General features: G+C 39.4%; 3 protein-coding genes and 1 long non-coding RNA gene across 8 annotated transcripts in view; 2 read left to right on the forward strand and 2 right to left on the reverse strand.

The window, feature by feature from the left end:
- Nucleotides 1-5,340: 5,340 nt before the first annotated feature.
- Nucleotides 5,341-6,459, reverse strand: LOC144193064 (uncharacterized). Of its 2 annotated transcripts, none has more exons than XR_013325581.1 (3): nt 6,177-6,459; nt 5,581-5,649; nt 5,341-5,500 (listed from the first exon to the last, which is right to left on the reverse strand). It is a non-coding gene; the product is annotated as an uncharacterized LOC144193064 (long non-coding RNA). The 2 variants fall into 2 exon arrangements; XR_013325582.1 differs by having other exon boundaries at nt 5,581-5,638; nt 6,177-6,458.
- Nucleotides 6,460-7,659: 1,200 nt separating this feature from the next.
- LOC144193063 (aldehyde dehydrogenase, mitochondrial-like) lies at nt 7,660-35,021 on the forward strand. 2 transcript variants are annotated; one of them, XM_077711900.1, is made up of 14 exons: nt 7,702-7,861; nt 9,067-9,197; nt 9,362-9,466; nt 14,414-14,554; nt 14,862-14,941; nt 16,543-16,654; nt 20,016-20,144; nt 21,637-21,750; nt 23,682-23,784; nt 24,820-25,004; nt 27,669-27,833; nt 28,309-28,466; nt 29,858-29,972; nt 34,558-35,021. In XM_077711900.1, exons 4-14 carry the CDS (start codon nt 14,480-14,482, stop codon nt 34,588-34,590), a joined length of 1,269 nt encoding a protein of 422 aa, XP_077568026.1. In that variant the 5' UTR covers nt 7,702-7,861; nt 9,067-9,197; nt 9,362-9,466; nt 14,414-14,479; the 3' UTR covers nt 34,591-35,021. The 2 variants fall into 2 exon arrangements, with proteins under 2 accessions (XP_077568025.1, XP_077568026.1); XM_077711899.1 differs by lacking the exon at nt 9,067-9,197 and having other exon boundaries at nt 7,660-7,861.
- Nucleotides 35,022-38,851: 3,830 nt separating this feature from the next.
- On the reverse strand, nt 38,852-51,568 carry LOC144193066 (uncharacterized). Its single transcript, XM_077711902.1, has 8 exons — nt 50,978-51,568; nt 48,529-48,644; nt 48,271-48,374; nt 46,567-46,741; nt 46,362-46,470; nt 44,657-44,742; nt 40,110-40,180; nt 38,852-39,976 (listed from the first exon to the last, which is right to left on the reverse strand). Exons 1-8 carry the CDS (start codon nt 51,443-51,445, stop codon nt 38,901-38,903), a joined length of 2,205 nt encoding a protein of 734 aa, XP_077568028.1. The 5' UTR covers nt 51,446-51,568; the 3' UTR covers nt 38,852-38,900.
- Nucleotides 51,569-55,847: 4,279 nt separating this feature from the next.
- The window catches only part of preb (prolactin regulatory element binding), an 18,458-nt gene continuing 16,805 nt past the window's right edge, over nt 55,848-57,500 (forward strand). For all 3 annotated transcript variants that reach the window (XM_077711895.1, XM_077711896.1, XM_077711898.1), the window contains exon 1: nt 55,848-56,013. The gene's annotated coding sequence lies outside the window, so the exon portion shown is untranslated. The remainder of the gene's footprint in view (nt 56,014-57,500) is intronic.

Genomic DNA, 57,500 nt, shown 5'->3' on the forward strand with positions numbered 1-57,500 from the left:
AAAGAGATGTAGAGAGAGAGAGACAAAGAGATGTAGAGAGAGAGAGAGAGACAAAGATGTAGAGAGAGAGAGAGAGACAAAGAGATGTAGAGAGAGAGAGAGACAAAGAGATGTAGAGAGAGAGAGAGACAAAGAGATGTAGAGAGAGAGAGAGAGTGATGTAGAGAGAGAGAGACAAAGAGATGTAGAGAGAGAGAGAGACAAAGAGATGTAGAGAGAGAGAGAGACAAAGAGATGTAGAGAGAGAGAGAGACAAAGAGATGTAGAGAGAGAGAGAGACAAAGAGATGTAGAGAGAGAGAGAGACAAAGAGATGTAGAGAGAGAGAGAGAGAGTGATGTAGAGAAAACAAAAACTCCCCTTCTTGGAGCGGATAGGAATTCAATAGGAATTCAACTAGTGCAATTTAGCGAGTGGTTTCAGCAGTATGAGTGATTTGCGATTTAGATTTAAGTATTAGGAATCATCCTAATTATTAATATCAAACACGAAGACAATGCAGAAATGGCCTGCATCTAAATAAATAATTATGTCAAACATGAAGAAAACAATACAGAAATGGCATTGATCCAAATTATTAGGTAAATTCTATCTGACAAGTTTAGATAAAATAATTTATTTAGGATAGGCATGATTTCCCTAGAATGCAATAAGCACAGGATTTCTTCAGTGCACGGGAGATATCTTTTGTTTTGCCCTGAACAGATTAAATATGCTTTTGCGGAGTCATATTAAGGACGATTAGAATATCTAGGATTGCATTAGCATCAATCAATTGATGTGAACCAAATGACGTTAACCCATTTCTTTTGAGAAATATTAGTGCTGAGAGGACAGCAAATGGAAGTGAGCTGCCAAGAAGCCCAGACGCGGGATTGCAGTCTTCACCGGTGATGAAAATTGCAGACCATTGATGTCTGATTATGAATGAATGTGAGCATGAATGGTTGTTTGTCTTTTTGTGTTTCTGATTGGCCGACCACCAAGATATAATCAATCCATCAGATATCAAGGTGGAAAATGATTTAAAATTTCAATTCAAATTCTGAAATCGCCAATAAGCCTTTTTTTAATGGATGGTAATGAAAAATTATGGAAAATTGTTTAGTCCAATGAAGTTTTTTTGAGGAAAATGCAGCAGCATGTACCGACAGTGTACTTGTGCGTAACAGCACTGCTGGTAGGTGTATTTGTGGGTAGCTGCACCGCAGGTAGGTGTACTTGTGTGTAGCGGCACCGCAGGTAGGTGTACTTGTGGGTAACTACACTACAGGTAGGTGTCCTTGTGGGTAATTGCACTATGGGTAGGTGTCCTTGTGGATAACTGCACTATGGGTAGGTGTCCTTGTGGGTAGCTGCACTACGGGTAGGTGTCCTTGTAGGTAGCTGCACTACGGGTAGGTGTCCTTGTAGGTAGCTGCACTACGGGTAGGTGTCCTTGTGGGTAACTGCACTACGAGTAGGTGTCCTTGTGGGTAACTGCACTACGGGTAGGCGTCCTTGTGGATAACTCCACCACGGGTAGTTGTACTTGTGGATAACTCCACGACGGGTAGGTGTACTTGTGGATAACTCCACCACGGGTAGGTGTACTAGTGGATAACTCCACCACGGGTAGGTGTACTTGTGGATAACTACACCACGGGTAAGTGTACTTGTGGGTAACTGCGCTACAGGTAGGCGTACTTGTGGGTAACTCCACCACAGGTAGGTGTACTTGTGGGTAACTGCGCTACAGGTAGGCATACTTGTGGGTAACTCCACCACAGGTAGGTGCACTTGTGGGTAACTGCGCTACAGGTAGGCATACTTGTGGGTAACTCCACCACAGGTAAGTGTACTTGTGGATAACTCCACCACGGGTAGGTGTACTTGTGGATAACTCCACCACGGGTAGGTGTACTTGTGGATAACTCCACCACGGGTAGGTGTACTTGTGGATAACTCCACCACGGGTAGGTGTACTTGTGGATAACTCCACCACGGGTAGGTGTACTTGAGGATAACTCCACCACGGGTAGGTGTACTTGTGGATAACTCCACCACGGGTAGGTGTACTTTTGGATAACTCCACCACGGGTAAGTGTACTTGTGGGTAACTGCGCTACAGGTAGGCGTACTTGTGGGTAACTCCACCACAGGTAGGTGTATTTGTGGGTAACTGCGCTACAGGTAGGCATACTTGTGGGTAACTCCACCACAGGTAGGTGCACTTGTGGGTAACTGCGCTACAGGTAGGCATACTTGTGGGTAACTCCACCACAGGTAGGTGTACTTGTGGATAACTCCACCACGGGTAGGTGTACTTGTGGATAACTCCACCACGGGTAGGTGTACTTGTGGATAACTCCACCACGGGTAGGTGTACCTGTGGATAACTCCACCACGGGTAGGTGTACTTGTGGATAACTCCACCACGGGTAGGTGTACTTGTGGATAACTCCACCACGGGTAGGTGTACTTGTGGATAACTCCACCACGGGTAGGTGTACTTGTGGATAACTCCACCACGGGTAAGTGTACTTGTGGGTAACTGCGCTACAGGTAGGCGTACTTGTGGGTAACTCCACAACAGGTAGGTGTACTTGTGGGTAACTGCGCTACAGGTAGGCATACTTGTGGGTAACCCCACCACAGGTAGGTGCACTTGTGGGTAACTGCGCTACAGGTAGGCATACTTGTGGGTAACTCCACCACAGGTAGGTGTACTTGTGGATAACTCCACCACGGGTAGGTGTACTTGTGGATAACTCCACCACGGGTAGGTGTACTTGTGGATAACTCCACCACGGGTAGGTGTACTTGAGGATAACTCCACCACGGGTAGGTGTACTTGTGGATAACTCCACCACGGGTAGGTGTACTTGTGGATAACTCCACGACGGGTAGGTGTATTTGTGGATAACTCCACCACGTGTAGGTGTACTTGTGGATAACTCCACCACGGGTAGGTGTACTTGTGGATAACTCCACCACGGGTAGGTGTACTTGTGGATAACTCCACCATGGGTAGGCGTACTTGTGGGTAACTGCGCTACAGGTAGGCGTACTTGTGGGTAACAGCACTAAGGGTAGCCATACTTGTGGGAAACAGCACTAAGGGTAGCCATACTTGTGGGAAACACCACAACAGGTTGGTGTACTTATGAAACAGCACTAAGGGTAGCCATACTTGTGGGAAACACCACAACGGGTAGGTGCACTTTTGGGTAACTCCTCCACGGGTAAATGTAATAGTGAGTAACTCCACCACAGGTAGGTGTAGTTGTGGGTAATTGCACTCAGAGCTGCCAACCTCTGTCGACCCCATTTCAGGAGAACTCGTCCCTTTTCCGGACTGAATATGATTCATGCAAAATTGATATAAAATGTAAAAAAAAAAGAAAGGACAATTTAAATCAAACTGTTATTATGTTTTTACTGCTGAAAAGGTACAGCATAATAAAAAAATAAGTATAAAAAGTGAACAAAGTATAATTTGACAATCATTTATTGGCAAATTCCAATTTCCAAAATATATTTTTTTTTCAGCTGGTCTCTGACCCGCACTTGAATGTTGTGCAATGTGCAAATAAATGTCGGTCAATTTGGAGACAGCTTCAACATGAGATATTTCGTCCGATATGAACTTCTGTGAGTGTCTGGGTTTCTCATTAGAAGTTTTATTCAAATTGTCATCCAAATTGCCATTCATTTTGCACTTAATCCGAGCAGGCATATTAATAAGACTTACTAGTTCTGTGTATGCCTACTTCCTTTAAAACCACCGCAGAAATTATTGGATTTGTTTCAAAACAAAAGACTGGTGATATAGTCAGCCTTAATAATACTTCCCTTATGAAAAAAACAAATAATTTGTCAGAATTTGTAACTGGGATGATTCAAAATGCACTCGTGTTACCGAATTCATCTGGTTTACAGTGCAGTTAAATCAAATGCGGAAGTAAGATGCAGAAGCCGTAGCAAATGTGTGAATGTCGAGGCAATTAAAAAGGAAATTTGGCACTTTCTCGAAATAGCTTAAAAAATTGTGTGGAGTGCATTATTAAAAAAAAAAAAAAATCATCCTATTGGAAATCTACCACTAACGACTGCAGCAAAGCTGAGGAGAAAACATTTCACAATGGCGTCTGCAAATGTCACATACGGACAAAAGGAGCCCAAATGTATGCAGACGTGACGTTGAGGAGGTCCGGTTTGGCGGCCTCATTACAGCATCCCTGTTTTTTGCAGATGATGTGGTTCTGTTGGCTTCCACAAGCCGTGATCTCCAACTCTCACTGGAACGATTCATAACCCATTGTCGGGATGAGAATAAGCACCTCCAAATCTGAGACCATGGTCCTCAGTCGGAAAAAAAGTGGAATGCCCTCTCTGGGTCAGGGATCAGGTCCTTCCCCATGAGGAGGAGTTTAAGTGTCTTTGAGTCTGATTATCGATTGAGGTAAGAATGGAATGGGAGTTCGACAGGCACTGATGCGGACTATGCACCGGTCCATCGTGGTGAAAAAGGAGCTGAGTAAAAAGGCAAGGCTCTCTATTTACCGGTTGGTTTACATACCCACCCTCATCTATGGTCACACAAGCTGTAGGTCGTGACCAAAATAACAAGATCCCAGATACAAAGGATGTCCGGACTCTCTCTTATAGATAAGGTGAGAAGCTCAGTTATCTGGGAAGGGCTCGGTGTAGAGCCGCTACTTCTCCGGATCGAGAGAAGCTTGTAATGAGTTGGCTGGGGCATTTGATCAGAATGCCCCCTGGACGCCTCCATTGGGAGGTGTTCCGGGCATGTACCACCGGGAGGAGGCCTCCTGGCAGAGTTGGATGAAGTGGCTAGGGAGAGGGAAGTCTGGACCTCCCTGCTGAAGCGGCTGCCCCTGCGACCCAACTTCGGATAAAGTGGGAGAAGATGAGCTGAGATCACATTATTAATTTGTCACCCGATGGTGCAGTGGATCTTATGCCTGACTTTGGTGCGGGCAGTCTAGGTTTGATTCCCACTCGGTAACAGTGTGAGTGGTTGCCTGTCTCTATGTGTGCCCTACGACTGACTGCCAACCAGTCTTGGGTGTAATCCTGCTTTTGACATTTGGGTTAGGCTCCAGCAACCCTTTTGAGGATGGGCAGTATGGAAGATGAATGAATAAAAATAAATTTTAGCATTTTTGTGTTTCTCTCATGTTTCATACAAAAGAGGGGCATTTTGATCAAATTTAAATGGGTTTTGTTGGTAGTATTTTTGAGAACTGGGGCACGAATTACAGAATTTACACAATGTATTGCTCTGCCTATGAAAAATCCAAGTTACGAAAAAAGTAGAGGTAAGACTGTACACTAACCAGCACATAAAGCTACCCACACAAACCTGTCTGAAGGTGTTGGTGCCAATAACTGGTCGGGCAACTGGTAGCGCAGTGACAGTCAGGGCTACAGGTACAGCCTCCACGACAGGGGCGCTTCCGAGTGGGACTGGGCCACCAAGAACCTCTTGCTCAAACCTACGACATGACAAACAGAGAGGGAAATTCTAAGTGTGATTTCCGTTTTGGGTATAACATATTACGTGAACGGTACTCACAGCGCCATTTCTGCCTCCATCTCCTTTAAACGTTCTTCTTCCGATTTCAGCGCCATTGCTAGGACACAACTAACCAACTTTAATAGTATAAATTGTATAGCCTCTAATGTACATAAGAGTTAAAAAAAAATTATTGTGCATTATGTTGCATTAGTGGCGGCCTAACAGTGAGGGACCCAGGTTCAAATCCATGTCGACCACCTGTGAGTAGTTTGCATGTTCTCTGAGGGCCTGCGTGGGTTTTCTCCCACATTCCAAAGATGGTTGGCTGATTGGACACTCTAAATTGCCCCTTGGTATGAGTGTCAGTGTGAATGCTTGTTTGTCTCCTTATGTCCTGTGATTGCCTGGCCACCAATTCAGGGTGTCCCCCACCTCTGGCCCGAAGTCAGCGGGGATAGGCTCCAGCACCCCCCGCGACTTGTGCGGATAAAGCGGTTCAGAAAATGAGATGAGGTTGCATTAGTATTGGGTCCTAGCGATTTGCTTTCCTATCCTATCAATTTCTATTACGTTTACCGTTTAGAAACCAAATATCTATCAGATGGACGCCGCTAAATTTCGCTAGCAAAAATAGCCGTTTCATTTATTCTTACCTTGATATCCAGTTACGATTTTTTTCTGCGTGGAACCGAGTGATGTTTAATCCAGGCTCGTTTTAAACATGCAAGGTGTAGCTCGCATACAAATGCTAGTGTTTACTTTTCGACATCCTTGGAAAAAGTAAACATAATCAAAAAGCGAGTTTGTTTGTTTGGACGAATATATTACTCGTTGTAATAAAAAGAAAACACAGCTGACCAGAAATACATAGACGTACGTTTCACCGCCGTGCTATCTTAAGCATCGAGGCAGTTTCCGCTTTTCCTGTTACTTTACTACCCCTAGTGGTCTGGAGCAGGAAATGATGAATTTTACTACATTTAGTAATTGGCTGGACGGAGAAAGGATTGATAGACAGACTCATTTGCTACTTTGTAAATCACACTCATGAGCTCGTCTGTTTAAATGAAGGTAAGCAAAATTGAATTTAGACAGGATGAAGTGGATGAAAAATGCAAAGGCAGTTGGCCCAGATGATATAACTTTGAAGGTTTCAAAGTGTTAAGCAGATGTTGCTGTCGAGATTTTAATATAGTTTAATACAATCTTAGAAGGAAAGATGTCAGCAGAATGGAGGAGACGTCAAGAAGGATACACACAGTTTTGGAAAATATAGGGAGACAGAGCTAATTATCCAGCCATACAATAAATTTTAAAAGTTGGTCCGCCAGAGAGTGGTTAGGACGTCGGCCTCACAGTGGAGGACCTGGGTTCAAATCTAGTGTGGAGTTTGCATGTTGTCCCTGGGCCTGCGTGGGTTCATGGTAGGTTGATTGGACACTCTAAATTGACCCTAGGTATGAGTGTGAACACGGATGTTTTGTTGTGTCCTTGTGCCCTGCGATTGGTTGGCCACCAAGTCAGGATGCCCCCCCCCCCCCCCCCCCCCGCCTCTGGCCCGAAGTCAGCTGGGATAGGCTCGCGACCCTAAATGCAGATAAAGCGGTTCAGAAAATGAGATTAGAGATAATAACAAATAATAATACCTTTTTTAAAGGCATTGATACAACAGGGGAACTATTATAAAACATTTGTGAATAAAATCAACTCCCTGTTAAATCACTAGAATTCAATCTTGTTGTAAAAAGCATGCAAATTCTATTGTAGAAAGTACTTTTTCCTGGATTTTTTTTAATCAGTTAAGTCTCTACCCAAAGTAAGTTATGAAACAAGTTATGGAAAAAATGTACGGTAGATATTTTTTAATTAATTTTATATCAACCGTAGGCCTGGATATTACTCGTTTTATTATTGTTTTATTTTACTTGAACTCTGTGAATCCATCAAGAATTTATGAAGTTTATGGTATTTTAGGGTAGTAAATCTTAAATTTTACTTCCGCTGCAATAGCCGCTTGTTATTTACACCACAAGACCCACTTTGAGACATCTACCGCTAAAATGTGATAATTCTGACGACTATTAAAAATAAATTGTAAAGACGATTGGTCAAATAATGGTGACGCCTATATAGGCGTGGTGATTTTTAAAGCGCTCTACAGGGACTGCGCACTTCTAATGCATTTTCGGATAACTCCAAGTGGCTCGTCACCTTATCCGAAATGCTCCGTGCGGTGATTTCTCGAACGCTTCCACGAGTGAAGGTTTTGTCGGGGTGTCGGTACTCTACGACGCCAATACCAGCACCAAACACCCAACCCGAAATCCACTTTAATAAGGTACATTGTTATGTCAATTTCTTCTGATCTGGACCGATACAGAGTAATTATGAGATTATTATTGCGAAACCTTTGTGAGTAACCTAATCGTGCGCACTATTATCAATAGCTACGAGGACGCTTCATTGAAGATATGTCTTGTGTAATCAATAGACTTAAGCGATTGAATAACCCAAACTATATACGTAAACGAAGCTCAAAGCGAACTGTTACTTTGGGGGGCTGGCTGTAGACAATCGGCAAATTTATCGCTCACCACTTTGTTGCAGTTTACTGAAGGGAGCTATTGAAAATGTCCCTTTTAATTTTGGCAGTAGCTCCGTAGCCAGTAACCGGTCAAACAGTCCCAGGGGCTATTTAGCAACCGGCTAAATAGACCCTGGGAATATTTGACCGGTTACTGGCTACGGAGCCACTGCCTTTAAATTTGATTATTGCTTGTACAGTCATACCTTGAGATACGAACTTAACGCGTTCCGGGACCGAGCTCTTATGTCGGTTTACTCGTATCTCAAATATTTAAACTTTCCTATAGAAATGAACTACATACAAAGTTACTCGCTCCCACCCTCTGGAAAAAAAACACAAAAAAAATGATATTACAGTTGGAAAACATTTATATTGGTTCTTATGTTGAAAGATAAACTGAGACATAATTCAGTATAACGTGGAATGCGCGGCGAGGGGAGAAAGAAAGAGACTTTTTGTATGGCAAGGCGCTTTTAACACTAACAGAAATGAACTTTGATTACGATACAGAAACACGTAAACGTTTTAATCTTACCTAAGACTAAACTTAATTCTAATTGTAATTTTTAATTGTAATTGTAGTTCCAATTCTATTTTCAATTCTACCTTTTCTTTTCCGGCTTGGCTCTTTTCCCCTCGTTTTCACCTTCACTTTTAGCTGGATTTTTAAAAGGAGGGTTGTTTGCTTTTGTCTCCCCTTCAAAATATGACAATGACGCACATAAATGTCCTCACACTAGGATAATGCACGACCACTTGCCAACTTGTCCGGGAAGGACTCCTCTCGCATTGGCCCCACACACGTACACCACTCATGTTTTTTGATTAGTTCGTGCTTAACATCGATTGACATCATACGCCTTTTCCTCGCACTACCCTTAATTGCACTTGCTTGCTTTGGACTAATTGTGTTTTCTTTAATTCTACACTGACTAATGCCCCAAAAAACACGGAAGAAATGCAACGCTCTGCCCAGTACTCCTAGATATCTTGACACGAGGGAAATGCGGCGAAAAAGACGGTGCACTGTTATAAGCAGTGTATCGCGTCTCGGCCATATGGCTGTCTCCTATGCTCGTATCTCAAGGTAAATATTTGCTCGGAATTTTACTCGTATCTCAAATTTCTCTGATTTTAGGGCACTTGTATGTCAAGGTATTACTATATTTTGTTTAGAGTGGGATATACACTATGAAAAGGTGCGTTTACTGAACAGCGTAAAACTCATTCACTTCTGCTTCATTCTTATAGCTGTTCATCAATAACGAGTGGCAAGATGCAACAAGTGGGAAAAGCTTCCCAACTGTAAACCCAGCAACAGGGGATGTCATCTGTCATGTGGCTGAGGCAAACGAAGTAGGCAAACACTGCTTTCTTTCAGTCAAGTCACTTTCTGCAGTAACAGGAACCAAAAGCAGAAAATAAGTAATATTATCAAAAACCTATTCAAGACCTAAATAGTTCTGAGGTGACAACACCATCACTAAAACAATTGTAATACTTTTATAGTCATGAATTCCTTCTGACAACCCAATTGTAAATTATACAACGTTGATGGTTCATCAACAAATTAACCAGGTGTACGATAAAATCACCACACAGCGCAAACATGATGGAATTAACATTTGCTTCCATTCATTTTCTGAGGTGTCCAATCCATTTGAACAAGGAATGGACAGCAACAAGAGTGTAGCACTCATGATGAGTGGCTGCCTTTGAATGATCATGTTTCACTGCTTTGCCATCCGATTGTTCGTAATCCTTCTAATTGAAATGAATTGAATCTCTATCGTCATTCATGTCAGGAAATGAGTTACTCATATATTCATTTTCAGTACCACATATCAACACGAGGGTTGCGTGGGTGCTGGAGACAATCCCAGCGAACTACAAGAAGGAGGCAGAGAACACCATGGTTCCAGCCAATGCTTGCTGACATATAGACAAAGCAACCTTTCACAGTGACACCCATGGAAAACTTTTTAGAGTGTCCAACCAGCGGAAGGAGTTAACAAAAAGAGAAAAAAAAGTAGATTGTGAAAAGACCATATTTTCTGAGCTCTAAATTGCAGTTTCCTTATAATTTGGGTGTGATTCGTGTGAAACTGTGAATTCACACTATATCCCACCTGTTATTTTTACTAAACCACAAAAGAGCGCTCTAGGCATGTGTGGATAATTTCAACATTGTCCGCAGGTGGACATTTTTTTTGTACAATCATACCTAAACTGTAGCAGTAAATGGATTCCAGGTTCTGCTGAAACAGGTAAACCGTGATGCGAGGAATGTGTTTTTATGGGTTCTATTTAATACTGATTGTACGACCCTCTTTGTACGATTTTAACTTACCCATTGCAATACTGTTCCCTAACAAGAACAATTGTTGAGAATTTAAAATGTTATAATAAATGAAATAAAAATTGTACTGTACTTTGTGATGATATGTGTATCCAAGGCTATCCATATGGCTAAAGTAGCTTCCACACACACACGATAGTCTTATTAGAAGACGTAATAACCATTTTTGCTGTCTTACTAAAAGTATTGGAAGTCGTCTTAACAACGGTAATCTCGTCTTTCTAGATAAAGCGAATGGCAGACTCATTTACCCTTAATTTGAGTGAAATGCCAGCCGAAGTGCTCGTTTTCTTAGCCAAATGAAGAAGTTGCAGCTTCTCAACGATTACATATATTTAGACATAGTTACAACCTTGGATAAAGCAAAATGCATTTCAGGCTAGCAGTGATTAATACACTCACAAAAGAAAGAGAAATCACAAAGAACAGTGTGAAACGATCCAAACTGCATGATAGATGGACACATTGTGGGGAGGAGCAACGCTAAAATATTTTGTAACATAGGCAAAGGAGTTGCCAGCATTGTTCGGTTTTTAGTCATTTATTTGTAATTTTTTACAGGCTGCCGTAGCTGACGCAGCAACAACAACCCCTCCTCTCGCGAAAATTTCTGCTCCCCTCTTTGCCCACTTTCACGGTGTCTTCAAGGACAGTTCGTAAACAAAACTTCAACATTAGAACCCGTTACAATATCTTAGATTCTGACTGAGTGCGGAGACTTGCTGTGAAACAGAGGTGCTCATTACTTCAATTGTGATTGACCAGTCCAGCTCTTGATAGATTTTTTGAGATCATGCAGCCAATGGTATTCTCTCACCACTCCTGCTTTGTGAGTAATGATCATGTTTTTAACACTATGAAATCCTGCTCATCTCATGGTAGAGGTACGGTTGGTTGTCATTAAGATATCGGTTGACAACCTGACACAATGGATGACCAAAATATAATGCAGCATAGAATGTATTTTTTTATACACATAGATTTTTTCATTTCAAGTTTACTTCAGTTTATATTTGCACTTCCTCTTAATCATGAAAAGTACTTAGTATATTAACCCTCACAAATGCCATGATCAATCACATAGTGTGATTAAAGCACCATAGAAAATAAACTATTTCACAGACCACTGTCAATATGAATAGAAAGTGATGCCACCGAACTCTCTCTGTTTTAATAGAACACTTTTAACAAATGATGAATAATACAGTTTTACCTCTACTTCAAAAAATATTTGGTTCCAGAACTTTATATGTAAATTATCTAATTCATTAATTCAGTCCTCACACAACTACCAACTAAACCCTTTAAAAATGGTCAAAGTGTCCCAAAAAAAACAGGGGGGGGGGGGATGCAAAGCTCCGCCCCGTGCTCGTAGACATATTTTATACACGAAAGAGATGTGGGAAGACGGTGCCATGGCCACCTGGCTTGCTCGCATCTGGAATTTTTTCTCGTATCTAGGGTGAATTATTCGATCGAAATTTTCATCGTATCTCAAGCATCTCGTAGGTTGATCTCCTCGTAGATGGAGGTACCACTGTATATGTTTTAGGGCATTGAATGGTAAACTGAAGGGCAATCAGGTTTTTTCTTTTACAGCTAGATTAGGGGTCTCAAACTCAATACCTGGGGGCCGCTAGAGGCAGAGTCTAGGTGAGACTGGGCCGCATCAGGATTTCCACAAGAAAAGATCTGGCAGTGCTTCTTTTCACATTGCTGAGTCACATTTGGCCTGAGGGGGGAAATAGTGGAGGCCCTCAGTAGAGGTTGAAGATGCTCATCAGTAAGCCTGGACCTGTACTTGGACTTATTGAAGTTCAAGGTGCAGAAGAGCTTCTCACAAGTATGTTTTCCCAAAAAGGCACATGGTCCGCTGGACCATTCGGGAAAGTTCAGGGAAGCTGGGGCTCAACTCTCTCAAAAATTGCCCACTTGGCTTTGAGTGCAAAGTTGCACTGCAGGTCAATGAGCTCCATTTGAAGCTCAGGAGGGGCATCTTGCACATCAAAGGAGAAGGGGTCCGCAAAAATTTGAAATGTGGCTGTGTGCCTTGAAGTCAGCAAATCTGTGATAAAATTCCTCCTGTAGCTTCGAAATGGCCTCAACATACTTCTCACCACTGAATGGTGTGCCTGCATCCACGAGAGCCTTGCATGCTGAGAAATGGCAAAGGTTTGCCTGAGAGAGCTGGGCTTTCCATAACACAAGTTTAGTACAGAATGCTCTCACGTTGTCATAGGCAGCACTGGCAAGTTGCCCCTGGCCTTGTAGCTTCTTGTTCAGTACATTAAGCTCATGTGTGATATCAACAAGAAAAGCTAAGTCCATGAGCCATTTGGGTTTCACTTAGCACAGGAACAGCATCCCCATCTATCTCCATGAAGTCTTTTACTTCTGCTCTCAACTCAAAAAATCTCTTCAACTCATTTCTCCTGCTCAGCCAACGTACCTCAGTGAAGTAGAGCACATCGCCATATTCTGACTCCATTTCCTCTAAAAATGCACGGTTGATGCATTTGAAGACAGACATCACATTGTCAAACTTCAGGCATCTGCTGCAAAGGGCCTGCTGATGGATAATGCAGTGCGGAGCTATGGCGTCCTCCACACTCTCCTCTTCCAGTTTTTTTAACAAGTGCTACCAACCCATTCTTCCTCCCTGTCATTGATGGGGCTCCATTGGTTGCTATTCCAACAAAGCTCTTCTATGGCAAACTGGCATTCTCAATGGCATCACACAGCTGGTGAAATATTTCCTGAGCGGTGGTCTGGCCATGCATTGGAATTACTGTGAACAACTCCTCCATCACTTCAAAATTGTCATCAACACCACGGACATATATTGCGAGCTGGGCAGTGTCTTTGATGTCTGTGGTCTCATCAAGAGCCACTGAATATACACTGAAACATTGTGCTTTCTCACACAGTTAATCATAAATGTCACTTGACAGGGCAGAAATGTGCTCTGCCACAGTGTTGGCAGAAATGCTGATGTGGTTGAACTAACTTTTCTTTTCTGGACAGACAATATGTGCAGCCTGTAATATGCACTTTTTCATAATTTCACCTACTGTGAATGGCTTTCCTGCTTTAGCAATCAACCCACAAACGGCATAGCTAACTTCGACTGCTGCATTACTGACTTTGGTAGCCTGCTCAACAAAGAAATATTGCACTCCCCACTTTTCTTGAAACTGTCTATGCTCATCACCGACCTTTCTCTTCACGGCAGGCTTTGAAAGATACATCTCTGGGGCTCTGTAATATGTGTTTCCACTTGGAATGAGTCTCGGGTTGAACTTTAACTTTCAGTCGCGCGGTTCTGTGGCGCATGCGCACTTTCGCTCTCCGATCGTATTGGATTACGGCAGTTCTCCGCATATCTCAAGTGTCATGTTAACGCACTTACTGTTAAGTTTCAGTTTCACTCGCAGAGATGGCTACAGACGCAGACACAGGCGGGATAACGGATCATAGTGCCTCATTCAGTTCTATACTGAGAGCAGCGAAGGACTGTGCGCGCTGAGCAGAGTGATCGGCTTCACGGCTTCTCCTCTGACCACTAACCTAGATTGTAATCCAGGATACTTTGCTCCTCTGCTTTAGGAAGTAATTTGACATCAAAACACAAACACAAAAATAGTCAATTTCTTCTACCCTCTCCTATATTCCGCCTCATATCGGCAGCTTGGGTTCATGTTCTTTGGATTTGTTCACAAAAAACATACGGTATCACCGGCGGGTTGCTTGAGCCTTTCCTAGCTGACTTTGGACAAAAGACAGTCTTAACCTGCATCCCTGCTTGCCCGTCAGTCCTTAAGTTGGTATTCTGCCAGTGGTAAATTGAGAATTCCGAAGATATAAATATGGTTAGTATTGCATTGTTATAGCTTGGTTAGTTTTCAATAGTGAAACTAATGAATGTGGTTTTATTTTCTGTCCAGGTGGATGTTGACAAGGCAGTGAAAGCAGCACGCAATGCCTTCAAATTGGGATCGCCATGGAGACGGATGGATGCCTCCCATCGTGGCCTGCTTCTCAGCCGTCTGGCTGATGCAATTGAGAGGGATTCTGCCTATCTTGCAGTCAGTTTTTATAAAAGACAGTCAAATACACGAGACCTGTTTTGTCTCTGTAACACATTACAAAAATCTGTAATGTTTTCCACACAGCATTTTGCGCTTAACCATTGATCCCTACAGAAACTTTGCCACACATCAAATGCTTTTAAGTCCAAAGTCTTTATTGACATATGCGATTGAAAAAGAGGAACAACATGTGTTGAACAAGTACTGATTAATTAAGTGTTTAAATATTTTTATTGGATCTTACTTCAATTGTTAAGTGTACAACATATATTTGGCTTTGATGAAATTGTGTTTGTTTTTATAGGAACTGGAGACCCTTGACAATGGGAAGCCATATGCTGTCTCATATACAGTGGATCTGCCCAATGTGGTCAAATGTCTCAGGTAACACACGAGTAACTGAAGGTTGGCATTATGTAGCCGAGGTGTTTTGGTCGTGATAAGGTTGAAGCGTTTCCTGTTACCGTTACTCCCCAAGACAAATTCATGGCTTTTTCTGAGTAATTTGGCACCCTAGGTAAGACGTTTATTAATTGGGTATTTGAACAATAGGGAGAGCTGTAGTAAATACACTGTCGTAAATGTTAGAATTTGTTTTAATCCTGATTCAAAGAAGCTAAGATTGTGGACACCTTGGATCTTCGAGTAATTTCCAGATGTGGGGTTTATGGCAAATAAATGTCGCCTCAGCCTCCTTGGTTCTTGTTTTTGGAACTATACAGACCGATGACCTGAGGCAGGGTGGGCAATTAATTCCACAAAGGGCTACAGTGGGTGCAGATTTTTGTTGCAACCTATAGAATAAAATTGGTTAAACTGTCTTTGTTGTATTGGTTGGAACAAAAACCTGCACCCACTGTGGCACTCGAGGACCGGATTGCTCACCTCTGACCTAAGGGGTACATAATCTTTGTAAAGGTAAATAAAAAATAAATAAATAAATAAATAAATAAATAAAAAGCGAGCATATATTGTGCCCCAAGGTTATTATGTGTAGACCCGCAGATTTTATGGTCAACCTTTGACTCACAGGTAGCCAGTGTAATGATTAACTGAGTGTGTATATGGTCTAATTTCCTTGTATTTATAAGGACTCTGGGAGCAGCATTGTGGATTACCTCCATCATCCTGACTGAATTTTTTTTTTTTGTTACGACCTGAATATTTGCTAGCCGCCTTGTGGTGTAGAGGTTCACTCGCCAGATCTCGGTGCGGACAGGCGCGGGTTTGATTCTCGCTTGCGGCATGATTGTGAGGGTGTATGATTGTTTGACTCTGTGCCCTACGGGCTGACTGACGACCGGTCTAGGGTGTAGTCTGCCTTTCGCCCGAAATCAGCTGGGTTAGGCTTCAACACTGCTTTTGAAGAGGTGCAGAAGGGAAGATGAACAAATGAAAATATGCTATTGAAACAATCAACTTTACTTTAACTGGATTGTGTTCCTTTACCCATTGAAGGCTCAGGGACCTAATTACAAGCACTACAATCTTAAGCCAATACGTCAGACAAGAATAATAGACCATTCTGTTTCCTGACCATCCTTTTGGCGCATTACTCATGGTTAGTGCATCAGCTTCACAGTTCTGGGGTCGCAGATTTGATTCTATCGGTCTTCACTCTGTAGTTTGCATGTTCTCCCTGGTCTTGTGTGGATTTTCTCTAGGTACTCTGGTTTCCTTCCATATTCCAAAAACATGCTGAATTTGCAGATGCAACAGTAAATTTCCCCTAGGTATGGTTGTGAGTGTGCATGGTTGTCCTTGTGCCCTGCGATCGGCTGCCCACCGATTCAGGGTGTCCTCCGCCTCTGGCCCGGAGTCAGCTGGGATAGGTTCCAGCATGGGTGTAAGCATGAACGATTTTCTGTCTCCTTGTGCCTTGCGATTGATTGACCATTTCCCTACAAAAAGTCACCACTGAAGAAAGAGCACTCATAATATATTTTTTCTTTTGTGCCCATTTGAAATAATTGCTATCTTCTCAGATACTATGCTGGCTGGGCTGATAAATGGGAAGGAAAGACCATTCCCATTGATGGAGATTATTTCTGCTACACCAGACATGAACCCATTGGAGTCTGTGGACAAATTATACCGGTAAGCTACAGATGAATTCAGTACAAATTCATTTGACATAAATGGTGAAAAGTAGGATATACTAGTCCATTCGAAGTGTAACAAAAAATGATCTGAATGATAGCGTGTTGATATGTAAGCGACTTGGAAGATTGGCTTATGCATTAGCCTAACTTTACCTTGAACCACAGTAACTCCTGAGAACCTCTTCAAGCACACGTGGGGAGAAAAAAAAAGTTTGACAAATCACGGATTCAGATTTTTCTACACAGAGTTTGCCCTTGTAATCCAGTGTTTTGATTATGGGGTTTGGTGCATGTGATTTCTTATAATAGAATACATTGGGGGTGATTATTGGTTAACATTATTGGTTTCATGGTGTTTCAGTCCTTCAACTGAAGCTGACTTACATAGCATTTCACACACTCAACAAACCATCCTATGAAGCACAATATAACCTATTTCTGGTTTGTTTACATCAATTGTTTCACTTTCCATTGACATTAATTCTATAGACGAATACTAACTAAAAGTACATAAAATGACTAAATATCAATGGTAGTCCTATATCATCATCATTAATTGTTTGCTAAGATGAGCCGGCAATGTGTTTCCCGAATACGGGATGATTAAAGTTATCCAATCCAATATATGCAGGCACTCTTTTCCTCTTTTTGCTGCCCAATAGAGTTGATTTAAACCCCAGCAACTATGGTACATGGTAACAATGTTTGACAATGTACCTTCTGTTACCTGACGCTGTACAGGTTTTGTGTTAAAGGCTTGTTTTCTCCATTATTTTCCCATTGAAATCCGTGTTATATTAAAGGTTGCTACATATACTTGTTCTATCTATATTTTTTTGATCGCCTTTACGCCTTCTCAACTGAAAGATACCTCAGGACATTTTTCTTGGTGTATGTTCTACCATGGTTGCTGTTTATAGCTTCCTACTGTTCCGTTAGTTTGTTTCATCATTGCTTGCAGTTCCTAATTAAAATTACATTCTACGGTCTTAATCACCTTAAAAAGCTGACCTCTTTAAAAATGTGGACACCTGGATCATTTCTTGTATGATTGTCTCTGGAAGTTACAACAATACAGTATTGTCATGTCTTTACACATTCTGTTCTCTAAGAATTAGCTTTCAAACTCCTCGAGGCCCATGGTGCCCTTTTGTGCAACATAATGTGCATTTGTAACTTCAAAAGGTTGCTGTAACTCCATAGTCAAAGAAGCACAATGTTTGAGGAACCGATTCTCCTTTCACAGTCACCATCTTAAGGCACAATAACAAGACTATTCTTGCTCTTGTGCTTTAGCATAACCACCTGTCTGCAGAGAGACAATCACAACATTTATTGATAGCTCTTGGGGTTGGATATTTTCCTATTTAATGTTCCTAAGCAGAATAGTTGAGTGCTTGTGATTGCATCAAACACATCCAGAACAATTTCTGGGCCTTTCATGAATTCCGGTACCTCCCTTTTGAAAATCTACACACGGAGGACAATTTACAAATTAGTGTGGCTTTTTTACAATAAAATCTAATTACTGTATATAAGATTTGGCGGCTTTTCCATCTCTTATGCTGGGGTTGAACGATTTCAGCGTGGTTAGTAGCTTTGTCACTTAACCTGAGTCTCTTGAAAATTTACCACATTGGGACATTTGAGTTCGATTCTGTAGCCAGTTCACTTCATAATAATAGTATTCTCACATTTGATGATTTTGACCCACACCTGTTCTCTGTATTGTATCTCAGTTCTAGCATTTCTACATCCTCTTATAAAAAGCAACTTTCTCTTCCTTACCCACAAGGGAGTGACTGCAAAAATAGGTACACAGTTACGTAAAGAACATGCACAATAATCATTGTATTATTTTTATTATACAGAGGAAAATTAAACTACTTTTGCACCCCTAAAACCATTTACAGTGCTGTGAAAAAGTATTTGCCCCCTTCCTGATTTCTGTGATTTTTTTCCATCACACACAGGTTTCATATCATCAAACCAATATAAGTATGACACAGAGACAACCCAAGGAAATGGATGTTATATAGTATTGTATTTTCCAAGGCACAAAAAAAATTACAAACTTGTCTGGCCCTCTGAGAAAAACAATTGCCCCCTGAACCTAATAATGGGTTGTGCGATAATTTGTGATGGCCTTTCACAACGCTATGGAGGAATCTTGGCCCACTCTTCTGTGCAGAATTGTTTCAATTCTGCAATATTAGAGGGTTTTCTAATATGAACAGCCAGTTTCAGATTACACAACCGCATTTCAATGGGATTTAAATCCAGATTTTCACTTGGCCACCCCAAAAACCTTAACTTTTTTTTGCCATTCAGAGGTGGACTGATTAGTGTGCTTTGGATCGTTTTCATGCTCCATGTTCCAAAGGTGCTTTAGGGCGAGCGCACAAACAGAGGGCTGTACGCTCTCCTTCAGAGCAGCAGTCATTCTTCCATCAATTCTAGCAACTCATTGTTGTCCTCAGGTAGCAAAGGAGCCCCAGACCATTACACTGCCATCATCATGGTTCACTGTTTGTATAGTGTCCTTTTGATGGAATGCTGTGCCATTTATTTTTGCCAAATGTAACGGGCTGCACGCCTTCTATTAAGTCCAACTTTTGACTCATCAGTCCACAGAATGTTATTGCAAAATTGTCGAGGATCATCAAGATGTTTTTTGACAAACGTAATACAAGCCTTTATATTCTTTTTGGATAGCAATGGTTTTTACCTTGGAACTCTGCAATGGATGCCATCTTTGGCCAGTGCTTTTCTTATGTAGTCATGAACTTTGACCTTAACTGAGGCCTGCAGTTCTTTGGATGTTTTTCTAAGTTCTTCTGTGAACTCCTGCATGAGTCGTCAATGTCGCACTCTTGGTGTAATTTTAACGGGCACTCAATGTTACTTTCCAAGTATGACTTGTTTTATTGAGTTTTCTTTCAAAGCTTAAAACTGGTTGACTTGAAATTTCAAGTTGAAGGTGTAGTGTTTCATTTGTTGTCCTTTCACTGTTTTTATTTAACTTTTTCAGTAAGCATTAAGCATTACAATAATTATCTCTCAGCTATTTCTGTCGCCAAACAGAACACACTAGCCACTACTTAGCTCACTTAAAATCTGCTAGAATTGTGAGATGTGGGAGCCTAACACACTATTTAAACTTTGGAACATTTTCAAAGACCAAAACCAGGATGTGCAAAAATGTCGCACTGTTCTGTGTGAAACGTAATCTTTTAGGTGGACTGTAAAGGCTTTGTTTTGAAACTGGAGTCATAATATTTGCAATGTGAGATCAAACCATTGAGAGGTCATGCAAAGTGGTAAAATTCTATTTGCTCTTCCTTTTCTCTTTGCAGTGGAACTTCCCCCTCTTGATGCTGGCGTGGAAACTTGGCCCCGCTCTTGCAACCGGTAACACTGTGGTGATGAAAGTCGCTGAGCAGACCCCGCTTACCGCTCTCTATGTATCCAACCTGATAAAAGAGGTACTTTGTCCATGTTGCAAACTATAACAATCTTTACTATGGAAAAAAAAGCTGTCACTTCACAGTATTCTGTTGGACTTGTTTAAGTAATTATTCATTTATTTTCTGAACTGCTTTCCTCAAAGGTTGTGGGGGTGCTGGAGCTTTTCATCCATTCATTCAATCAATGATTTTCGGAACCGTTTTATCCAAAATAGGGTCGCAAGGGCTGCTGGAGCCTTTCCCAGCTGACTTTGGGCCAGAGGCGGGGGTTATCCTGAATCAGTGGCCATCCGATCACAGGGCACGAGGAGACGGACAACCGTTCACTCTCACACTCATGCTTAAAGGCAAATTTTACTGTCCAGTCAGCCTACCATGCATATTTTTGGAGAGTTTGGTATTCGCTCATCCAGCTAGGTCTCCGTGAAGCACTTTATGCAGATGCTCCGACATTGTCCTTGTTGTCTGATAAGCGCTGTTAGCTCTTCCATCTTATTGGGGAGAGATCTTGCGTTCCCCATAATAATAGATGGAATGCTGGGTCTGAAGCATTTCTTTTTCTCCTGACATTTTCGTCCAGCTCTGCATCCTCTTCTCTTCCTCTTTAACTCCGCGGGGAGGTCCAGGGGAATCCAGGTGTTGCGTAGCGCTATCAGTTGATCCTTTGTGTAAAGCAGCGTAGGCATGGCTGAGTGGGTCAAAAAGTAGTGTCCAAAATTTGATGTTTGAATTTGAAAAGATAAACTAAACAAATAGATCAAAGACTGCCTCTTGCACAGCTTGAGTCTTGGACTAGTCTTGAAAGTGAAGTTTTAAAACATTAAAGTAGCGAATATAATATATAAAGTAAAATCTTAAGAGACAATAAAACATAAAAATAAAGGATTAAAAAAATCTGTAAAAAAGGTGTAAAAACACAGAATACGAGTGAGGGTTTAGGGAGCTATTGCAACAAGCAACTGCTTTGAACGGCGCTTATGATGAATTTTATGTGAATAAATGGAAATAACACCATAAAAAAATTGTGAAAATTTATTTTTTACCATGATTTTGAGAAAAAAAATCCACCATCAAGTGTAAAGGTTATTGAAGCACAATAACGTTTTTACATGTAGTTTATGATTTTTACGGTAATATTCTGGGAACAGCTCAGTCCCAGTGATAGACGGATGGATGGAAAGATTAAAATCTTAAAATAAAACAAACAAAAAGAATGCAGGGCCTTTACAAAAAAATAAAAATAAATCAAAATTGCCCTTAAATTATCATGATGTCACCAAAAGACGTGCCCTCCATTTTTCAGCATGTTTTCCATGTGTTGCAAATGCCACCCACTGCCATGTATGGAAAATGTGTACATTGTTGAACATTAATGATTCCATTTTCTTGATAATCATTGTGTGATATTATTCTTTGACTAAAGATGATAATGTTAAGACAAAATACAAACATGCTCAATTTTGTCTTATTTGTTTCAATAGTTTACTAAGAATGAACATTTTATTTTCAGGTGGGGTTTCCAGAAGGTGTGGTTAATATTTTGGCTGGCATGGGGCCTACAGCCGGTGCCGCTATCGCAAGACACATGGATGTTGATAAAGTGGCCTTTACAGGATCCACAGAGGTAGAAAAAGCCCTCCCTTCTTCCCAACTTTTCTCAATGATTCAAAAAAATAGAATGAAAAGCACAATATGCTAACTTATGTTACCTTGGTATTGTCAAAAAACAATGTCACTGACAAAATGTTTTTTCACGGCACGTCTCAAACTGCTGAGTGCAACAACATGTACCAATATGATATAATAGGGAATAAAGATTCTGTATGCCTTTTATATTGCGTGTTGAGAGGAAAGGTTTATTTGAAACATGGAAAGATTAATGATTCTTGATCATTTATGGTAGTATTAGATTGTTTGCTTTTCAGTTGTGACCTTCGGAAAAACGCTCTATCTAAAAGTGAGTCATTGTTTTATTAAACAGATCAAAGCTCTGGAAAGGTTTATTTGAAACAGGGAATGATTAATGATCCTTGGTCATTAATGGTAGTATTAGATTGTTTGCTTTTCAGTTGTGACCATTGCAAATTTGCTCTACAGATGCTCCCCTACTTATGAACATTCAACTTACGAACAAACGGTACATACGAACATGTCTGCAAATTGCGTTTGTCAAAAAATGTTCGTAAGTTCGATTTTGTATTTGAGTAGTGTTTCTTTCCGCCACTAATACCGACGCCTGGCGCTGAGAACTCAGCTCACCCAACATCCACATTTCTCTGCCCAGTATGTTGCAATGCGGAAGTGTGTGACGTATCTCCATTGCACAAAGAACCTTTTTCATTTCTATCATTAAATATCTAGTGCATCCATTATTCAATATGGTTGGTGAAAAACGAAAGGCTTCTAGTGAGGGAGGTGCAAGGAAGAGGCAAGCCATTTAATTTGAAATGAAAGTGGCAATAATAAAGAAGATTGATGCGCATGAGAAAGTGGTGAGCGTTGCACGGGAATACAACTTGAATCGTTCAACCGTCGGTACCATTTATAAACTGAAAGATCGAGCAGCAGGACCCAAATGTTGAACGTTGCACGAAGGTTGCAAATCAATTGAATGATGTCATACAGTGCTACCACATTTATGATGAAAAAAAAGAAGAAAACCGCAATCGTCATTAGATTGCTTCTTTCGGCCAGTTTCTAGTAAATCTCTCCATCTCTCTAATGTATGTATACAGTACTGTATGTATTGTCTCCATTTTATTAAATGTTTTTTTTTTCAGTACAAACCAATGCTGGTTACTTATACAAGCCTTACACATACAAATGCACTTATATAAACCTTCAATATACTTATATAGGCCTTAAACATAAATTATAATACAAAATATAGCACTGAATCAACTATAATTTGAACAATTTCAACTCATGAACAAGCGCTCGGAACCTAACTCATTCGTAAGTAGGGGAGTGTCTGTATATCTAAAAGTGAGTCATTGTTTTATTAAACAGATCAAAGCTCAGGAAAGGTTTATTTGAAACGGAAAGATTAATAATCCCTTGATTAGTTATGGTAGTATTAGATTGTTTGCTTTTCAGTCGTGACCATAGGAAAAATACTCTATATCTAAAAATGAGTCATTGTTTTATTAAACAGATCAAACTTCAGTTATAAATGCTTACTAATGTGTTATTGACATCCTGATATAGCCCCACTTGCATTTCATGGGAAAGTGTGTGCTGTCTAATCTAGATGTGAATATACATATTACATAAACTGCTGTAGGTTGGGAACAAACAAGAAAATGAATGTCACTCAACAAGACTGACTATGAAAAAATACAAACGTTCTAAAACTTTGACATTAATGCGTAATTTACAGTTTCGGTGAATTATCGGTTGTCTTTGATCCAAAAAGTCAATTTATTTAATAAAAATATTTTTGCCAATGTTCCATATTGACTTCTTGTTACCAAGGTATAGTCTAAATTCCCAACAATATTCAAGAAACGAGAGCTGTTACCGCAACAGATTGTTGTATGTTTTTTTTCCTGTCAGGTTGGTCATCTAATCCAACAGGCTTCAGGCAACAGTAATCTGAAAAAGGTCACTCTAGAACTTGGAGGAAAAAGTCCCAACATCATCATGTCTGATGCAAAAAGTAGGGTTTTATTGTTTTGGTTACAATGTTATCTTTTTTGGTTCATAGTCTATTTTAATTATAAAATGCACTCTTGTGTTGAAATTATTATGAAGTAGATGTTAAGCAAAGCTTTTGATCGTTGTTAAAACCTTTATCTTTCAGATTTATTTTTCTGGGGGGGGAGGGGCTTTCCTTATTTCTGTACATACAACTTAGGATGTTTTAGTTTACGCAAAAACTGCACATCAAGGTACTTAAGTAAACAGTATTTGTCAGCCTAAGCCCAGGATTCCTGTGGGTACTTGAAAAGCATTAAAGTATTGAATTATAATTAATGTAATTAAGGTCTACATTTTCTGTTAATTCATTGTTGGTGTTAAATTTTGACTATACATATACATAAATTAATTAATTCAAAATACTTTAAGTACTGTGGTACTCAGTGTAGTCCAATCAGCAAGAAATGAACTGCCAAAATTAGACCAGAAATGCGAAAAAGATCCAAGTTATGAAATTCCCTAAAAAATAAATGCATTGCCACGGATGCATTGATTCTCACTTTAGAACACCGTTACTCTCTCATCTCTTCGCTCTGATATCATGACAATAAAATTGTTCTTTTCAATTCAATTGGCTGTCTCACATCAACCACTATCCATTTTTCAAGGTTATCTCTTAAATACCTGTCCACCTCAGCTAAAGGCTCCCTTTATTAATGATTGCAATTCCCCTTAAGCGAACGCGGCACATTTTCACACACGATTTACTTTCCCGGGCCACACAAAATGATGTGGGGGGCCAGATTTGGCCCCCGGGCCGCCACTTTGACACAGGTGGTTTAGTTGGTAGTTGTGTGAGCACCGTGGAATGAATTAGTGAATTTACATATAAAGTACTGCTCTACTTGTGAAATTTTCAAGTTACGAAAAAAGTTCCGAAACCAATTAATTTCGAAAGGAGAGGTACAACTTAGACACATCAATCAAGATTTTTTTTAAATCATTTACTTTTTTCTTTTGTCAAATGATAACATTTTGTCTTTTTACTTCTCAGTGGAAGATGCTGTGGAACAGGCACACTTTGCTTTATTTTTCAACCAAGGCCAATGTTGTTGTGCTGGCTCCCGGACGTACGTTCAAGAAGATATCTACGAAGAGTTTGTAGAACGCAGTGCAGTGAGAGCTAACAGACGAGTTGTGGGAAACCCGTTTGATTTAAAGACTGAGCAGGGTCCTCAGGTGAGTTCTGGTTATGATTTTCTTGGGTTTTATTTCATATTACAAGTATTTACTGTATTTATAGAGGTTGTTAATAACATAAACATAATTGGGATATTAGTTATCTGTTATTTGTAGCAGTGTTCGGTAACTGTACAACAGCAGTCAAATTATAGGAAATGGGACAGTGTGAGACTGTTCTAGTGTGCTTTTATCCAACGGGTCCTTATGTAAGAGGAGTGTCGAGGCCAATGTTTTGTGTTTCTTTAAAGCTGCGACCAGGTTACAGTACAATATAGGCATTTTTAGAAAGATTACCTCACCTACCCTGAGCCAAAACTGCCCATTGAATTTAAGGACAGGTATTAAGTGATAGATCTGAAAATACAACTTCAGGAGCAGGTTAAGAAAGAGTGAGATCAGTTTAATAGCAAGTAGACATTTACATTTCATGCACGTCGGTGTGTGAATTGTAAGGATACTTAAGCATTTTTTAAACAGTTAGTCAACAGTCCTAGGAAGTACAATTAGAGCTCCCACCCCACAAAATACATTTAAGAAATGGCACTTGCAAGACAAAAAATACCTTTTAACTTGTATCGCAGGAGGTCGATACACAGTTAGAGCATTAACCAGTTGAGTTAAAGATCAGAATTGCTTGCCAGTTATTAAGAAAGAAAATGGTATAAGATCTACCGGTACTTGTTTAATTGAACTCCTTACAGGATGGTAGGCGTGACCGGACGTTTGGCCGCCGGTCTTTTGATCGCCGGTCTTTTGATCGCCGGTCTTTTGATCTCTTTTCGTCGCCGGTCAAATGGTGACAGAGAGTTTACTGTTGAAACCAGCTCTCAAAATTGTATTCATGAGAGAGAGTTTAATATCTAAATATCTACTGTGTTGAAGACGCCGTGCGCACGGCACGGTCTCTTACCAGATGTCGAACAGTAGCGCCTGGGTTCCCGCTTCGGCATATTGACCTCCAAGGCTCTTAGGACCAAATGATAGGTTAATTTATAATAATACTTTAATATAAATATTAAAACACTGCAGGCAGACATCTGATTCAATTATTGACATTTAATTAAATAGGCACATGGTGGATAGACTTATAAGTTAGAATACATCCAGACTTCCTCTCGGTCTCTGCACTATCCTCCCGAACAGTAATTTCTCGTACGGCTAAAAACAAACATTTATATGAATTTAAACAATCCCGCCTTCATTTGGTATGAAAATTACATAAAGAAGCGAGAAGTGCGTCACGATGTAGGAACACTATGCAAGTGTTTCTGGAAGTGATTGATATCCATCTGCTGGTATCAAGAGTCCTTGACGACTCTTCGCTGCAAACCGAGATCAACAGTCCTCGGAGCCCGGGACTGGGTGAGATGTCAGATCAACAGTCCTTGGAACGAGGACTAGGTGACTGGTTACGATCCTGAGTTCTCTTCAGACAATTTGAAGAATGCTTTCCTACAAAAATGATGAAATGCACATATAGATAGATAGATATAGATAGATATAGATAGATATAGATAGATATAGATAGATATAGATAGATATAGATAGATATAGATAGATATAGATAGATATAGATAGATATAGATAGATATAGATAGATATAGATAGATATAGATAGATATAGATAGATATAGATAGATATAGATAGATATAGATAGATATAGATAGATATAGATAGATATAGATAGATATTGATAGATATTGATAGATATAGATAGATATAGATAGATATAGATAGATATAGATAGATATAGATAGATATAGATAGATATAGATAGATATAGATAGATATAGATAGATATAGATAGATATAGATAGATATAGATAGATATAGATAGATATAGATAGATATAGATAGATATAGATAGATATAGATAGATATAGATAGATATAGATAGATATAGATAGATATAGATAGATATAGATAGATATAGATATAGATCTCTATCTCTATCTCTATCTCTATCTCTCTCTATCTCTCTATCTCTCTATCAGTGCTATCTATATCTATCAGTGCTATCTATATCTATCTATATCTATCTATATCTATCTATATCTATCTATATCTATCTATATCTATCTATATCTATCTATATCTATCTATATCTATCTATATCTATCTATATCTATCTATATCTATCTATATCTATCTATATCTATCTATATCTATCTATATCTATCTATATCTATCTATATCTATCTATATCTATCTATATCTATCTATATCTATCTATATCTATCTATATCTCTATACCTATAGGTATAGGTATAGGTATAAATATAAAAAAAATGTGTTGTACATAAAACTGATCACAGAAATAGTAACAATGTTCCAAAAACATTTAGTACCAGCTTTGTGGAACTTAAAAACACTTTTTCAACATCTGGAAAGCAATTTGAACAAATGAATAACTTTCACAGCAATTATCTTGTCTGCACGTACTAAAACACTAGCGGATAATACATGAACTACAAATTTTAAAGAAAATTCATTTTTTTTTATACAATGCCGCTTTCTTCCCCAAGCCGTACCAAACCACCACCAGACGGGCCGGATCCGGCCCGCGGGCCGTATGTTTGACACCACTGCCTTAGAGCAAGACAAAATATTGGAATCATTTGTTTCACATTTATGTTATGTTATGCTTCTTTGGGGTGTAGGTGGATGAAGAGCAGTTCAAAAAGATTTTGGGTTATATCAGCAGTGGGAAAAGGGAAGGCGCTAAACTGATGTGTGGAGGCGCCGCGGCTGCTGACAAGGGATATTTCATCCAACCTACTGTGTTTGGAGATGTTGACGACAACATGACTATTGCCCGGGAGGAGGTTTGTCACCACCTAATTTTCGCCCTAATACACTTTGTTTAAAAGTTTTATGAAATAGTTCAGTAAGTGACTTCAAAATGATAGCAAATCCATCTTGGTAATGAAATTAGGTCCTACTTCATCTTTCTTTCTCAGCTGCTTTGGCCCCGCCTACTAAAATTTCAGAGCAGATGACACCCAGTATAATAGTGGCATCATTTACATTTTTTGACATGGTCAAAGTTTCATAGCACCTTTAAGATAAACTTGAAGTGTTCTGTTTCAAATTTGGCATCTCTTTCTCTACCCTAAAAATCACTGATTGCTACTGGAGGGAATGCATTCGAAGCAGTGAACTGAGAGGGGTGGCAGTGAATGAACATTCCTCACAGCTAAAATGAAGTGGATGTCTATAAGAAATACACATCAACCCACACACAGCACAAGGTTAAATTGATGTTTCTTATGTGTCATTGAAAGTCTTTTTCCATGGCAGATCTTTGGTCCTGTAATGCAGATATTGAAGTTCAAAACAATCGAGGAGGTGGTAGAGAGAGCGAATGATTCTATATATGGTCTTGCTGCTGCCGTGTTCACCAAAGACATCGATAAGGCTAACTATATCTCCAATACCCTGCGCGCTGGAACAGTATGGTATGTGGGCAAAACTCTGTCATCTAATTGCTCATGAGGGAGATAATAACAGAGGCTATGCATCTATCTGGCAATGAGTGCTGGTTACAAATTTAGTCAAGCAAAAGGGAGCAATCTCTGGCCAAGTAGGTGTTATACCAAATATCACAGATCCCATCATCATTGTTGCGGGCCAATTTTCAGTTATGGTTTCTTTTAATGGGCCATTATGTCTATGACCTAGGGCTGCAATCATGAATTTATTAATCAACTGTTGGCATCTGAATTTATTTTTTGTGGTTGATCTAACTGAAAAACATTTTTTTTCCTTTTGTTAAAATCAGACATTTCTTTAATGTATTTACATTTTTCATTATACAAAATGGGAGGGTTGTAAATTTACTTGGTTTTGAATTTGATTTAAAAAACAAATGTTCTGATTTCTGTAGTCTACAATCTCTCCTCATTGGTGACTGAAAAAAGTGACTTGAAGGGGCGATATGTACGACTGGCGGCTGAAAATGGTACTGCAAGCACAAACTATTGAAGCACACAACTGCTGCTTTGAGTTGCAAGATAAGCACTTTGCAATAGAGAATCAGTGAGTTATCATACCAATCTTTCGTTGTCATTAAAAGCATACACAATTTTATTTTGCCAACCAAAATTAACATGCATACAGATATTTTGTCAATTGGCCCAAATTCTACATATTACTTGCATAAACATGCCAACTTTATTCAAAGTACATGCCAACTTTATTCAAAGTAACTGCAACTTTGGCTTCCATTGTTATTTATTTGCTTGCTTTTCAGTTATCTCAATTGTGCGAAGGCATCTCCATTGCCTCTTTTGTTTCCAAATTTGTCAAGACCCCTTTACCATTCGGAACAAGATTTTTTTGCTCTTAGTTTACATTGGTAATTATGACTGACAAAGACAGAACTGATCTTATAATTGGCTTATGGTAGAAGACTGCATATTAGTAAACACTGAATCAAACACATATTTTGTCACTTATACTTTTAAAATTGGAATATCTCCGCTTACATATTAAGAACCATGCTAATAAATGATAAATCTTACAAAATGCAAATTTACCAGGCCACAAATGATCTGGCCGAATCTGGCCCCATATTGTGAGTTTGACGTGCTCTAGACCGTTGTCATGCATTATATCAATTACTCATTTTATCAAGTATCTGATGGTTGAATCATTTATAGAACATGTTAATGCTTGCTGAATACATTAGCAGCACTAAAACAAAAATTCAGTTTGCTACATTAAGGCATCAAAAGTTCAGATACACCTATATGTATAATTCTGTTCAATTGTAGAGTGATCCACTTTGAAGAGAAAATAAAATTAGTTGGAATGGAACTTTTTATAATTGTCAGTTTTATTTCTGCAGGGTTAATTGTTATGACGTGTTTGGGGCCCAGGCTCCATTTGGAGGATACAAGGCTTCAGGAAATGGGAGAGAGTTGGGACAATATGGCCTAGACAACTACACGGAAGTCAAAACGGTAACTATTTCGACAAAACGTCATGTATACCGTATTTTCATTTATAAAGGCGCACTTGAAAGTCTTAAATATTCTCCAAAATAGACAGGACACCTTATCCAGGGCACCTTATCCAGTGCGCTTTATATATGGACCAATACTAAAATTGTTCTGACGTTAAATTTAAACAAATCAGTCAATAGGGTACACCATCTTCTACAGCTCTCACAACTACAGCAAGCAGCTCCCGACTCTACTATTTTTCCTGTTGAAAAAGTACTGCGCAGTGACTGCTGGGATATATAGTACTTTTGTCAATACACCCAGTATGACAGCGAGCACACTAATTTGGTGCTCATGGCCATTCCGGCTGTATCTACAAAAGAAATCCTGCCGCTAGATGTTGGTGTCAACAGAGCATTCAAAGCTAGACTGCTATCTCTGGAGATAGGGATAGGGAGATAGAGATATATTATATCATATATACAATATATATTATATACAGATTATATATATATATATATATATATATATATATATATATATATATATATATATATATATATATATATATATATATATATATATAGATAGATAGATAGATAGATAGATAGATAGATAGATAGATAGATAGATAGATAGATAGATAGATAGATAGATAGATAGATAGATAGATAGATAGATAGATAGATAGATAGATAGATAGATAGATAGATAGATAGATAGATAGATAGATAGATAGATAGATAGATAGATAGATAGATAGATAGATAGATAGATAGATAGATAGATAGATAGATAGATAGATAGATAGATAGATAGATAGATAGATAGATAGATAGATAGATAGATAGATAGATAGATAGATAGATAGATAGATAGATAGATAGATAGATAGATAGATAGATAGATAGATAGATAGATAGATAGATAGATAGATAGATAGATAGATAGATAGATAGATAGATAGATAGATAGATAGATAGATAGATAGATAGATAGATAGATAGATAGATAGATAGATAGATAGATAGATAGATAGATAGATAGATAGATAGATAGATAGATAGATAGATAGATAGATAGATAGATAGATAGATAGATAGATAGATAGATAGATAGATAGATAGATAGATAGATAGATAGATAGATAGATAGATAGATAGATAGATAGATAGATAGATAGATAGATAGATAGATAGATAGATAGATAGATAGATAGATAGATAGATAGATAGATAGATAGATAGATAGATAGATAGATAGATAGATAGATAGATAGATAGATAGATAGATAGATAGATAGATAGATAGATAGATAGATAGATAGATAGATAGATAGATAGATAGATAGATAGATAGATAGATAGATAGATAGATAGATAGATAGATAGATAGATAGATAGATAGATAGATAGATAGATAGATAGATAGATAGATAGATAGATAGATAGATAGATAGATAGATAGATAGATAGATAGATAGATAGATAGATAGATAGATAGATAGATAGATAGATAGATAGATAGATAGATAGATAGATAGATAGATAGATAGATAGATAGATAGATAGATAGATAGATAGATAGATAGATAGATAGATAGATAGATAGATAGATAGATAGATAGATAGATAGATAGATAGATAGATAGATAGATAGATAGATAGATAGATAGATAGATAGATAGATAGATAGATAGATAGATAGATAGATAGATAGATAGATAGATAGATAGATAGATAGATAGATAGATAGATAGATAGATAGATAGATAGATAGATAGATAGATAGATAGATAGATAGATAGATAGATAGATAGATAGATAGATAGATAGATAGATAGATAGATAGATAGATAGATAGATAGATAGATAGATAGATAGATAGATAGATAGATAGATAGATAGATAGATAGATAGATAGATAGATAGATAGATAGATAGATAGATAGATAGATAGATAGATAGATAGATAGATAGATAGATAGATAGATAGATAGATAGATAGATAGATAGATAGATAGATAGATAGATAGATAGATAGATAGATAGATAGATAGATAGATAGATAGATAGATAGATAGATAGATAGATAGATAGATAGATAGATAGATAGATAGATAGATAGATAGATAGATAGATAGATAGATAGATAGATAGATAGATAGATAGATAGATAGATAGATAGATAGATAGATAGATAGATAGATAGATAGATAGATAGATAGATAGATAGATAGATAGATAGATAGATAGATAGATAGATAGATAGATAGATAGATAGATAGATAGATAGATAGATAGATAGATAGATAGATAGATAGATAGATAGATAGATAGATAGATAGATAGATAGATAGATAGATAGATAGATAGATAGATAGATAGATAGATAGATAGATAGATAGATAGATAGATAGATAGATAGATAGATAGATAGATAGATAGATAGATAGATAGATAGATAGATAGATAGATAGATAGATAGATAGATAGATAGATAGATAGATAGATAGATAGATAGATAGATAGATAGATAGATAGATAGATAGATAGATAGATAGATAGATAGATAGATAGATAGATAGATAGATAGATAGATAGATAGATAGATAGATAGATAGATAGATAGATAGATAGATAGATAGATAGATAGATAGATAGATAGATAGATAGATAGATAGATAGATAGATAGATAGATAGATAGATAGATAGATAGATAGATAGATAGATAGATAGATAGATAGATAGATAGATAGATAGATAGATAGATAGATAGATAGATAGATGTATATATCTAGATGTGTATATGTGTATATGTGTATATGTGTATATGTGTATATGTGTATATGTGTATATGTGTATATGTGTATATGAATATATGAATATATGAATATCGAACTGCAACATGAGATTATGGCTACGTGAGGTGTACGTCAAGCGACCGGATTGCTTTTTTCACGGCTCGCCGTCACTTTTGATTTGCGACTCCATGCGTGCTCATCTCACATCAGCGGTAAAAAATCAAGTCACGAAAATGAACTCAGAGCTTGCCTTCATTCCCGGAGGCTTGACTCAAGAACTCCAACCACTGGACATCGGCCTCAACCGGGCTTTCAAAGCAAAGATGCGAGTGGCATGGGAATAGCGGATGGTAGCTGGCGAACACAGCATCACGAAGAGTGGAAAGCTGCTAGTCACGCTACGATTTGCGAATGGAATGTGGCCGCCTAGGCGAACATGTTTGCTTGCACGGTTGTTCGAGCTTTTGTCAAAGCTGGCATCATCTCCGTGGAGCCACATGGCAATGACGGTGACTCTGAGAACGAAGAGGGGACCCGATGTCATTTGGACAATTGTTTAATTCGGATCCAGAAAATGAAGACCGATGGATTTGTGGGTGACGCGAGTACATTGTAAAATGGCTAAATAAAGTACAATCGAACTCAGTTTTTCTTCGTTTGCCTTTTTAAAAACGTGTTTTTGCGTGTGCGTGAATGTTTAAGTTAGTGTATGTTTTGCCATGCCTGGCTACGTCTTTTTTAAAGGTGCGTCTTTTGTGTGCGCCAAATACAGAAAAAGCACTCGTTACTGACACTGCGGCTTAAAATGTGATGTGCCATATAGTCGTGAAAATACAGTACACTTCCCATAAAATGTTTGTAATTTTACTTGTATATACAGTGGTACTTTGACATCCGAGTGGCCAGACATACGAGCAATTCAAGATACGATTAAAATTTCGGGCAAATATTTATCTTGAGATACGAGACAACTTTTGATATACGAGCAGACAGCGGACGTGAGATGCTGTTCATAAGAACATCACGGGCACTGTCTCTCCCCGCAACTCCCTCTTTGTAATGTCACTGCGAGCATTGGGCGGAGCGTTGCATTTTTTCAGTGTTTTTTTTTCCCCGTTAGTCAGTGTGAATGGCGTGTATTCTACTTCTCGTTTGCAAGTGTCCGTACGTTATCCCATTGTGAGGACATTTGTGTGTATCATTTTGGGAATATTTTGAAGGGAATACAAACTCAAGATACCCTTGATATTGACTGAAAGTCAGTGTGGAGGCGGAGCAAAAAGAGCCAATCCGGGAGAGGAAAGGTATCAAAATGTCAAACAAAATTAGAATTAAGTTTAGTGTTAGGTTCAATTATACCTATTGAGTTTCTGCATTGTAATTCAAGTTCATTTAAATGTTTGTTTTGTTACGAGTGCATCTCTCGCCCCAATGCCCTTTGAAATTTTAGTACTATTAAACATTTTAGTAATATCAAACCACTGGTTATGTGTAACTTCATTAATGGATGGCGAATTAGAACAAATAAAACATTTGTTCCAATCCAATATACTGTTTTTGTTGATAAATTTGTTTTTAGTTCATTTCAATGGGTAACGTTCATTTGAGTTAGAAAATCAACATACAAGCTCAGTCCCAGAACAAATTAAGCTCGTATCTCGAGGTACCACTGCACTTGAGTTACATATACTGCAAGTAAACACACTTATGTCATTATTAATCCTTTAATAAGATAAACAAATGGCTATAATGCAACCTCTTGTAGCCTTCCTTCATTTCATTCATTTGTTTATTTCCAGGTGACCATGAAAGTCCCACAGAAGAATTCATAAACATCTACACGCCAAGAGAATGTTTTCTGTAATCATTATGGAATGTAATATTGGGGTGGACTTTACAATTCCAGTAATCTATGCTGTTTGTATGGGTTGATATTTTACACATTGATTTGACAAATTCAGTCAAATGGTTGATCTTCATACATTTTAAAATAAAATTACCTAGCCTTTGGTCACTGAGGATATATTCCTGAATATGCATTTGTATGCTTTGGCTAGATTCATCCAGCCCAATTTCAGAGAGTAATGATAATGGAAAGAGAAACACTTTGGAAAATTTGGAGCTCAAATATCAGTTTTTTAAAATGCCATGCAAAATCTTAATCTGCATACAGTCTGCTCTAATTACAATGGCATGGCAAACATTTGCAATTGGTTATTTTGGTCTAAAATAATGTCTGTTCAATAAAATTATTGCTGAGGTATTTGTGTTTTTTTAACATGAGCGTGATGATTTGTGGACACCCGTGTGCAATTTGAACACAGTGTGTTTTATGTACATTTTACAAAAAGAGCAATATTGAATACGAAACACTCGGTGTCAGGTCCACACTGTACATTCAACAAGGTCAAACACAAGTATGCACACCAAGACAGATGGAGTGAGATTTTAATGCTTCTGCAGAAGGGGAGCACGGAGAGAAACAGTCAGTTATTCTGTGTAAGACTCCAGTCAATCTCCGACTGTTTCCTCCCGCCAATCTCCAACTCACCCTTCTGCATTAACGGATTTTATTAGAACAAGATTGTGTATGATAAGATATTATATATTATTATTATAATTATATAATTAGATTATATATTGACAAATGGTCGCTATGACAAGGATGCTTTTTATTATTCGTACTGTAACATACTTTTTGTTACACAAGAAGCATGGTAGTAAAATCAGTCCTTCCTCATAAGTTGCCCGTCTCTCTGAATGTGCCGAGTTAACTCTGGCAATATGTCTGTATTTCAATTAAAGCAATTAATAATTAGAACTTTAGGTTTGACTTCCTGGAAGGTCCAGTAATCACATTTTCTTTGGTGACTTGGACCTTCAAATATCTGCTCATTTACTTTTTTTTTTTAATTTTGTTACTACTGCTCTCCAAATAATTTTTGCTGACTAAACATAAACTTACTTTTTTTTTCAAATCAAAAATATGTTAGCACTTACTTTAAGAAAAAAAATGAATTAATTCTGCCTACATGGGATGTGGTAAGGAAAAAGTCAAATTAGGGCAGGAGTAACCAAGTCTGTTTTCCATATCTCCTTCCCCTACCACACCTGAATCAAATAAGCAATTAAAAAATATCTATGAATTAAACAAAACTCCCATTAAAATATGCACAAATCCTACTTAAATTTTACCTTATTTTACACATTTGTCCTCCTCACTTCTCATTTCTGCTGAAGGTGTCACTTGAGATAGTCAAGTTCCCATTTATATGCAATATATTTCCATGATTTTGCTTTCATTTATTTAATAAGGGATAGCTTATATGAATGATATAAATGAATATTTATATTCATGTTAATGAGCATAGATATGTAAGATTGTAGTTGAGGGCTAATTTCCATTTATAGTCCATTGTGTAGGTTGAGGACAGACGGTTGGGTCTGAAGTTACAGATCCCCATACCAACCGTGCACAAAGGAAAAACGAGGCATGAGACTGTGTTATATTTTAAAGCGACCGCGCGGCTGGGAAAGGTTCGGAGGCGCGAGTCCATGTCCATGATGGACTCGCGCTCGGCTCTGCGGACCTTTTCCTTCTTCCTAACCCTCTTCAATCCGTGTCCCGGTTAAATGTCATAGGGACCTTCAATCCATATTACAATCAACAGTGTCACCACCATCATAGGTGTCACTAAGTGTCACTGTTTGGCTGCGGATTCGTCATAGAGCCAAGAGGAAATATGTATGTCCTTTGAAATGCACTTATTGTTTTACGCAACTTCACACGATCTCACACACTAGACCAGGGGTGGGCAAACTTTTGGGCCTGGGGACCACATTGACTTTAAAAATCTGACAGATGCGCCGGGTCAGTACAAGATACGATACATATAAAAAAAACTATCTGTTAGCAGTACATATGAAACATAAACGGAAAAAAAGGACTAAAGTATTAACATACTCATCACTCGTCGTAAAAGTATAAAATCAAGTGAAAAGAATTGTATTAAGAAATATTAAAATGTCATTTAAAAAAGATAAAGGGGCTATAAAACACACACAAAAAATAAGAGTGGACAGAGCTACTGTCACTGGCTTCCGCGTGACGGTCCCATCGGAAAGGGGGGGGGCATCGGGACAACGCCCGCGAGGCGTTTTAATCCGGCCCGCGGGCGTTGTCCAAATGTGGCACACGGGCCGTAGTTTGCCTATATACGTTCTATACGCACGCACACAGTCACACGGCAGATTCAGACAGTTTTCTTGCAAATTCACCACTTGTTCTTATATGTGCACAGTAGAGTAAAAAGGAATGTATTCAAAAATGTTAAAAAGTAATGAAAAGAAAAGATAGAAGGGCTGGTGTGTTGGTGCGGCCCGGGGAAGAAAGCTGCTTTGTACAACAACAAAAAAATGAATTTTCTTTAAAATGTGTAGTTCTTGTATTATCCGCTAGGGGCAGTGTTTTAGTACGTGCAGACAACATGAATTGACATTTGTTAATGTTCGAATGTTATTCTCTTGTTCATTATATATTGTTCATAATGTAAAAGGAAAATTCTGTTGATAAACATTTTGATAATTTACTCATTCTTTGCACTAATTATTAGTATTAGTGACTAATACAAAGGAAAAAAGTGGGCTTATTGTTAGTTCTATGTAATTTGGCAATGAGTTTACTGGTTTGGCCCACTTGATCTCAAATTAAGCTGTATTCGGCCCGCAGACCAAAGGGAGTTTGACACCCCTGGGATAGGGCTTTTGAGGATTGCAGTTGGCCACCCCTGAATTAGGAAGTTTGACAGCATGTCTTATTTTTACATAATTTACCAGGTCCAGGAGGGAAATAGAATTACAAATCACATAGGCAAAGAGAACAGCAACTTTTTTTGAGATGCGGCACACCATCGGAAAATCTTTTAATTTAAAACTATTTTGCCTATATTAACAGTAGTCATTCTCAAAGTTTTATCGGCAAGAATCACATAAACCTCCAATATATTCCAACATCTAATTTATCCCACTAACCTAATGTCACCGAAGGTTGATGCCTGCAGACCCTGAACGACCTCCAGTCCAATCACTTTTTTCTGTTCACCCATAATAGTCAAAAAGAACCAAACTTCATGAATGTTTTTTTGTGACAAAGAATTATCTGTTCCAATCAGTCAGAGAAAAATCAGAGTTGTAGATATAACTGGAAACTCGAGAGAGCCATGACATTATGTTCTCCACAGGTGTATGTAAACTTTTGACCACAACTGTAAATCTAATATTACACAAAAAAAATTGCTCACAGACTTTGCGTCGTGTAATGTTGATGCCGTACAAACCAAACAAATTAAGGTTGATGTTAGAGGAAAAAAAATGCATCAAAATCACTTTCACAATAAGAATCTGTAATTTAACATTCAGCATATTTCAATTTTAATCTTTGTAAAAGTGCAATTTTAATCTCATTATATTCATAATAATTGCTCTCTTTGAAATATTACATTGTATGTATTAGATAACCTTATTCATCCCGTATTCGGGAAAGTTCGTTGTCACAGTAGCAAGAGGGTGAGGATGCAGAAATAGGAAAGGCATTTTAGACATAAATAGATTGGTAATAAGTAAATAAGCGTGTTGCTGAAATTTACGTGTACGTACGCACGCGCACGTACGCGTACACACACAGATGTACATGCATGCATACGGTAGGTCTTAACACTCAGCCATTTTTTTCCAAAAGAGCCTAACAGCTGATGGGAGGAGGTATCTGCGGAAGCACTCCTTCCTCCAAGGAGGGTGCAGCAGACTTCTTGCAATTTTCCCACGTCACACTTGACCATCAGGGCACGCAAATTTGTGAAGCGTTCCTCATTTTTCCACCTATTTCCTTATACGCAGCTGTGTATGATGACAATAAAGGCCTTCAATATACAAATTTTTTTGACACCAGTGTGCCGCGGCACAGTGGTTGGGAAACACCGTACTACAGGCGATCAATGACATGGATAAAAAGTAGAATTATAATGCAATTTATTGCAACACTTCCCAAATCAGGCAACACTTTCTACTGACAATACATGGTACAGAGTATTTTTTCTTATATTGCAATTGATTTTGTTACATGCACAGCTCACTTGGTCAATTATCAATTCCAAAGTCCATGTTCTGCCATGGGCCACTCTATCAGATGACTCTTTTCATGCACTTTGCTTGTGATTATCATCACAGAGGTGTGCTGAGATTTGCCAACCCCTTCCTGAACAGTAAGAGAACCTAAAGTGTCACTAAATTTGCTCTCTGTCGCAGCTGCATTGGCAAACTGACTGTGCTTGAGCGCTTCACCTTCAATTCCAGAATTACAGTCAGAACCATCGACACATGCTTGGCCTCTGAATTCTGGTTGTCTGGTTTTAGGATGTTGGAACTGATCTTCTTCATCAAGTCCTTTTCTGTTAACATAGAAATCTGCTTGCTCTTCTATCCTTTTTAGTTGTTTGTTACCAGATTCATCTGAAGACTTGGAATAGGTCTTGGCTGATTGTAAATCAAAATCAATTTTATCTTTAGGAGACTCTTCTCTAGCTTGTATCTCCAGTCTAATGGGATCAGCTGCAGCGGTCGGAGTAGAAGAAGTATATCCAGCACTTGCGTTGCTCTGTTTAACCTTGACTGTATCATTCTTTGGTTGGCAACTCTTTTCATTGGAGCACAGTTTAGCAATTGGAATCAAGTCTGTGGAAATGTTTTTTGAAGGAATAAGACTGCTAACAATGCTGGAATTGTGAGCAACTGAAATTGTGTTTTTAGAAACAACCTTTGGAGTGGCACTGTTAGCAGTGAATAAACCACTGTTTGAGCTACTATAAGCTAAAGTGATTTCTCCTCTCTCAGACACATCTTCCGTGCCATGTTTCATGATAATAGTGCCATCTGATGTTGTGTGTGTACTTTCATTCATTTTCATCGACATGCTGACCACTGAACTAGACATTAGTTCTTCCCCTTCATACGGAAACGGGAAAGTCTTGTCACCATCATCAATCTCTTCTGTCTTATTGTCTGGCTTCGGCACTTTTAGTAGTGTGCGAGACTCCCGAAAGAGATTTTGTTGGCCCCTTTCTTCTTCCTCTACTGATTTTGGAGGTAAAGGCTTGATGTTTGACCATTCTTCATCCAGGTAGTGAGTGTTTAAGACAGGACTGCTCACGATGGCCTTCACAGCTGTGGAGGACAGAAAACTAACTCTTAAAACTTTACAGGTGAGGCTAGCAACAGTTTTTCACTTTACCAATAAAGGTATAAAATGTGTGTGGTCTTTACATGAGAAATGAAAGCATATATTTGAGTAACTTACAGTCCTGCTTGTCACCACAGATGGATTCACAGCAGGAACAAGTTGACAGTGGTGAATCTAGCTCCTCCCACCTATACAAACAAAACGGCAGCCATACAAGTCTAAAATCAAAACATGCGTTATTTTTTGGTTTCTGCTCAATGAGATTGACAGTGACAATAAACAATAATAACAATGGAAAGCAAAATTCAAAGCTCATGACAGTTACGCATAAATCTTTTATTTTACACAAACAGAAGCAATTTCCTACCTTACAATGCGGCTAATCTTAAAATGTAAATTTCCGTTTCGTTTTTCAGAAGCCAACATTAAAACTTAAACACGTAAACATATCTAAGACTGTCGGTATGTACTTCTTAAAATGAGAAACAAATACAGGGACCCCAATGTTTTTGCCCAAGGAAAAACACTATGAAGTCCAAGAATTTAACCTAGGAATCACGTTTGACTCTCAACTTGTCTAAATGACAGATAAAAAACATGGTAAATTCAATTCAATTTTTCCAATGATAGGTTCTTTAAAAACTAACACCTGAGACCGTGAAATTATATTTTGACACAATGATCTTATCAGACATGATTTACTGCCTAACAAGTAGGTCATCAGCTTGCAAAACAACACTAAAACCAATTAAAACACCAAGCTCCTCCTCCACTGCAACATTTTGTACAAAAACATTCCAACATACCAACAAGGGCTGGCTACCGAGGCAACTGTGTAGTTCCCTTCAAAAAGAGTGTTTTCAGCCAAAGCACCTTGGTCCTCCCCGCACATTCCTGGAACTTAATACCAATTAATATATGTGAACTACCTTCACTGAACCTCTCCGCCCATTTCTTAGACGAACAAAATTTTGATCATAACGTTGCCTAGAACTGCACGTCAATGCGTGTGTGCGCGTGTGTCATTGCCTTACTGATTGACTTTGGTGCAGGCAGTTTGGGTTTGATACCCACTAGGTGGCACTGGAATTATGAGTGAGTGGTCGTGTATCTGCGTGTCCTACGACTGACTGGTGACCAGTCTAGGATGTAGCCTGTCTTTCACCCGAAGACAGCTGGGTTAACACAAAACACACAAGATGTACTACAGGTATCATTCACTCATCTTCCATACCGCCCACCTTCGAAGGTGCTTTGGCTAAATGCACTCTTTCTGAAAGAATCTATACACTCTTTTGCGGACTTCGTTTCCTCAAAATATAACCAACATAAAAATTACCAAAAGCACCTTACTAAAGAAATTATCCTGGACTTTCGCAAGCGCAGCACGAACCTGGCCCCACTCCTCATTAACGGAGTATGTGTAGACAGGGTCCAATCCTTCAAATTTCTGGGAGTCCATGTCACGGCTAGGCCCTCCTGGTCTACAAACACCACAGTGGTAGTGAAAAAGGCCCAGAAACGACTCCACTTTCTCAGGGTACTGAGAAGGGACAAATTGGACACCAAGCTTCTGGCAACCTTCTACAGAGCCACTGTGGAAAGCATCCCGACTTACGGCATTACAGTGTGGTATGCCGGAAGCACGGCAGCAGACAAAAAAGCCATGCAGAGGGTGATAAACACTGCCCAGAAGATCGTCGGATGCTCTCTGCCATCACTAGAAGACATTGCCAACCCCCAGTACCTCAGAAAAGCCGGGTCCATTGTTGGGGACCCATACCATTCTGGACACGGCCTATTCCAGTTGCTTCCATCTGGCAGATGCTACAGGTCCTACAAAGCACGGACAAACAGGCTCAAGGACAGCTTTTTCCCAACAGCCATCAGGACTCTGAACCTGCAGCAACACGTGACGTGACGACAACACAAATCCCTTCTATGAAATTAAGTCGCAATGAAGTAACCGGAAGTTCGTTTGGTATGGATCTGCCTTCCACAGGCTGACTGAGGGAGGGTAAGTATAAAGACTGAGAGAGGTAAGTGATCCATCTTATTCTTGTTGGCATCGGTGAGGCAACTTGCAGTCGCCGGATTGATGGCGCTCAAGGCGGAGAGCTAACAAGTATGAATATGTCATACATGTCATAAATGTGTCTTGCCTGGGAAGACGAACTTATGGAAAAGCACTATACAATTTCGTCATACGCTGCTGAGGGTATGATGACTACTAGGCTTTTTGTCAAGTCAATGATGACGACAATGCCCATGTCTGATTTTCATTTTTCATTTTCATTTACCGGAGGAAAGAAATACAGGTTGTTTAGAATATGGTAGAGTGCTCAATTTTTAAGCCAGGATTCAGTGCCTCTCCAGTACTGCACAGTTTTCAATCCATTCCAGGATTTTGGGCCTTTGTACACTAATTGCATGTCTTCCTGTATAAACTGATACGTGCATTTCTAACGATCAGTATTTTGGCCCATGCTGTTATGCCAAAATACATCCCCAATCAATTGCTAAAATGGATTGTATCATGGAAGCATAACAGGGTACGGAGTATTGCACACCTTGTGCACTTTTGTGCCACAAACTGGTGGCTGCATGCTTGACTTTTCTAAGGCAGTTTATTTTGTGCTGTTTTTCCACAGGCTTCTTGCGACCATATTGACTATTTAGAATTAAATGCTGGATTGCTCACACAATTTTGAGAGTGCCGTTTCCCTCTAAGGTATCGCACTATTTTTGACTTCTGAGTCTGTCAAGTCCCTCTTCTAGTTCATTTCACCAAAGGAAAGGAAGTTGCTTAATTATGCACACCTAATATAGGGTGTTGAATGTTGATGTCATTAAGCCACGTGCCTCATCATTAACAGAGAGGCACATCATCTGATATGCTGAATTGGATGTGGGCTTTCAAGCCTATATACGGTTGGGGTCAAAAGTTTACATACACTTGTGAAGAACAATGTCATGGCTCTCTTGAGTGTCCAGTTAATTCTACAACTATTTCTTCTCTCTGATAGAGTGATTGGAACAGATACTTCTTTGTCACAAAAAAACATTCATGACGTTTAGTTCTTTTATGACTTTATTATGGGTCAACAGAAAAACAGTGATCAAATCTGCTCGGTCAACAATATACATCCAGCAGCGCAAATATTTGGTAACATGTCCCTTGGCCATTTTCACTTCAATTAGGCACTTTTGGTAGCCATCCACAAGTTTCTGGCAAGCTTCTGGTTGAATCTCTAACCACTTCTCTTAACAGAATTGGTGCAGTTCAGTTAAATTTGATGGCTTTTTGACATGGACTTGTTTCTTCGGCTTTGTCCACAAGTTCTCAATGGGGTTTAAGTCAGGACTTTGGGAGGGCCATTCGAAAACCTTAATTCTAGCCTGATTTAGTTATTCTATTACCACCGTTGATGCGTGTTTGGAGTCATTGTCTTGTTGGAACGCCCAACTGTGCTCAAGACCCAAACTTAGGGCTGATGAATTTAGGTTATCTTGAAGAATATGAAGGTAATCCTCCCTCATTAGCACATTTACTCTCTGTAAAGCACCTGTTCCATTGGCAGCAAAACAGCCCCACAGCATAATACTACCACCACCGTGCTTGACAGTAGGCATGGTGTACTTGGGGTTAAAACCCTCACCTTTTCTCCTCCAAACATATTGCTGGGCATTGTGGCCAAACCACTCGATTTTAGTTTCATCAGACCACAGAACTTTCCTCCAGAAGGTCTTATCTTTGTCCATGTGATCCGCAGCAAATCTCAGTCGACTCTTAAGATAACGCTTTTGGAGCAAGGGCTTCCTTCTTGCACGACAGCCTCTCAGTCCATGGAGATACAAAACATGCTTGACTGTGCACACTGACACCTAAGTTCCAGCAGTTTCTAATTCTTGGCAGATCTGGTTTTTGGTGATTGTCGGTTGAATACTCACCCTCCTGACCAATTTTCTCTCAGCAGCAGGTGATAGCTTGAGTTTTCTTCCTGATCGTGGCAGTGACAAAACAGTGCCACTTTATACTTACAAACAATTGTTTGCACTGTTGCTATTGGAACTTGCACCTGCTTTGAAATGGCTCCAAGGGACTTTCCTGACTTGTTCAAGTCAAGGATTCGCTTTTTCAGATCCATGCTGCGCTACTTTGACTTTCCCATTGTAGCGTTTGAATCCAATGAGCCCTATTTAAATAGCATCAGAGAAGTCATCAGCTGTAGTCACTCAATCTCTCAAGAAGTTAAGCGGCCATGCTATGAAGCTCATTTCACTAACACAACTTTCTATGTCACCAAAATTGCTAACCCGTGTTGCTGTAAGTATATATTTGACTCAGCAGATTTTAAAAAGTTTTCTGTTAACCCATAATAAAGTCATAAAAAAATATTCATGAATGTTTTTTTGTGACAAAAAAGTATCTGTTCCAATCATTCTATCAGAGAAAAATCTGAGTTGTATAAATAACCGGAAACTCCAGAAAACCATGACATTATGTTCTTCACAAGTGTACGTAAACTTTTGACCACAACTGTAGCTTAGCTATATTGTAAGACAATGTGTATAAAGAGGACGTGGTGAAAATACTCTTACCTAATAATTCTCCAGTCCCTGTAAGTAAAACTTTCCAATGATTTTGACCCTAGGGGACTTACCTTCTAGTGGACTGATTATAGTTACAAGACTTGGCTGTGTGGGAAGTGGTGGCACCAACTGACATTGAACAATGTAGGTACAGTACCTATGCACAAAAAAACTAGAGTAAATTCTATTACATTCACTATTCAAAATGTTCCTGATCGGACTTTTTCAAAAATCGGGTAAAAATTCAGATTTGGTTAATGTTTTGCTATGGCAGTTAAATCGTTATGGTAAATGATCCATAGGATTAATGCAAAAATATATCGATACTTCACAGATCATTTTAACACTACTGGAACAAACCTTGAAGTAAAAAAACAAATGTCCAACAAATCACCACTAAAATAGCCTAATTTATTGCATTGGTTTATTCATATATTCATGTAAAATACCTTATCTAAACTACTTGTTTGCAATCTTATTTTGTTGCTGCACACCTGAAAAAGGGATCTCTTGTTTTTTTTCTTACCGTGTTGAAGTCATCCTTTATGGTTATAATTTTTTGCAGAAACTCAGTTCAAGATTGGGTAGACAAAAAATATGGTGCTCGGTCTTTTGGTCGCCGGTCTTTTGGTCGCCGGTCTTTTGGTCGCCGGTCTTTTGGTCGCCGGTCTTTTGGTCGCCGGTCTTTTGGTCGCCGGTCTTTTGGTCGCCGGTCTTTTGGTCGCCGGTCTTTTGGTCGCCGGTCTTTTGGTCGCCGGTCTTTTGGTCGCCGGTCTTTTGGTCGCCGGTCTTTTGGTCGCCGGTCTTTTGGTCGCCGGTCTTTTGGTCGCCGGTCTTTTGGTCGCCGGTCTTTTGGTCGCCGGTCTTTTGGTCGCCGGTCTTTTGGTCGCCGGTCTTTCGGTTACGTCCCTGGCTGTCTTTTACCAGGGAAATCACTAGCCTGGACTCGGTTTAAACTTCCAAAGAGCTCTAGTATCTGTATTTAATCATTAAATGCTGTTTTCCGCACGATTTTAGCACATTATAAATATTATAAATATACAAAATATTCCTGAATACTCTTGTCATGGGAAGAGTATTTAGGAATATTTTTATTAAGCAGCAGCACCATATTTGAACTTGTAGTTGTTTAATTGAAAACTCCTTGGAGTTCGAGATACGCGGAAATTTATACTTGTTAAATATATTTAAATTTTAAATAATTTACCAATATTTTAGGAAATATATATTCAAAATGATTTGCTGAGAACCTTAATTCAAAGATTAATCTCAATGTGTTCTATTCTGGTGTAAATTACAGTATCTACTGTTATAACTCCTTTTCTTGTTTGGCCATGAATAAATGTCCTTGTTATTCTAAATGAATGTTGTTATTTGTAACTTATTCTAAATGAATGTTATCAGTAACGGGCCGAATCTGGCCCGCGGGCCGAGGTTGAAAAACTTGTACAAACACGACCGGGGGCGGGGCAAGCGCGTCGGCTAAATGTTCATCGGCTAGATAGTCTGTCGGCCAAATAGTTTGGCTAATTCTACGTTCAGCTAGATCGTCTTTCGGTGAGTTGGCTGTCGGCCAGATGTCAGTCGGCTAAATGTCTTTCGGCATGTAGACCGGCCAGAGTCTGAAACCTGTGTGTGTGTGTGCGTGTGTGATAAATATGTAAAAATCAGTAATCAGGAAGGGGGCAAACACTTTTTCACGACAACGTATAATACAAAGTGTTAGTTGTCATTACATAGTTGGAATTCAGAAATGGATAATATATGGTTTCTCACTTGTGAGCCGGTCCGGAGAAGAAAAGCATCCATGGAAAACTTCAGCAAGTTATCACTCCTTGACCAGAAGTAGGAGGAACTGCCTTGTCTCTCACTGTCGGTCATACAGCTGCAAAATCAATGCCCAAGTGCTTCATTTAATGTAACTTAAAAACTAATAACTTTGATCAACTGTTCTAAGTTTATGTTCTTACTAGAGACACACCCATAATTCGTGATGAGAGCAACTTTGGGCATGCTAATCGGGTCTTTGGAAGGCGTCACATGGCATGAGTCAACAAAAAGCATCTCCCCTGGCAAGAGGCTTCCTGTCTGGGCCACAAAATTCACTGGCTCCCCCAAGGCAAATGAGTGTTCCGGAGAGAGGGGTTCCCACTCGGCTGATAAAAATACATTCAATAGATTATACACACACAAATACAACAGCAACTTCATACTAAACCGTTCTTCACTGCTGTTACCAAGTCTATTCCACTTGACCGTGCATTGGGTCGCTCCACAGCACTGAAAGTCTGTTCCATGTATTCTATGACACGTACATTAGCTGCACAAAGCCAAACAGAGCAGCAGGTGGATGGAATTGAGGGAAATGGCAATTATGAAAATACAAATGGGACGGCCCGGTAGCGCGAGTGGTTAGTGTGTCGGCCTCACAGTTCTGGGGTCCTGGATTAAAATCCAGGGTCGGTCCACTTGTGTAGTTTGCGTGGTCTCCCTGGGCCTGCGTGGGTTTCCTCCAGGTACTCCGGTTTCCTCCCACATTCCAAAAACATGCACGATAGGCCAATTGGACACCCTAAATTGCCCTGAGGTATAGGTGTGCGTGTGCATAGTTGTCCGTCTCCTGAGTGCCCTGCGATCGGCTGGCCACCAATTGAGTGTGCCCCTCCCGCCTCTGGCCCGGAGTCAGCTGGGATAGGCTCCAGCACTCCCCACGACTCTGAGGTTAAAGCGGTTCAGAAAATGAGACAAATGTTTTTTCAGAAAAGTATTCATCACTGTAGGTAGAAATCATCTCCAACTCAGTTACGTGGTAAAGAAAGGTCCTAAACAGGTAAAATTAAAGTGCTACCCTCAAGATAGTGATGGTGCACAGAAGCGAAGTGACTCAAAAAGCACAACTGATTGGAACATTCAGTCAACGAGAATGCACTATTTATCTTTCCATGCAGGCAGGGTATTTGGCAATAATGTCAAACGTGATTGTTTGGTCAATAGTGGTTACACAAAGTGGGGTAAAAGGGCTTTATGTACGTGTATTATTAATTTTCTAACAGGTGAGGTTATTGAGTTTGGAGTAGAGTAACTTAAATCCACTCAAACAGGGAATCGCATGGTTTTTATTTAGCATAATAGGCTTATGCTGTCAATGAGCAAAAAAACATATAGCTACAAAATCTGTACAAAAGTTATTACCCAGTTCTTGTTTTTGAGATATTTATCAATGCTTAATCTTTACTACATTAATTTCCATCCTTTGCTCCTCGGAGGGGCCAAGCCTCCCCTGTCCTCAGAACATGCCGTCAGCCCTGGGCATAATATTAAGTGATTGAAGCGGTATTAGGCGAAAAAAAAGTCTAAATAACGAGTTTGAAGTCCTTATCACTTATTTTTACGCTACGTGAACAGGAAGTTTCAGGGTATGTGGACTACAACTTTTGTCGAAGAAAAGGTGTGTACACAGAACAGCATTTGGTGAAGGGGCAGCGCGAACGCCACGTAGCGTGACAAAACGCAACTGGTTTGAAGGCAGCACGAGTGACATCTTTGGGTGGGGAAGTACCCCCCAACTAAAATACACCTTATCATTTTGTGTACACCAACCAATTAGTTAGGTTGCGACCCAAAAAGGGTGGATAGTGTGTAAACTGCAAGAGTATCAATGGAGCATACATATTTCTTTGCTTACCGTTGCAAACTGTTAGGCTGAAACTGAGTTTTGTTCGGAGACTCTTTCTGAATGTTGTGTGCTGCATCTGAGGTGTGTAGCCAACTTGGTAAGAGTAATGAAACCTGTAATAAAAAGGAATGTCATGAACAAACAGATAATAATGCTGAAGGTATTAAGGAGTACAGTTACTTCCCTACTCTCAAACTACTTAAATTTGAAAGCCCACTTGCTAAAATGTCAACTACTATAAAATAGTGCAGAAATAAGGGATAATACCTGTTATAATAGCAGTGGAGGGGCAGATTAAACGGTAGAACACGAATTATATAGTCCTGCGGTGGTGGGGTATAATAAAGAGCACAAGAATACACCAGTAGACCACCAGCAACCACCTGAAAAGGGTAAAATAAAAATTAACATTTTTCAAAAGCTTCACAACAGCTGCGTTGGAAAAGTGACAGATTTTTACTCATTATGGTCTTGCTGTGGCTATACGGTATAGCTATTTATAAGCCTTTCTTTACATTCCCCCATGGTGGTGAAAACCGTATTTATTCGAGAATAACGTGCACAACCTGAATAACGCGCAGCCTTTATTTGCGACAAAAAAATTGGTGTAATTTTTTTCCCACTTTTTCTCAGATCACATCATAGAATGCACCGATACTGGTAACTGGTAAATGCTGAACACGCGTCACCATGACAAAACATTTATCCACAACATGTGGCACGGAAACCTGGTTAAACTAACGAACAGCATTAACACAATTCTCAAATGGAATTTACAATTTTAAATCCTTAAATTCATCATCATATTATTTAACATTTTTGAAATTCGGATTAGTCATCATCAGATTTAAACAAGTGATTCCATTCTTCCTGAGCGAGGATAGCACTCACTGGGGACTCGAGTGAGTGGCTGCTCCTGCCCCTGGAGCAACTTTTTAAAATTCGATCTCCCCTATAAACTTGCCAAATGTTATTTGGAGAGGGATGGCTTTTGTAAAAGAATGTAGATCATATCCACTGAGAAGGGGGATATATATGTACATTCTTTGGGCTAAATAGAACGGGCTCTCCCTCGTCATCTGGCGGAAAAGACAGGTTTTACATCTCCCTTTATAACGGCTCCAGAGGGGACTTTGACCGGGGGAAGGTCCTTTTCACTGGGATTTGCTCATAAAAGCGAAGACGTGCATGTATAACGTGCACCCAAACTTTGCTTCAGTTTTTTGGTAAAAAACTTTGCACGTAATACACGAATAAATATGGTAATAATGAAAACAGGTCTGCAGCATTGTGGCCTTGTCTGCAAAGCAACCTCATGCCATATTTAGTGCATGTTTGTTCAGTGGGCCATGGTGAAAATAACCACATTTTATCACATTTGGCTTCAAACAATTTCTACAAACATGTTGAGGATTTTAGACATTCTTCTCTTTTTTTATCCAAACACATTTACCAGGAATCACTATTTAAAGACAGTTTTATATTGATATTGTAATATACCTTAGCTTTGTCACACAGTTATGGGTGGTTGTCTCAAAAATGTTGTCAAATTTAAAATGTTTCCACCATCCTTGCCCAGGGCCTTTGTAACTAGTTTTAGGATGTACTTCAGCAAATCAATATAAAGAGAATTCACTTAAGAGTAAAATGCCACTAATCAAAAAAACACAAGTTACTCACCAGAACGACTTCTAGTAACACAAGTAAATGTAATGCATGACTTTCCAACTCATGCAAATGAATTTTAAAAAAAATGCAAACTTAACATGGAAGTTGACTCTTAGACATGGTTTATTTATCCAGATTTGGAATTTTATCCAACATCATCACTCGAAACTAAAATAAAATGACTGATTTTTATAGATTAATAATTTAGGTGGGTGTTTGACTTCCTTAATACTATATAGTCCATTAAAAAAAGCTGCTACCATTTTATCGATTAACACAATTGGTAGTGAAATTTGGCACAAAACATGCACAAAAAAGTTGTGAACTCCATCTTTAAAAATAGAAGAAATAAAATTTTCTTGAGAATAAAAATAGCAAAATAAATTAGCTTTAAGCTATGTGTAATAAAATGTAGCAGTTATTTTTAGTATGAGCCACTCTAACCTTTTTGGATACAATGATCTACACTGCAGCAAGGGTATCAGACTCGGGTTGGTTCGCGGGCCACATTGACATCGATTTTATGTGGGCCGGACCATATAAGATATAATATTTAGATTTTTAAAATTATAATTGGATTAAAAGAACTGGATTAAAAGCCCTGAATATTCAGTTTTTTTATAGATCTAAAACAGTTTATTTTAGCGTTTTTAGATTTTACAAAATGCTTTTTGAACTAAAACAGAAAAAAATTGCAATTATTGATTTAAAAGGGGGAAAATCAGGAAATTTAATGTACATCTATACTCTTCATTTTAATTTGATCTTAAAATAGAAAGTCGGCACTCATGATTTACTTTCTTGGGCCACACAAAATGATGTGGCGGACCAGATCTGGCCCCCGGGCCGCCACTTTGACACGTGGTCGACTGTGAACATCTATTTAAAATGTATTGTTGTTTCACCTCATTCACTGTCAGCCCAGGACACAGAGTATGCTATGGTTGTTGGTAAAAGAGGGAAATTTACATTTAAAACGTTGTTTGACAGCAATAAACATCCAAACTATTTGCGACAAAGGAACGTGAAGTGTGCCTTAAGTGTATACCTGAGTTGCCGAGACACAGGGGTCGGTCAAAGCGTGGTCGAAAATCAGAAAGTGTGAAGACACCTTGGTGGGCTGACACGAACCCAGTCTGTACAGTGCTGGATTTGGCCAAGCGCGAAACTTGAAGCGGTCTACTCGCACAACTATTTCCCTGGAGCCACACCAAACTTCCACCGGGCGCGTACGTTGTTCCTGGGCTGCAATGTGGTACTGCGTAGTCTGCGCGGGGAACAACAACGCAGACAGTTCCGAAGGTACCGAGCTTTGGGTGGGAGTGGGCCGGAACAACTCTTTGGCTACAAGCGGCTGTGGTGCGTGCCAGAACACCGGCAGGTGGTAAAAGGGAGATTGCAAGGCTTCGTTTCTTACAAGCGGTTTTACCGCTTCTGACCAACTCAAGTGATGAACCGGACCACCCACTGCCAGGCTGCCATAAAATATCCACATGAGGCACGACATCACCAACATGACTTAAACTAAAAAGGAACCACCTGGGCAGCCGGAAGGTTGAGCTGAGCCGTTAGCAGCAAAATCACGCTGAAGTCTCATCGAGCGCCTTCATTAGCACACCTGTTTTCTCTGATTGGACCAGTGGGCGGGGATGCCGAGATGAGCTAAAATTGCTTTTTTTTAACCCCTTCATTCACATTTATTTTTACCAAGAATGCTTTTTAAAAATACATATAGTAGAATAGTGATGTCAAACATGTGACTCTGGGGCCCATTTACGGACCACGCGACTAAAACTTTTGTTTGCCCAATTTGACATCCGAATATTTGTGACAACAACAACAACCACAAAAAACGGGTGGCACGACGGCCTCACAGCTCTGGGGTCCTGGGTTCAAATCCAGGTCATGTCCACCTGTGTGGAGTTTGCATGTTCTCCTCGGCCTGTGTGGGTTTCCTCCCACATTTCAAAAACTTGAATGGTAGGCTGATTGGACATTGAATTGCCCTTAAGCATGGGTGTGAGTGTGCGTGGTTGTCCGTCTCCTTGTGCCCTACAACAGGCTGGCCACTGATTCAGGGTGTCCCCCGCCTCTGGCCCGGAGACAGGTGGGATTTGCTTCAGCACCCCACGCAACCGTAAGGAGGATAAAGCGGTTCAGAAAATTAGATGAGATTACTTAAGAAAAATCATTTTGATTTTCTTCACAAAGTTGATGAGGGTGTTGGAGCCTATCCCAGCCAATTATGGGCAGCACAAAGGGGTAAATATGATTTCTGGTAAATGTGTTTGGTTGCTAGCCAATTGCATGGAAAAATTTCAACCTAAGATTACATAAATCGGTTTGACTGGCAACAAAAAATGTTATATGGACTTCAGAATCCTTATGTGAATCAGGACCAACAAGAAAGAACATTTAAATACACTTTATTAATGTGTGACACTCAAAATACACTTTTAAATCAATAATGTAATCACGAAATAATCGAATGTGCCTAATAATGTTTGAAAAGAAATACGGTTATACATGATTGGCATTGAAACTGCCTTCCTTGCCCAGCGCAAATGTTCTTCATCTGTCTCAAAATACAGTGATACCTCGAGATATGGACTTAATTCGTTCCGGGACTGAGCTCGTATGTCGATATTTTTATAACTCGGATGAACGTTTCCCAAACAAATTAATTCGTTCCAACCCTCTGAAAAAACACCAAAAACAGAATATTGGATTGGAATTTTTTTATTTCTTCCAATTCCCCATTTATTAACAAAGTAACACATAACTAGTGGTTTAATATTACTAAAATGTGTATAATAGAACTAAAATTAGACGGATTTCACGTAGGTTAGAGAGAGAAGGACATAGAGGGCAATTGGGGGAGACTTTTTACACTGGTGAATATATAATAATATAAAATAAACAAATTTGACTGAACTTGGATTATGATGCAGACATACTCAAAAATAAGTTTAATCTAACCTTACACTAAATTTAATTCTAATTTTGTTTTACATTTTTATACCTTTCTGCCGGGTTGACCGTTTGCCCAGGCTCCATCCGGACTTTCACTATCGATGGGCTGTTTCCATTTGTATTCCCTTCAAAATATTCAGAAAATGAGGCACACAAATGTCCTCACAATAGGATAAGGCACGACTACTTGCCAACGAGAAGTAGTACTCCTCGTACTAGCCATCGCTACGCGATTCGTGCTGAGTGATGGAAAAAAACATTGAATAAAATGCAACCCTCCGCCCAGTCCTTGCAGATATCTGTTATACACGAAAGAGATGTGACCTTCTCTGGGGTCAGATTCCGCATCTTGGAGTCAGTCCTCATATCTGCCCCTAAACAGGAGGGTGGTAAGATGGTTGTGGGCTACTCCACAGAATCTGCCGTTTGGAAAATGTGAGACAGTGCATATTTTTTATTTTTTTTAAATTATTATTATTTTTTATCCCCCTGTATACAGTACACCATATAGAATACGGGTAGAGAGAGTGAAATTCATGTTATAACAAAAAAACTGTAAAATATGTTGTTTCAATGTAATATTTGTATTTTTGTATTTGTTTTTTCCGAGGTAGCTGATCCACAAAGTAGCGAGGGAACACTGTATTCTAAATTCTTGTGGTCAGTCCAAACCACAAATGGGTGATTAGCCCCTTCCAGGAATGCCACCACTCTTCCTTCTACAGCTAGTTTCACAGCAAGCAATTCAGAGTCCACAATGCCGTGATTGCATTCCGCCAGAGTCAGCCTAGAAAGTGCAAGGGTGCACATTTCCATCCCCCCGGTCTCTGGTCTGCGCTGAGAAGTGACAGCGCCAACACCCTCCTCGGAGGCATCCACCTCCACAATGAACTGTAGATTAGGGTCCTGGTGTGCAAGATGAGGTGAAACAGGCCTTATGATCACCAAAAGAGGCTCATGCTGCCTCTGACCAATGGAACAGGGATTTTTTGATGTGAGTGCCGTGAGGAGCGTGGCAATGCGGCTATAGTCCTGATAAACAGCCTACAGAAATTTTCGAACCTCAAAGAATGCTGTAGCTCCTTCCTACATTCAGGCTTGGGCCACTGAGCAACACTCGCCATTGTAGGGTCCATCCGTTGCTCCCTGTTGGCCACGACAAACCTGAAGAAGGTGGGCTGTGCAACATGAAACTTGCATTTATGTGCCTTCATTTAAACGCGGTTCTACAACAGGCATTGCAATACCTGTAGCATGTGTTGATTGTGTCCTGTGAGAGTGCTTGAAAAAAATAATGATGAACAATCATGAACTGATCAAGCTTGTCTCGAAGGGCATCATTTTTGAGAGCCTAGAAACTGCTGGTGCATTGCAGAGCCCGAAAGGCATCACCAGAAACTCAAAATGGCACAAAGAGGTGGTGAAGACTGTCCTTCATTCATCCTCCTCCAAAATGCGGACTACATGTAGGTGTTATAGAGGTCCAACTTGGTAAAAATGCGGGCCCTGTGAAGCGGAGCAAAAGAGGAGTTCATGAGAGGCAAGGGTTAGCTGTTCTTTATAGGGATGCTGTTGAGGCCCCGGATTTTTTCCCCAAGATGGATGGCACCGTTAGGCGGCCGCCGGTGCAGTAGCTCTATCCACTCTTATTTGTTTTTTGTGTTATACTGTTACGATCCCGTCGCGTAGTGCAACGCGATCGGGGGGGAAGGTGAACCCAGGTGCCGAGTCGCCGAGGAAAATGGAAAAGGGGAGGCAGATATGTTGCTCTTGTTGCTTGGTTTAATAAACGGGAAAAACATAACATAAACAACTTGGCTTTATCACTTACAACTACAGAAAAGAAACATGCAGCATGGCGTGTCGTCAAGTGAACGGCATGACAAACGTGGAAACACAGGGAATGAAACCAGACGATCCGACAAACATTCAATAAAAACCATAATGCTTAAATAGCCAAAAAAAACCTAATCACCTAATTAGCCACAGCTGATAACAATCCTGACAGTACATCCCCTCTAAGGGACGGATCCTAGACGTCCCAAGGTCAATTCTAACATGAGAAATGAGAACAAGCAGGGAGTGCGGGTGGGAGACCGAGCAATGTCCGGGGGTCTTCCACACCAACCCATGAACAGACGGGGGCGTTAGTTTTGAATATAAGTGGGTTTGTCTTGTTTACCTATTTTGACCACTAGAGTGTAGTAGTGAGTAGACTATGCATTTCAAGATAAGTGTGGAGTTTGTAACAAATAGAATAATTGAGTTATAAAAGAAAGGAATATATATCACTACTGTGAATAATGTTAATTGGTTTATAGGTTGGTGAGATTATACTTTGAAATAATATGACACTAATCAATGAGTATCAATGAAAGTACGCATGCAGAAGAGTCTAATGAGAACGCCGACATGTAGGGAATTTGACTCTTATGAAAAATTATGATATAAAAAGGCGCTAGAAATAGTGTCGGTGGCCCAGTGCCGGCGTGACGCTCCCATTGGTGCATTCGGGACTTAGGTCTCTCACCAGCGGTTCTTATGTTTTACCACAGGTTACCGGAGAGCCATATAGTACACCCATCAAAGAGCCAGATGTTGCTTTCGAGCCATTGGTTCTCTACCCCTGTTTCAAACTCAAAAATGAGACCATGGGTTTTCTGTCTATAACTCAGAGATTCAGATATCACTTGTTCTCAGATTGTTCTCAAAGTAACAGCATTTATTTTCAAACAGATTACATCTATTTAGAAGAAAATCATCAAAATGACCTTATACATACAGCAATAACAACAACAAACATCGAATAAAAACAGTCAACGCAAAAATACAATACTGCTCAATAGTCCAAGAAAACATACGTTTCAACGCGTTTTCATCAAAGGCTCTATATACAGATTTTGAAAAGCATTTATAGTGGGTGATTTTCTCAGTGTGGTGACGTGTTCGGAATTTGCGATCTCCACGTCATCCCGCGTTGCATCATGGACGTATCGGCCATTTTACAGAATACTAGTATTTGATCTGAAGTGGTCAAATCTCAATGAAACATGATCCTTACAAATTCGTATAAATGATTCCGTGAGGGATACAAAACCTTTTACCATTAAGGTAGGTGACCTCCAATTTAACGATCAGTTAAAACGGCACGTAAGCAGAAAGTCACGATCGGATAGAATTTAGAACTGACTGAAAAAGTACATTTAGTAGCCTAGTATGGACATGTATGGAATATTATTTAGCGATACTGCCGTACTCTAGTGGGAAAATGCGGTCGGTTATTCCATAAGGATAGTGTTTGTCGCAAATAAAAGTCAACAACTTGACATAGTACAGGGATCCAAATTCCTGGCAGATTTATATGCAACATGGCATCTCAATTGTATTTTGTTATCAACACTAATTAAGTGGTAGCGACTGATCTCATTTACTGAACTGCTTTATACTCACGAGGGTCGCGGTGGGTGCTGGAGCCTATACCAGCTGACTTTTGGCCACGAGGCGGGGGGACACCCTGAATTGGTGGCCAGCCAATCGCAGGCCACAAGGAGAGAAACAACCATTCACGCTCATACTTGTATCTAGGATCAATTTAGAGAGTGTCCAATCAGCCTACCATGCATTTCTTTGGAATGTGGGAGGAAACGGGAGTACCCGGCAAAAACCTACACAGACCCGGGGAGAACGTGCTAACTCCACTTAGGTGGACAGACCTGGATTTTAACCCATGTCTTTCACCGTGAGGCCCGACTTGCTAACGACTTTTTAAAAATGAATGCTTACGCGCTGTCAGTCATCCCAGGCAAAACTAATTGGATGTCCATTGCCATCAATTGCGGCTAATGAGTGGGGTTGTAAACATGTTTGCTGGCACTGAATGCAAGGAACACGTGACAACATGCAATCCTTTTTAACATAGTACATAATCTGAATTAGAGTTTATCGAGAGTAGGTCGTGAAAGCGTGTAAATTGGTTGGATGGACACATTTAAAAAAAGGACGATACATTAAACTGCGGCATTAGAAATCAGCTTTAGAAGTCAATTTTGGGGGCATTATTATGTGTCATGTCCTGCATTTTTCCTTAAAAACAATAGGTTAATGCGAAATATCAATGAAACACCACAGCTCTTACATTTACAAACAAAAACGTATTTAAATTACGCCGAACAGACGTTTCGGGTGTTCGCTCCGCCCCCGGATCGTGTGTGTATGTTTTTCAACCTCGGCACAAAAACAACACAATGAGAAACATCCCCACTTTTATTTGTTTAATAAAATAATAAATTAAACACTTTAATTTTTCTTTGGCAAAACGTCCATTCGGCGAACTGTCCCTCGGCTAAACGTCTTTCGGCGAAAGGTCCGTTGGCGAAACGTCTTTCGGCAAATCGTCAGAGTACCATGTATTGCTACACCTGTACTTCAAATAAATGTTTGCTATGTGGGCTAATCAATTTGGGTCATGTTACTTTATAGTTATCTAATATTGTACTGCGTTATGTGTTAAGCAACGTGAGTATTAATTTCTAGCATTGGTTCGAAAAGACTGGCTGATGTCAACACAAATGCATGTAAATATCACAATTTTCCTTGAA

The sequence above is a fragment of the Stigmatopora nigra genome, unplaced genomic scaffold (assembly GCF_051989575.1).
Source record: "Stigmatopora nigra isolate UIUO_SnigA unplaced genomic scaffold, RoL_Snig_1.1 HiC_scaffold_56, whole genome shotgun sequence".
In the NCBI taxonomy this organism is placed as follows: domain Eukaryota; kingdom Metazoa; phylum Chordata; class Actinopteri; order Syngnathiformes; family Syngnathidae; genus Stigmatopora; species Stigmatopora nigra.

Excerpts from the sequence above, each read along its gene's own strand:
- LOC144193063 (XM_077711899.1), top strand. The coding sequence starts at position 7,745 with ATGCTCCGTGCGGTGATTTCTCGAACGCTTCCACGAGTGAAGGTTTTG. Across the intron at positions 14,555-14,861 it reads GGGATTCTGCCTATCTTGCA|GAACTGGAGACCCTTGACAA; the intron begins GTCAGTTTTTAT and ends TTGTTTTTATAG. Across the intron at positions 25,005-27,668 it reads AGACTGAGCAGGGTCCTCAG|GTGGATGAAGAGCAGTTCAA; the intron begins GTGAGTTCTGGT and ends TTTGGGGTGTAG.
- LOC144193066 (XM_077711902.1), bottom strand. The coding sequence starts at position 51,445 with ATGTTGGTGATGTCGTGCCTCATGTGGATATTTTATGGCAGCCTGGCA. Across the intron at positions 44,743-46,361 it reads TTCTCCGGACCGGCTCACAA|GTACTGTACCTACATTGTTC; the intron begins GTGAGAAACCAT and ends TTTTGTGCATAG. Across the intron at positions 39,977-40,109 it reads CTGTGGTGACAAGCAGGACT|CTGTGAAGGCCATCGTGAGC; the intron begins GTAAGTTACTCA and ends TGTCCTCCACAG.